General features: G+C 43.2%; 1 protein-coding gene and 1 long non-coding RNA gene across 2 annotated transcripts in view; one reads left to right on the forward strand and one right to left on the reverse strand.

The window, feature by feature from the left end:
• Window positions 1–8505: 8505 nt before the first annotated feature.
• ARL8B (ARF like GTPase 8B) lies at window positions 8506–37221 on the reverse strand. Its single transcript, XM_081854012.1, has 7 exons — window positions 36921–37221; window positions 18009–18089; window positions 16603–16676; window positions 14457–14550; window positions 13510–13577; window positions 13222–13292; window positions 8506–10772 (listed from the first exon to the last, which is right to left on the reverse strand). Exons 1-7 carry the CDS (start codon window positions 37041–37043, stop codon window positions 10723–10725), a joined length of 561 nt encoding a protein of 186 aa, XP_081710138.1. The 5' UTR covers window positions 37044–37221; the 3' UTR covers window positions 8506–10722.
• Window positions 37222–70568: 33347 nt separating this feature from the next.
• LOC309337476 overlaps window positions 70569–72089 on the forward strand; it is a 6558-nt gene continuing 5037 nt past the window's right edge. The window contains exon 1 of the long non-coding RNA XR_014154341.1: window positions 70569–70688. This is a non-coding gene — a long non-coding RNA (uncharacterized lncRNA). The remainder of the gene's footprint in view (window positions 70689–72089) is intronic.

Raw genomic sequence — 72089 nt, forward strand, 5'->3', positions numbered from 1 at the left:
TCCCAGGTAGACATATGTTTGCCAATACTAGGAACATTATTGACATTTTGGAACTTTTGCAAACAGACATAAATACAAAAGCAGTGTTAATTTTTATAGATGCGGAGAAGGCCTTTGATAATATTTCTTGGAAATTTATGAAGGGAAATTTAAAAGAAATGGGAGTGGGACGGGGGTTTGAGAATGGGATTGATGCAATATATTCAGAACAAAAGGCCAAATTGATAGTTAACAATGTGGTTACAGAAGAGTTCAAAATTGAAAAAGGAACACGACAAGGCTGCCCGATTTCCCCTCTGTTATTTATCTCGGTTCTGGAGGTGCTCTTGAACATGATCAGAGGGGACCGGTTGGTGGAAGGGATTCAGGTCGGAGCGAAACAATACAAACTTAAAGCTTTTGCAGATGACCTAGTTTTGACCCTGCAGGAGCCAGAATCTAGTACGAAAAGAGTATTACAATTGATTCAGGACTTTGGTCGGGTGGCGGGATTTAAATTAAACAAACAGAAAACCAAGGTGCTGGGAAAAAATTTGACAGACACAGAGTCAGAACGGTTTCAGAGAGAAACAGAACTAACTATGGTTAAAAAGGTAAAGTACCTAGGGGTAAACATAACAGCAAAAAATCTGAGTCTATTCAAGGATAACTATGAAAAATGTTGGTCTGAAATTAAGAGAGACTTGGATAGTTGGACAAAATTGAAGCTTTCTTTGTTAGGCCGAATTGCTGCTATTAAGATGAATGTATTGCCAAAAATGTTGTTTTTGTTTCAAACATTACAGATTGTGGACAAAACGGAGTGCTTCCGGAAGTGGCAGAAAGATATATCTAAATTTGTCTGGCAGGGCAAAAAGCCCAGAATTAAGTTTAAGATATTAACAGATGCGAAAGAAAGAGGGGGCTTTGCCCTGCCAGACTTAAAGTTGTACTATGAAGCTGCAGCTTTCTGCTGGCTAAAAGATTGGCTACTTCTCGAAGACACTGACGTACTGGACCTGGAAGGTTTTAACAATGCTTTTGGTTGGCATGCATACTTATGGTATGACAAAGTTAAGATCAATAAGGCCTTCAAGAACCATATTGTCAGGAAAGCAGTGTTTAATGTCTGGACAAAATATAAAGACTTATTGGAAAATAAAACTCCAAGGTGGCTTTCACCTCTGGAGGCTAAGGCCCGAAAAAGACCCAATATGGAGGCCAAATGGCCAAAATATTGGGAAATATTAGAAAAAGATGGAGACAATTGGAAATTGCAGAGTTTGGAGAAAATGAAGGATAAGGTGCGAGACTGGTTACATTAGGCTCAGATTAAAGAAGTTTTTAAAAATGACAAAAAGTTAGGGTTCCAGGTGGAGAAATCGAAGTTAGAAACAGAATTGTTAGAACCAAAGACCAAGGTACTATCTAGAATGTATAACTTGCTGCTAAAATGGAATACACAAGACGAAATGGTTAAATCGGCTATGATAAAATGGGCACAGGACATTGGGCATAACATTATGTTTGAGGACTGGGAAAGGTTGTGGACCACTGGGCTGAACTTCACCGCATGTAATGCTCTGAAGGAAAATGTAATGAAAATGATATATAGATGGTACATGACCCCAGTTAAACTTGCCAAAATATACCATTCGTCTGATAATAAATGTTGGAAATGTAAAGAAAATGAAGGAACATTCTTTCACCTCTGGTGGACATGCCCTAAGGTGAAGGTCTTCTGGGAAATGATATATAATGAGCTGAAAAAGGTATTTAAGTATACCTTCACTAAGAAACCAGAGGCCTTCCTTCTGGGTATTGTCGGCCAGAAGGTGTTAAAGAAAGACCGAACATTCTCTATGTATGCAACAACGGCAGCAAGGATACTCATCGCCAAGAACTGGAAAACTCAAGATCTACCCACACTGGAAGAGTGGCAGATGCAGCTGATAGACTATATGCAACTGGCCGAGATGACTGGCAGAATCCGTGATCTGGGAGAAGAGAAGATGGAGGAAGACTGGGAGAAATTCAAGATGTATCTACAAAAACATTGTAATTTGGTTGAATGTTAAGAAGGATGCTAGATTATAAAAAATTGGCCACCACTAAATTAGATTTAAATTTGATGATAAGTGAGACTAAAGAAAATATAAATTTTTTTGGAAGAAGTCTTAGATTATATTTGAATGAGTGGACATGAGATTGTAAACAAGTTGATAATTTGTTTGGAAAAAACTTTTAACGATGTAAATGGGAGCGGGAGACGCGAGGGAGTCCAAAAAAGTGATGAAATTGTTGTGATAGAAGTAAGATTGTTTATTATTTGTGCATTTATATTTAAAAACTTTAATAAATATTTATAATAAAAAAAAAAAGATTTTTAAGTTCAGTATTTTATTTTGCTTTTGGGAGACCTCCTTTTGTGAGATACCCACTACTCCATTTGTGTGTAGCAGTAACTCACCACAGCAATACCATTTCACTTTGTAGTTAGGTGACGCATTTCATGTATCAGACAAAGCAGAATCTGGCCATGAAAGCTTACAACACATCACATTTTTAAAGTCTTTTAAGGTACCAAACCATTTTTTTTAACCACACGGATAAGATTTCAAACTGTTTCTACATGGACAAAAGCACCTTCTGTGTAGATATATCAGAGACAAAATTTGACTATGGCTGTGATCCTAACCATGTCTACTCAGATGTACGTACCATGGTAAGTGGACAGGAAAATAGGATTTCAGAAGGAGAGGTCAAAATTAGAAACAGAATTGTTAGAACCCAATACAAAAAATTTGTCAAGAATGTATAACTTGCTGTTGAAATGGAATACACAGGATGAAATGGTGAAATCAGCTATGATTAAATGGGCACAAGACATCGGTCATGACATTATGTTCGCTGACTGGGAACAGTTATGGACCACCGGTGTTAAATTTACGGCGTGTAATGCCTTAAAAGAAAACATAATGAAAATGATCTATAGGTGGTACATGACCCCAGTCAAGCTTGCAAAAATTTATCATTTGCCCAATAACAAATGTTGGAAATGCAATGAGACTGAAGGTACTTTTTATCACCTTTGGTGGACCTGCCCGAGGGTTAAAGCCTTTTGGGAAATGATCTATAATGAAATTAAGAAAGTCCTTAAGTGGACCTTTTTTAAGAAACCTGAGGCTTTTCTCCTGGGCATGGTTGGCCAATTGGTGCCAAAGAAGGATAGGATCTTTTTTATGTACGCTACCACAGCAGCAAGAATTCTTCTGGCAAAGTATTGGAAGATGCAAGAACTACCTACTCTGGAAGAATGGCAGACAAAGGTCATGGACTTTATGGGACTGGCATAGATGACCGGCAGAATCCGCGACCAGGGGAAAGAGACAGTGGAAGAGGACTGGAAGAAATTCAAAATATATCTTAAAAATTGTTGTAAAATTGAGGAATGTTAAGATGTCAAGGGGTAAGAAGTAGAGAATTACAGCTGTAACTAACAAGCTTATGGAAACGTAATGAAAGGGAACTAATAGACAAACTGACTAAAGGGTTGCTAAAGAATTTCAAAATAAGGATGCAGCGAAAGGGAGGTATGGGGAAGTCGGAGGAAAGAAGGTGTATGAAAATAAGAGTATGAAATTATACATGTTTAAATGTTTTGTATGTTTTTGTCTTGTGTTTTGTTTGTTTTTATTATGTGTTTGAAAAATGAATAAAAATTATTTTTTTTAAAAAAAAGATTACAGTCGTAGTGGGCAGTATCGCAAATGATCAGTAAACATACCCTTCGTTGTATAACAAATTTCTGAAGTATAAGACTTAGGTCTAAAGCCTACCTATAGGATCACTTTTCATCTTTAGTGTCCACCCATAGCAAGCCAAAACCACAGGAAATGCACAAATAATATAAGGTTTTACACAGCCTGTTTGCCATTTAGCTCTACCCTATCCTTCCCTGAGTTGCTTTCTAAAGGTTAATGTGCTATTACCTACACTGTGGGGGTAATGAGTCATTGAGCAGCAGGGACCAACCTCGCAAGGATTCTCTGTCTCTCTCATTTTGTTTGAACACATAAGTGCTGGTTTGTATTGAAAATGAAACTTACTATGGTGGAACATAAATCACACTGATGGATCAAACCATTTTCTTGCAACATAGAGCTTGTCTACATTTGAGCGTTATTTCACTATTAATTAGACCAGACTAGTTCACACCAACACATATTTGATTTTGTATATGAGAACAACCTCAGACCACCATGCCAGTAGGCTTCTCTCTTGTGTCTGTCCCAGCCTTCAGCCTTTCAACCTTGATTCTGTTATTCCAGATGCTGCATGCAGAACTTATTTTTTAAAAATAAAAATCTCTGCCCCCAAAATGTGCAAAACCAGAGTGAGGCAGTTGTAAATTTGCTTGTTTGCTGTTCTGGTTTTGTGCAAATCTGAGGGATCTAAACAATTTATATCTAAATATCTTAAAGCCCTTAAATTTGCAGCACACTTAAAAGAAAATTTTAGTGTAGATTGCTTGTGCAGTTTTTATTTTTATTTTGTGCAAATCTCAAGGATCAAGGGGGGGACAATTATTCCATTCAGGAGCACACCAAATGTAGTTACAAGCACAGCTGAAGAAGAAACTGAAGCATTCAAGAAGTAGCAAACATGGAAAGGGGAGTAGCAGAGGGACAATTGATCCACCAACTAGAAACGCCAAAACAAATTTGGAACTCCAAGGGGAAGTGGTTTTAAGGATTAAGTGGGTTACTGTAAATTACTTTATTAGTAAAACACAGGCCCTCCCCACATTCAGTCCTCAACATATATTTGAGGGAATGTGACCCTCAAGAGGAAAGAGGATGTCTACCTCTAATTGTTATGTGAAATGGGAACCATGTTGCAGATTGGTATTAGAGTTCGTTCCTACCTCTAAAAATATAAATATTAGGCAGGCACCCTCACTATATACTGTTTTAGATGCCTTTTAAAAATTCATTTCAAGATTTTTCAAGTGCATAATACTCATTTCTCATAGTGACCCAAAGTAACCAGTTAAGAACATCAAATAAAAATCTAAAAATATATAGCAATACAGATAAAAGATAGGATTCCTGGAACCACTAAGAGAGGCCACAGTGCCACCCTTCAAATTCACAAAGAGGGTGTCAGGCATGCCTCCCCCATGAGAGCATTCCACAGGCCACTATCAAAAGGGCCTCCAAAGTTCCTATTGAGATGGCACATGAAGAAGGGCCTCAGATTCATAGAACTGTAGAGTTGGAAGGGGATCATCTAGTCCAACCGCCTTAAAGTGGCAGAGCAAGCCAATCGTGCGCCCGGGGGGGGGGGCAGCCAGGGGACGAAGCTCTGAGGAGTCTGCCTGCCTCCTCCCACTCAGCCGCCCCACAGCGGAGGGAGGCAGCTGGTGGACCGTTTGGGGCAGCACGAAGCCTGCGGGCACCCAAGCCACCGCGTCACTCCCAGGAGATGCATGGTTTGGGCATGCTGCACGCCCCACAGTGAGTGCTGTCCGCCATTTTGTCACACACTCCTCAGTGACGACACCTGGGGCAGCCCGCCCCCACCGTACTACCCTTCCCCTTCCTCTGCCCCTGCCCCCTTACAATGCAGGAATATGCAGCTATCCTATATGGGGATCAAACCTGCAACTGTAGTGTTATCAGCACCATGCTCAGTTAGCTCAGTTACTACCATCAAGCTCAGTTAGAAAGATGATCACATGGTCCAGATTGGTTCATAAGGTAAGACACAGCCCCTGGGGTCCTGAGTCACATGAGCTTTTAAAGGTAAAAAAAATAACCCAGCACTTTTGAGTCCAGAAGCTAATTTGTAGCCCTGGTCAACAATCTGGTTGCTGAATTCTACACCAGCTACAGCTTAGCTATGGATCCTTGTTTTTAATATTTTTAGACTTCAGCTATTATAGCAGTAATTGTTTTATTTTAATTTCAGAATAGGGGTTCTTTTTTTGATGAAGCAGTTTCTATTGTTTTTCTGAGGTAAGGAAGTTGGAAGGCTACAACAGGAGTCATTCTCTATGTGCTAGTTTTCTTTTGGTAATCCTTCTAAAGGACGTTGCAGAAGGCATCTAAATAGGCATGAAATCTTATGTTTACAAAAGGCTAAGCAGATTGGCGGAGAAATGCCAGCATCTGCTGCTGCCAAAATTCATATATAAACCATCATTGTTCCACAAATGACTCAATTTTCTCTTTTCTCACAATTTGAAGCCAGTTTTCACATTTATATGCAGCTTAATTGGCCATTTTAAAAAAACAACCATGGAGATTTAGGGAAGTTGGGGAGGGGGAGAGACAGATAGATAAAAATGTGTTTGTTTACAAGCACTAGATGCAATCATTCCAAAAGCAGTTTGTGGTTTCTTGAAATGCCAGTCAGGAAGACGGTTTTACTGCCTCTCCATCCACCATCCCTAATTTAATTATCTTGAGAGCTGCAGAAAAAAAAAGGGGGGGGGGAGTCATAATGCATCACATGCCACTTTCCCCCTTTATTGGCCCTGTATCTTTTTCTCCACCACACCCTCACTGCACAGAAGCAATCAATTTGATAACCATCAGCATAGTAGAGCCATGAGGAACCTATTATCCTCTGGATCTTGTTGGGCCCCAGCTAGCATAGCCCATGCTCAAGGGTGGGGTGGGGATTCTAGTCCAGACATTTGAAGGGGCACAGACAGGTTCCCCATCCCTGATACAACGCTTGAAGACCTGTGCTTCTGCAAGCTGCTACAAGCCACACAGGGCCTGTTGTTCCACCTTCATTGCTATTTCAAACACACTAGTGCAGGCATAGGCCAACTCCGGCCCTCCAGATGTTTGGGACTACAATTCCCATCATCCCTGACTACTGGTCCTGTTAGCTAGGGATGATGGGAATTGTAGTCCCATACATCTGGAGGGCCGGAGTTTGCTTATGCCTGCACCAGTGGAAGCTGTACAAGGCAAATCTACAACTGCGCTCATCTTTCTGTGATACATCTTCAGGAGTTTGTGGTTTAGCACCAAATTTGAAATGACAATCCAGAAGTAAAATGACAATCCAGAAGTAAAAGTGTAAGGGGTTAACCTCTTTACCTTTCCTCACCACTTCAAAACAGTTCTCACATTGAGCTAGGAACTTTATCACTCTTTGCCCACTGTAATTTTACAACTTTCAACAAACGCTGAAGATGCACCTTTTAACCCTGGCCTTTGGCACCAGAGGAGTGTGTTTTTAGTAACCAATTTGCTTTAACTGTTTTTAATTTTCAATTGTGGTAACTCGCCCTTGGACCTGCCACTGAAAGAGAAGTAGCAACTTTACTGCTAATAATCATACCAATAAGCCAATTCTTGCAGTGGTTGCAGAATTTTAGCAGGGATATTAACCTTTAACAGCTCCCTGTCTCCCATCATGCAGTAATGTCATCTTTTCTGTTGTGCATGCCTCCAATTTCATCCAAGATCCCAGAAAGTTTCATCTTTTCCTATGCCCCTGAGGAACATTTAGCTCCATAGCCCAGGCAGCAAAGGTATTTGTTCCTTTTCCCCCATCCAAAAGTCTGGAAAGTTCAAGTATACTTGAATGAAGCATCACCAGGCATAATTGTTCTTAGCCTTATTAGAAGCAAAGCATATACTGAAGATATTGTGGTGTGGGCATCTCCGCATTTGTCCTAGGCCAGCTGTGTTCTAATCTATATTAAGAGAGGGTTGTGAAACCCATTTGCTGCCATTCCACCAGCATAGCCAATGGGTCCAGGAATTATGGGAGTTTTCATCCAAGAAGCACTGTAGGTCCACAGGTTCCTGAACACAGTTTTAAGGCATAGCTAAAGATAAAGGGACCCTTGACCATTAGGTCCAGTCACGGACGACTCTGGGGTTGCAACGCTCATCTCAACTTTATTGGCCGAGGGAGCTGGCGTACAGCTTCCGGGTCATGTGTCCAGCATGACTAAGCCACTTCTGGCGAACCAGAACAGCGCACGGAAACGCCGTTTACCTTCCCACCGGAGCAGTACCTATTTATCTACTTGTACTTTGATGTGCTTTCAAACTGTTGGCAGGAGCAGGGCCCGAGCAACGGGAGCTCACCCTGTCGTGGGGATTCGAACCGCCGACCTTCTGATTGGCAAGCCCTAGGCTCTGTGGTTTAACCCACAGCGCCACCCGCGTCCCAAGGCATAGCTAGGTAATTTTACATTTTGTAAAAAGAAAAAGGGGGTGTATTAGGGAAATGGTACAGGAATACAAATTTCTACATTATGAACAGGAAGGACACCTGCATGAGGAGACTGGATATTTCACACACCAGGTTTTGAGGCTTCACTCGCTGTGGAGAGTGCAGTCGACCACAGCCTCAAGGACCTGGAACATAGGCAAGTTTCAATAAGCACAGGAACAGTGAGAGACTCTAACGTCTGAGTAAGAATACAGGCTTACTCCAGCTCTATTTCGGTCACATCGACACTTTTAAGGTCCAATTACATACATGCCAGCATAACCCTGAAAACATAAGTTTATTGATTAAAGCTAAACAGCAGTAAAACAAAATGCCATCCACCTAAATAAAAAAATTCACATATTTACAAAGTTTGGTAAATGTATAAGTTCTTCACATGCCGAGATTAATGCACAGATTAAAAAGTTGATAGTGGTTTTTGATGTCGAAATGCTGAAAGCAGTGAAGTATGCACAAAAAAAGAACCCACACTGAATTCAGCAACAGGCCAGTTTCTTTAACAGTAATTTGATTCTCAGAAGAAGAAAAGTTGACACATTCTAGTTCAGCTTCCTTATTTTTAGGCACAAGCAGAGTTTCTCTAGTTAAGTGTAGCAGTCTGTAGTCAACTACAATAGCAAGTGATTGACCTCATCTCTACAGCACCAACAATACAGGATTTATAGAAGCATATATGAAGTTAAAAATGCAAAAAAGCTCAATTTGCTAATGGAAGCAATAGCTGTGTCTGTGCAACAGTGCAGCAAGTTTGTATGGGAACAGTAAGGCCGTGGCAGTATAAAGCAAAACTGGCTGTTGTGGGGCACATTTGTGTGTTAAGTCAACTTGGTCCAATTGCTGTTGCAAAGCTGCTGTAATTTTTTAATGAGTCTTCATACATTCTGCCTGTAATGCACACATATTTGGCTATTGCGGCTAATGTATGATCCCATGTTACTTTTCCCCCAGACCACCTGATAGCACTGTGGAGTCTTTTACAAACTCCATGTGATATTGTAAAGGCATGGCCTGTGGCCTTTGGCATAGAGCCTTTGAAAGTAAGTAACACAGGAATGCCAGTAGAAGACGAGAAGAGTTTTGCCATACATGCAGATTAGCATGGCTGATCGCAGTACTTGGGGGGTTCCAGTATGAAATATCTGTCCTTTGAGAAACCATTTTGTCCTTGAAAGACATATTATGAACGTGCCCTTAAATGTACCAAACCTGTGTTAACATGGACTCTGAAAAGTGCAACATCCAAGTACATGCAGGTGCTGCTTAAAAAAAACCAACGAAACAATGGGGGCAACACTAGCAGGTGTACCATATATTTGTATGCATACAGTGGGCTACATCGACATTGTATGAAGAAAACCAGCCTTAACAAGTCTGTCCCTTTAAATATTGACATTGCCAAGAAGGTAAAGCTACAAAAGTAGTGTTACAGTTTGATTCATACACCTCTATGCTGTGTAGAAGCTAACCAAGAAACAGGATCAGTTCATTGATTCTCTTGTGCTTCAAGACACCATTCAACATTTCTTAGCCTGTGGACTTTTACACATGATTACACACCGAGAAAGCAGGCAAATCTAGAGTTGTCACAATAGCCTAGGCATTTCCTAGCACCAAGTGCAACTGTGCTCAATTATTCCATTAAGAGGACAAGCCAGATAACAATACGATTATTTTGTGCTGGGAGTCTGACACCATCAGGGTGCCATGCAGACTTTGCAAAGCATTTCAAGGAACAAGGTGTGATTGTTCAGTCTCGTCTGAGGTTCCCAGGTTCGTTTGACTTGCTTGTGTGTTCAAACACTTGAAAGCTTTATTTCAAAAGTACTCTATTCCCCTTAAGAATTTCAGCATATAAAGTCATTAGCAATGACCTGCACAGATACAAAAGTTGACAATTGGACATTTCATTCATTAGAATGAAGGAAGTTTTGAGAAACTCAAGGTAATTTAGTGATTTAATACCTAGTGCCTGGCACTTTCCATTGCAAACCATTTTACAATACATATCACATGCATCTGAGAGAGAAAAAGTTAGTATCCCATTTAAACAGTGTTTGAAAAGCTTTATAAGCACAATAAAGTGGTGCTAGAATCCTTGCGCTGCCCTGTGTCAGCATCTTCAACGAGCCACTAAATATAAGAATTAAATAAGTTTGTTGACAATCAAATATAAAAACCTGGCTCAGGAAGACCAGAGCAGAAACACACTGATTTAATGATAGCCTTTGAGAGGGGAGAAGCACCCACTGCCACTGCTTAGATGAACTAAGAAAAAACATTTGCACGACTCATGACAACTCTAGCCAATTTTTATGACAGAAGTAGGAATATAAGTCTTCAGCAGTGCACATGGAGGCATGAACTGTGAAAAAAGGCAATTCCTTGGATACAGGAGGACTATCCTGAATAACATTTCATCAGAGAAGGAGCAGACAAATCAGACTATGGCCAACTGGGGGTGTTATCGGTGATATTTCAGCTTCTTCTGGACTTTGAATGCTGAATAAGCCACTGAAGTGTGATATCTAGAAGAAAAAGAAACAGTTGTCATTTTCCTTAGATATTCTACTTCCTGCAGTTGAACATCCAATCTAAAAAGGAGATTACACTTATCTACACAGCTATATATTCAAAAAGGTTAGACTAGGGTCTACATGTAAGTAATAATTTCCTTTTCCAGATTTGGGTGTGGGGAGGCCATAGGAAAATAGCAGGCAGGTGTTCCATTAATGATCCATTTACAGAAATACCTCATAGAGCTGCCAAGCTCCAGGACCCAAGGCATCTTGGCAAAAGTTTTTTGGATAGGTTTCGGGGCAAACTATTACTACCTGTCCTTTCAAAAAGTGCAAAATAATAGGCAGGCAGGCAACAGTTGGCACCAAAGTCACATTAAGAAAGGGAAACCTAATTAGGACAGAGGTGGATACTTAAAAGAAAAAATGAGCATGTACACTATGCTCTGCACAGCAATAAGTTTACCTATATAAATGCTGTGTACATACACACACCTGTTAAGTCACACAATCATGAAGAACATTGTAGGCACAGTCTTTGCTATATATTCAGTCAGTTATAGACCTATAAACAACAAACTAAATGAAATTCTACAAGGGCCAGTGGCTTGGAATGAACTAGTTTGGTTTAATGAAGTCTACTGAATTAGTTCAAAAATCTCTGAACCTACACCTGAAAGTTGTTCCCATAATCACCAGGCTGAATGTGAATTAATTTTTTTGGAAGTGCAGCTTTGAACTGATTCTAGTTCATCTTCAAGTTGCTTTTCTTACACGTGCTTCTTGACTCTTTAGATTCTTTGGGCCTTTAGGCTTGAAGATCATAATTGTTGTGGAAAGCTAGTCACATTGCTATCAGTGTGTGCATATTTTGATGTTTTCTTCTTAAATAACTTTTATACTTCAGCACACCAGCTTGTAACCTTCTGAATGCTGGGGAAAATGCCAAGGTTAGTTTGGATGAACTTGAACTGAAACAGACAGTTTTGTAAAGCGATGAACATGAACTGGAATTACCGTATTTTTCGTCCTATAGGGCGCACCGGCCCATAGGACGCACCTCGGGTTTTTTTTTTGGGGGGGGGAATGAATAAAAAAAAATTATTCCCCCCCCCAGCCGCAGCTGCCACCCCAAGCCTTGCGCACACCTGCCTGAAGCAGGGCGCCCGCCGGGCGCGCAAGGCTTGCGGACACCCACCCGAAGCACGGGGAGCCCTCCGGAGGGCTCCCCGTGCTTCGGGCGGCATGCTGCCACCCCAAGCCTCGCGCGCTGGGCGGGACCTCCCGCCGGGCGCGCAAGGCTTGCGGATAGCTTCCTGAAGCCTGGAGAGCGAGAGGGGTCGGTGCGCACCGATGCCTCTCGCTCTCCAGGCTTCAGCAAAAGCCTGCATTCACCCCATAGAACGCACACACATTTCCCCTTCATTTTTGGAGGGGCAAAAGTGTGTCCTATGGGGCGAAAAATACGGTAGTTCCTTTAAAAAATGAACTTTCCTAGTTCTGATTAGGGCCATATATTTTGCAGGAGGGACAGAAAGCAACTAGCCTAGTAACACATGGCAGACACAAACACAATCAAGAGTTAATTTTAAAAACTAGAATCTAAAGGATGGCATGTGGAATAAGAAGAATATTAGGTCACACAAAATGCCAATTGTCAACTCCAAATCCTTTAGTGATGGCAAGTTGACTATTAGGAGCACCAACACTTAGTTAAGAATACTGAACAGCTAGAAGTTAGGTTGCTTCAGTGTCCCTCCCAAAAGAAGAGGGGGTGGAGAGACCCAGAAAAGCCATTCCCTGAATGGAAGCCATCAGTCACAAAGGCACACCACTCTCCCCCGCCACCCTTTTATGGAGAGATAGCCTGTAGGTGGTTCAAAAATGTATCAAATAGGACTTACAAACTGAAACCAAGAACCACCCTCTGAAATGGACCTGAAGCTTCAAGAGAAGCAGGCTTTGGTTTGGAGTCGGTCCAAATCTATCCAAAGCAAGCTGGCTTTACTAAACTATATTGCTTAACAGATCTCAGCCTTATTCACATTTTAAGTGAACTGTTTGTGATCAGTCTGTTTTTCCTTGTCTTTATACGTAGTTTTCCATTTACCCAGGTACTACCATAGACTAATTCCACTGCTCTGAGCGGAAGACAGAAGCATTTGCAGCACACTGTCAGGGTATTCAATGAAAGACACCTTATAGAGATTAAACTCTGAGTTCCCATATTTTAGCTCAGAAGTGTGGCCTGCCAGTTTCACTTTTATGAAACCATATGTTTGGTCTATCTAGTCTCACAGTCAGTTAATTACACAGTTCTGAATTTATAAAAATGCTAGTATATGTGTTGGCATGAACTGCTAAATGTCTGAAAGGATGCATGCAGTTTTGCAAGAACAGCCTTTATGAATCCAATTTGTGCACCCTGTGGAAGTTAGCACCTATGCATTTTAATCACCTATATTGTCCTTTTCTTTGCAGGAAATGGAGTAGCAGCAGATTTCTCTGTCTTGAATAGCAGCCAAGTTCCTGGAAGAGAAGCAGCACAGGAACACATTAGTGATAATCCCTAATTGTAATTAATAGGAATATTTCTAAGGTAAGTCATCTTACCACTATTCCTAAGAATCACATTACAGTATGAAACTAGTCTCTTAGACAACACCTCTCTTACCATACCAAGTTTAATTTTGAACACAGCAAGTCAGCACAGAGCATCTTATCATATAATTGCTTAGTCACTTACATTTTTTCAATAAGTTGCTTCTCATCCAAAGCATTGGGAAGGTCTCTTTTGTTTCCAAGTACTAGAACCTGAAAAGAGAAGGGACTGTATTTATTTGTACCCCGTCTTCTTGTGAAGGCAGCTTACATTCTGTTTAAAACAAGATTGCCCAATTTCGTGTAAACCAGAGCATAGAGGGAATAAATCGGTAGTGTGAAAGAACTAAAGTTTCAGGTTCTAGGCAGTTAAGCCTCAACAAGCTCAGGCTTTTATCTATTTGTAGACGTAGTTTGAATTCAAACCAAACCTATGAAGAGACTTCAAAGGGACCCCACACTCTGGCGCCACTGGTCGTCCCATCAGATGCAGCACAGAAACTGCATGGAGAGGCAGTAAAGGAACCAGATGTGAGCACACCAAGCAGGAAGCAAAACCAGAGGGCTCGCTTCCATAGCACCCTAGTCAGATGTGGTAAGTTTAGGTATATAGTGGGCTCCTTCAGTTAGCAGTGTTCGCTAACTAAAACATTTTGAACACATATTGTCAAAACCAACCCTCTTAGCAAGTTATTTTTAAGACTTTTCACATTAACAGCTTCCACTCTGGGAAACATTTGAATAGTCTTCATGTTTTGGGTATATTGCTGTAGTGTATTAGTTCTACTATGGAAGCTTCCAGACAAGGATTAAGACAAGAGGGATGGAGCTCCCAGAAAGGGCTGGGAGAGACTCCTGCCTAAACTTTGGAGAGCCACTGCCAGTCATTATAGATAACCAGGAGCTAGATGGACCAATGGTCTGATTCAGCAGAAGGTCAAAAGCATGCTTAAGAACATGGAATGGATGGAGCTGCAGAAGCTGAACACAAGTGGAGTTTGACTGATTTGGGCACAAGGTAGAATTCCTTTCAAAACAAATTAAAACCTTAAATGTTTGTATGGGACGAAGGGCCAGATGTTTACAACTTACAGGGATTCCTTGTAGCTGTGGTTTGTCTAATAGATTGTGCAGCTCATTTCTAGAGGCTTCTATTTTTTCACGATCCGCAGCATCCACCATATACCTGTTAAAGGAGTTCAGTAAGTGACCACTGGGTTTATGCAATATAAAACATTTGTGCAAGGCAATCCTACCTAAGCCAAAGTAACTCTAGCAAAATTGCTAGAGGTTATAAAATAGCTCACCAGTAATGGGTCAGTGCTGAGGACATATGCAACCTGGTAAAGCCATAGATATTAACCTTAGCAGTAGCTGCTGCAGTAGGCAACTAGGTAGATTAGAGACTCTGTGCTGCAGTGTGAACTAGATTGTGTTAGAGTATGATCTAATGTTTGCAGTTTGCTGGTATCATGCTGGGAATCCCTGTGAGGGATTAAAGAACAATCAAGTGGATTCACAGGAAGTAGATATGCAAGTCTTATTTGCTAGAGAGACTGATAACTCTTTTGGGATCAGAGCATTCACTCGACTAGACATTCTCCTCTGCACTGTATGTTAAGAACATGCTTTTCCTTTTTTTATATAAATTGTGGTTTCAATGTTTTACTTTTATGCATTGGATGTTGCCTTGGAAGTCCAGTTAAACAGTTTTTGTTCAATTGCTTACAATAAATATAAGAAGAAGAAGAGTTTGGTTTTGATATCCCGCTTTATCACTCCCCGAAGGAGTCTCAAAGCGGCTAACATTCTCCTTTCCCTTCCTCCCCCACAATAAACACTCTGTGAGGTGAGTGGGGCTGAGAGACTTCACAGAAGTGTGACTGGCCCAAGGTCACCCAGCAGCTCCATGTGGAGGAGTGGAGACGCGAACCCGGTTCCCCAGATTACGAGTCTACCGCTCTTAACCACTACACCACACTGGCTCTCATATAAACTAATTGTCAAGCTTTCATTGACAAGCCATGGTATTGAGAAACTTCATTTTGAACAGCATCCACCATTTTTAGGGTATAGGATCCCAGGTTTTTGTAGAAGTACTGTGTACCTATACAACACAGTCATTTTTTTTAAATGACATACTTTTGTAGTGCTCTGAAAAGCACTTTCAACTAATTGTAATACATAATAATAGCAATGCTACCAAGTGGTTAATGCATTTCCTTAGACAGTGAAATTTAACAGAGTTCAAATGGAAGAAAACCCAAGCTTGCAAGCACATAGCTAAACAGTTAAAGAGTAGAACTTAGCAGTAGAGTAACACCCCAGAGGACAGGATCACACTTCAAAACGACCTTGACAGATTAGAGAACTGGGCCAAAACAAACAAGATGAATTTTAACAGGGAGAAATGTAAAGTATTGCACTTGGGCAAAAAAAATGAGAGGCACAAATACAAGATGGGTGACACCTGGCTTGAGAGCAGTACATGTGAAAAGGATCTAGGAGTCTTGGTTGACCACAAACTTGACATGAGCCAACAGTGTGACGCGGCAGCTAAAAAAGCCAATGCAATTCTGGGCTGCATCAATAGGAGTATAGCATCTAGATCAAGGGAAGTAATAGTGCCACTGTATTCTGCTCTGGTCAGACCTCACCTGGAGTACTGTGTCCAGTTCTGGGCACCACAGTTCAAGAAGGACACTGAAAAACTGGAACGTGTCCAGAGGAGGGCCACCAAAAAGGCCTGGAAACGATGCCTTATGAGGAACGGCTAAGGGAGCTGGGCATGTTTAGCCTGGAGAAGAGGAGGTTAAGGGGTGATATGATAGCCATGTTCAAATATATAAAAGGATGTGACATAGAGGAGGGAGAAAGGTTGTTTTCTGCTGCTCCAGAGAAGCGGACACGGAGCAATGGTTCCAAACTACAAGAAAGAAGATTCCACCTAAACATTAGGAAGAACTTCCTGACAGTAAGAGCTGTTCGACAGTGGAATTTGCTGCCAAGGAGTGTGGTGGAGTCTCCTTCTTTGGAGGTCTTTAAGCAGAGGCTTGACAACCATATGTCAGGAGTGCTCTGATGGTGTTTCCTGCTTGGCAGGGGGTTGGACTCGATGGCCCTTGTGGTCTCTTCCAACTCTATGATTCTATGATTCTAACACACCTGAAGAACTACCGGTAGGTACAACACAACAAATGCAGCCACAACCAAGTAATCACAAGATGTATATACTTACACAATAGCATTTACTCCTCTGCAGTAGCGTTCCCACATACTTCGGAATCGTGGCTGTCCTCCTATATCCCAGATCTTTTTTAAGAGACAAAATGGAGAATTATGTCTGGAGGCTGAATACAAAATGGCAACGACTAAACTCAATGTTATACAAGTCATAAAGGAAGCTATGTGGACCAAAAAACTGAAAGCATTTTGTCAGCCAGGAGGAGCAACAAGCAGGTTTTCCACTAATATTGTTTTTACTGCAACATGAAATTTGTTGTGGGAGATGCTTACATCTGTAGAACGAATGACCCAAGTAACACAAATAGAGGACTAATCCCTAATCACAGTTTCAGTGACAAAACCTGATACAGGCAGCGACCTTTTTGAGTGTGTTCAAGTGATGCGCAACCACCGACGCAGGTTTGTTTTGGACCTGGAGGCAGAAAGGGGTGGGCTTATGCTGGCTCTATCAACGCATGGGACAACCAGGAACGCAACCCCCACTCAAATAGGGGGTTACCTGCATATGCAATCAACACTCCTCCTATGCAGCATGAACAGCAGCAGCCGGTTTCGATGCTCTTTCTCTTTGTGGGCAGTTTGAAAGAGGTACAGCAGAGCTCCAAACCTTGCCACTCTGCTTTCCACCAAAATGTCCACTGATATGCTGAAAAGCTGCCCCACCTGCCCGTGAACCCTTAAGCATGCATCTTGCAGGCCCCACCTTAAGGAACAACTGGATTGATGGGGGTTGTGCATTTTCCCATTAACACTTTCCCAATAATTGCATGTCAGGGCAGCCAGGTCCTATTAAACACAGAAGTAAGACTGCACACTTAATCACTCAAGTTGCAGGAAACCATTGCCTGATTTCCTCTAACTACCCTAAAATGCATAAAATAAAATAAAATAAAATAAGAGAGAGAGAGAGAGAGAGAGAGCTATCCTTCAATACTAGATATGGGGAACCTATGGCTCTCTGTATGTTGCTGACTACCACTGGCCATAGTGGCTGAGGCTGATGGGAGCTGAGAGCCCTACACAATATCTGGAGGGCTGTAAGTGCTGCATCCCTGGGGTGTCAACCAAGCTTTGTGCCCTATGGCACAGTTGTGTCGGTAGCCTTTTAAAAATTATCAATTGCTTACAGCAGACTATAGGAAGCTAGGATTCATATAAAACAGTGTAAATAACCTTCAAGCTCGAAACAGCACACCGTGACCCTCTATTACAAATTTTGAGCCCAGCAGACAATATTAATAGGATGATGGGTACGAGAAGCAGTCAGGGAATGAATGGGTGGTAGAATGGAAAGGTTTTATGCCCACCCCCCAAGCTTGAACTGGTCTCCTTTCATCTGCTCCCTGAGAAGTGGTTAGCAGGACAATGTATTTGCCTTCATAAACTAGAAAAACATACCTTTATTGTGACATTACCCTTGGTAACTTTCCGCATGTTGAAGCCCACTGTAGGAATCATATCCTCACTGAACTGACCTGACTGAAGAGAGGAAAGAGCACAGTCATTAGTAGGGGGCCGGGAGAGGATCTCTCAGGCAGATTAATTAGCTGTGCTAAGCATGTGCCTACATGTTTTCCCACTGATGCAAGAATCATGGTTGAAGTGCCAGAGAAAATTAAATATGTAGGAGAGCTCTAACCAAGATTTCATGCTTCTTTCTAACATCCTTTTCAGAAGGAACAAGTTTGCAGTTGAGACAGTCAGTGAACAAAGATCACATGAGAGGCCATGAGCATCACCAACAGAGGGGAGGAAGGAAGGAATAAGTCAGCATACGCTGAATCACATACAATGACCCCAAAGGGCCTCCAGATTTATGAAGGTAGCATGGGAAGAGTTCTCAAGCTTCCTAGCACTACCTGCAAGTTAAGCATGCCACTCCCAAAAACAATTTGCCTGCAATCACATTAAGAAACTATTAGTCAACTTGGACAGAATGTCTCATCTTTTTCAAGTGGGTTAACTACCAAAAGAAACAGTACTCCCAACTCCTTGGTGTGACAGGATAGTATCTGGAAGAACCTGAACAACATATGCACATCATAGGAAGCTATACTAGCATCAAATTGCATAATTTCTAAGTATTAAACTTGAAAGACTACTCTGGGATGTGTCTGAGCCTGAAGAATCTGGGGAATATTTTTTCAAGGGAAGGTTTACTGCGCTGCAGATGGATTACTGCAGACCACGGCTGAGCAACAATGCTGGAGTAGGTTCAGATACCATGGGCTGTGTTTAACTCAACCCCAACACACACATAAAACTCACCTGCAAAAGATTACTTAGGCAAAGCCCTGTATATACAGTGGTACCTCAGGTTACATACGCTTCAGGTTACATACGCTTCAGGTTACAGACTCCGCTAACCCAGAAATAGTGCTTCAGGTTAAGAACTTTGCTTCAGGATGAGAACAGAAATCGTGCTCCGGCGGCGCAGCGGCAGCAGGAGGCCCCATTAGCTAAAGTGGTGCTTCAGGTTAAGAACAGTTTCAGGTTAAGTATGGACCTCCGGAACGAATTAAGTACTTAACCTGAGGTACCACTGTATTATTCTCCCTTCAAGTTGCCTGCTCTTTTGAGACTAAAGAATACAAAGCAAGGCTATCACCAAGCTCTTTGGCCATGAGTCTGGTATAATATACAGGAAAGGCCTGATCCAGTCAGTGCATTTCAAGTCCAGTCTTGATGTTACACTTAACACATTATTTTGTAACATTGTGACTGGTGTGATTAGCTGCCACTGATCACTTCAGTTGTAGATTGTATGTTCTATATAGACAGACGTATTTAAAAGCCATTCTACAGTGATGCAATGGGCCTTATCCCACATGAGACCTCAGTAGCACCGCTAAAGCCATTTGTAAGTTTCTGCACTTACCACTCAATGAACACTTGAAGTCCTGCACTGTGCTGTGTTAGAGCTTTCCCACCAATTTTATATTACTTACTGAAACACAGCTTGCTGTTTTTACAAACACATCAAAGTAGTGAAGATTATACTATGATCACAACGCATTGAACATGTCCCTGTACCTTAAAAAAGCAAAGTAGATCCACACAAAGAGTTTGCATTGATTCAATCAATTTGCTGAACTACAAGCAAGTACTGTTTAATTGTTTTTAATTGATAAATGTTTTAACAACCCTCTGCTCTTGTGTGACTGGCTATGGATAAATACCTTGTTTTAATTCAATCCAAGTGACAACACTTGGAGAGAGACACCCAGATTGTTTTCTTCAAGTGTATCTTAGTATACCATCACTAGGAAAGGAGAACATCAGATCTACGAAACACAAAGACGCATTGCAGGTTTCTTCACTTTCAAAGCTAATATTGTTAAGCACAACCACAGAAAAACAAATGTTAGGTAGGTGCCTGTTCTGCAGTCAAACCGCTCAGCTAGACACCTGCCACTCAACACACCACAAGTGAAACTGCATTGTACTAAACTATCACATGGGGCAAATATCCAAGGTGAAAAGTAGAAGATAGACTTCAAGTGATCCATGTCACAAATGAACATGAGCACCACATGAAGACTACAGAGGGCCACCCTCAAGAACAGTGTGTGATACTGCAAGGAGGACTACTGATGGAAATTATACTCCTCCCTATCATGCAAATGGAAGTATCTTCTGCTCACACTAGTGACCTTTTGATCAGCTGGCAGTATATTGTTGTATAACCTTTATCCAGTAGCTTTCACAAGAAAAGCCAGAAATGTTATGTTATCTTCACTGTCAAGCTCTAAACTAGGGGTAGGTATTGCCCTCCATATGTTGTGGACTACACTACAATTCTAATCCCTTACCATAGCTCATGTTGCATGGAACTGTAGTCTACAAAATTGCCTACTCCTGCTCTAAAATGTGTGTGTGTTTGACAGAATTACAGTGGTACCTTGGGTTACGAACTTAATTTGTTCCGGAGGTCCATTCTTAACCCGAATCCATTCTTAACCTGAGGCGCACTTTCATTAATGGGGCCTCCCGCTGCTGCCAGCGCGCAATTTCCATTCTCATCCTGGGGCAAAGTTTGTAACCCGAGGTACTACTTCCGGGTTAGTGGAGTTTGTAACCCGAGGTACCAATGTATTTCTTTCCCGACTACAACCCACTTGGCAGTGCACTTGCAAAATGTGTTCAGCTCAAGTGACCCTTTAAACAGGTGATCCGTTAACCAGAAACCTCCTGCACTACAGGAGTGGAAAAAGCTTAAAGTTGGCAGGCAAAGCAGTGAAGTCCAATGTGATCCTACTTCAACATATATAGTGTCACCAAATAAAGCAATCCTACAGGTAAGAACTAATCCTAAGGCCTGGAAACAATTATAAGAACAGGACTGGAAAGGATTAAGATGCCCGAATTTTATCAGTCTCTATTCTGCTATGGAGGGGGGAAAACACTGGGCATTTCTTTCCATTCCCTATTCTACTTTGCTAGCTTCTCCTTTGTGCTCTTAGTTTACAGCGTTACCACTTCCTCAGTTTAACCAAATGAAATAAAAGTCAAAGTGGTCATGAGTCAGTAATCCTACTCGTGACTAGGGAATCACCTGACCGTTTAGAAGCAGGCAGCTAGAGACCTATAATCTCTGAGTTACTGGAAAATATACTCATGAACGTATTTTAAAACTGATGCTTCAAAGGAAGATTACAGCCAGGAAGTAACCCGAAACAACACTCATTAGATTTGGTGCTCCTTACACAGCTTTGTTATTTAGTATGATCCTATTTTATATGACCACTAAATTAAGGTTAAGTAAGGCTAAAGATACACACGCTACTACAATGATTTTATAAACCTTTTGTTCACCTACCAGTTAACTTACTACTGTGCATGCTGCAAAATTTTATGCAGGAAAAATTATCCATGATACTAATTTTCTGAGTATTAAAAATTGAGAATCCCAACTTCTATAAGTTTACAGAATTATGGTGCAGTCCTGAGTGCAGAACACTAAATGCTTATTAAGAATATGGTTAGCCCAAGTATGTATCCTATGATTACTGTATATAAAACCTCAGATTTAATAGTGATCCAGCTCCTCCCAAATTCTACAGTAAAACAGATATGAGTCTATCAAGTTTAAATCAAAGATGGACAAGCCAAGTACTTCTATGGTTTAAGTTTCTAAAATGATACATCAGGAATTTAAAATGAAGGTATTCACTTGAGATTTCTAGTTTTATATATATCAGTGCAAAATGATTAATTCCCAGAATATACAAGAGCCAACTTTATTTGTATTGCAAAATGAAACAAGTTAATTACAGTGGTACCTCGGGTTAAGTACTTAATTCGTTCTGGAGGTCTGTTCTTAACCTGAAACTGCTCTTAACCTGAAGCACCACTTTAGCTAATGGGGCCTCCCGCTGCCGCCGCGCTGCCGGAGCCCGATTTCTGTTCTCATCCTGAAGCAAAGTTCTTAACCTGAAGCACTATTTCTGGGTTAGCGGAGTGTGTAACCTGAAGCGTATGTAACCCGAGGTACCACTGTACATTGACTAGCTGAGGACAGAATGCTGGTAGATCAATCTACTTTGGCATATTGGATTTTATATGGCAAAATGGGAATATTTTTATATACAAAAGTAGGATTTACTGTACTTTGGGATATATAAAATGCCACACACATCAAGTTCCATTTGCCCAATGGGGTTCTCTCTTCTTCTCCCCTCTTCTTCCAACTCTCTGTAGCAGATTCAGAGGGGTTGCAGGAGAAAGGAGAGAGGGAAGCTCCACTGAGCAAGCAGAAGTCTGCTGCGCTAGCAGAGCAAGTGTTGGATACACCCTTTTAAGCTCATGACAAAGCAGATTACTATTCCAAAGTAGTTAAACAAAACATACCAGTTTTGGAAGTATCAGAAGGAATACAGTTATTTCCATATGTGATGGACTTGCTCAACTCCAAATAATTTTGCAGTGAAAGATTTGGAACTGAGGTCGTTAACAGTGTTGGTGCTGACCTTTAAAGCCCTAAATGGCCTTGGTTCAGTATACCTGAAGAAGCGTCTCCATCCCCATCTTTCTACCCGGACACTGAGGTCCAGCGCCGAGGGCCTTCTGGCGGTTCCCTCACTGCGAGAAACCAAGTTACAGGGAACCAGGCAGAGGGCCTTCTCGGTGGTGGCACCCACCCTGTGGAACACCCTCCCACCAGATGTCAAAGAGAACAACTACCAGACTTTTAGAAGACATCTGAAGGCAGACATCTGAAGGATTACTGTATTTTAATATATTGTTGGAAGCCACCCAGAGTGGCTGGGGAAGTCCAGCCAGATGGGCAGGGTATAAATTATTGTTGTTGTTGTTGTTGTTGTTGTTGTTGTTACTACTACTACTACTACTACTACTACAGCATAAAATAACTTTTAGATCCATTGTATTTGTTAAAATGAGCAAAAGATGTGAAAATAATCAAAAGTAATCTTGCAAATTATTAAATGCTGCCAGAATATGCATGTAAAGCACTGGAAACTGCCGACAGAGCAAAGTAGGAAAACAAGTTATACGAGTGTACCACGATGTCAAAGTTAGCAGGTTGCATAAGAGTAGCAGAGAAGAGAATCATCCTTATGCATCTAAAATACCTCCCTAAAATACTGTACTGTGATTATCTGTCAAAAAGCAGCAACAGGTGGGACATTACAGAGCATGAACGCCTCCATGAAAAAGGTGAGGCTCTATACCCTCGCTTCCAGCCTCTCTTTCAAGTACTGAGGACATACATATGGGAGGTGCCCTCATGTTCAGAAGGCTGCCCTATTGTTACCAATTACAGATAGGTAGCCGTGTTGGTCTGCCATGGTCAAAACAAAATAAAAAAATTCCTTCCAGTAGCACCTTAAAGACCAACTGAGTTAGTTCTAGAAGTTAGAACTAACTCAGTTGGTCTTTAAGGTGCTACTGGAAGGAATTTTTTTATTTTGTTTTGACTATTGTTACCAAAGCACAGAAGACAGGCACCAAGCCCTTGTTCCAAATGAACTCCATCAGAGCTGGTGAATGGTATAATAGATTGTCACCACCATTTAAAAACCAAGCAGAAAAGCCAGTGTTTAAGAGAACTTCCAGGCTATGCACCTTCTCCTTTAGGAGGGAGAGGGCAACCCCAGGGCAGGCAAACATCTGACTAAGAAACCCAAGGTTAGCAATTTAAACTCTTAACCTTAAACTTGCTTGTGCATGGATGTGGGCAGAATGAAGGCTAGCACCTTTCAAAAACTGAGCCCACTGTTTCTGGATTTGATGAAAATGGAAGATGGGCAACATCAGCATAATAATGACATCACATGCTTAGCCATCTTTTCCCCTAGTTGCATACAGGAGTTGAAAGCATATGATAAAAATTTGCAGCACCTCCGTCAGGTAGGGCAGAACCAATGCCAAGTAGTGCCCTCAGTTCCCATGTCTATCAAGTTATCCAAAAGGATTTGATGACCTCACTACAGTGGTGCCTCGCAAGACGAAATTAATCTGTTCCGTGAGGCTCTTCGTATAGCGGTTTTTTCGTCTTGCGAAGCAAGCCCACTGACAGTTTAGCGGATTAGCGCTATTAGCGGTTTAGCGGCTTTTAGCGATCAGCTGTTAAGCGGCTTATCAGCGGATCAGCTGATAAGCGGCTTAGCGGATTAGGAAAGGGGGGGGAACGGGGGAAAACCCGCAGGAACTCGCAAGACATTTTCGTCTTGCGAAGCAAGCCCATAGGGAAATTCGTTTTGCGAAGCGCCTCCAAAACGGAAAACCCTTTCGTCTAGCGGGTTTTCCGTCTTGCGAGGCGTTCGTCTTGCGGGGCAGCATTGTATATCAAGCATCCCTGAGAGGTCCAGAAGAATGAATGGGTTATAGTGCTTCTGTCCAATTCAGATGGAAGTTATTGACCAAGGCCACCACAGTAGGTCACTGCCCGAGGGCACACGATGCAGCCATTTTGCTGAAGCTAAGTAAATTTCGGTTTGCAAAGTGCCCAGGTAGGAAACTGCCTGGGAATGCAATGTATGACACCTTGTGTGCCACGATGCAAGCAAGGTGGGAGATAAATTTGCTAAACAAAATATATCAACACAGGAATTATATTATTGGTTTGTCTAGAGCCAGTCGCCAAAATATTAGCTGCAGTATGTTCTGCAGAAGCAAAGTTAGGATTGCTTTGAAAAGCAAGTCATCGCATCCTGCTTGCTAGACATCTTTCATTACCCAAGCAGTCTTTCAGCTATGATAGCCATTTAACAAGTAAATATAATCCTACAACACGTGTGGTGGTGGTGCTTCTTTAATGCTCAGCCCTCTCCACAGCATCACCAAATCTGCATGCCAGACAACTTGCAGAAACATTAACATTTATTTAGCACAAGTTCAGCATACACTGACAGACCTACAATTTTAAGATTGTGAGAAATTTTAGTCTCTGAATCTTACATGAGAAATGCTTATTCTTTTCTCATATGCATGTACCTACTCGACCCAAGATTTACAGTGCTTACAAGCCATAATTGTAAGCTTCTACATGTACCGCACTGCACCCGTCTTCCAGGGAGTTCCGGGTGGCACAAGGTTTTCCTGTGAAGCGGCTCAAGCAAAGAGACTGACAACCTTCCCCAAACCACCAGGGGCTCAACAGAGATTTTAACACTATTTATTTATAGAAGTACTTATATACAGAAATATAATGGCAGCATAAGCAACACATTAAATCGATAAACAGTGCAAAACAATCATTAAAATGACTGGCCGGTCAAAATAGCTTCAAACAGCTGTGCTGGCCAGTCAGCATAAAAAGGTCTTCCAAGAGTTGTCACTACACTACAGAACCATAGTATCCCTATATAGATTATTCACTAAAACAATGCAAATGCATACCTAACTATCAGTCCATGTAAAGAATATGGTACTTGTCAGATCATAGTTTACTGTGCTCAAACTGAAAGCAGTTAGTACACAAATTTTTCTTAACCCTCAAGTTAGTTTAGGGCATTTGTAGTCCAGGGAACCACCATCTAGAGCAGTGATTCTCAACCTTGGGTCCCCAGATGTTTTTGGCCTACAACTCCCATGATCCCTAGCTTACAGGACCAGTAGTCAGGGATGATAGGAGTTGTAGGCCAAAAACATCCGGGGACCCAAGGTTGAGAAAGGCTGATCTAGAGCGATAATCCCTAGACAGATGTTGCACCTAAAGTCTCATCCAGTAGAACAAAGCAGTAAGTACAAGTTTCTGAAAGTTGTCCTATTGTTAGGCTACTGTAGTGTGTGTGTGTGTGTGTGTGTGTGTGTGTGTGTCTGTGTGTGTAAGTAAATACATATGTATGGCATTTATACACTGCTTAAACCTAAGCATTTCTAAGTAGTATGCATAAAAACTAACCACAGAGAATAACACAATCAAAATGCATTGTAAAACTGGACAAAAACCAAACACATGATCTAAACTTGGGAGGTAAAATATCTTTTCAGAGCTCTAGAAACATACATCCATAGCTTCCCACTACAGTTGGAACATTCCAGTTTTCCACACCGACTATTGCTAGTATCAGAACAAAGATTAATGCTGTTGCAATATTAAATTATGCCATAACAAGCATGTAATGAAGTATCCAAAAGAGGAAATGTTGCTTTAATGAGTGACTTCCACTACTCTCAGAGCACCATATATAGCAGACTGCAACACACCACACCCTAATTCCAAACAGGCCAGCAGTAATAGACTCCTGGCACATGCATGTGGCCAAATAATCAGAGTTCGAAATTAGCAGGGTGCCAGACACATTTTGCTCCTAAAGATTCTCCATTTGTGACCTCAAAAAGTCTAGGTGCCATTTTTTGCACCTAGCTAACACTCAAAGATTACTGAAATGTACGTGCTTTGAAGCCTCAAAGTATATGTTAAAGATAGACAATATGGTATGGAGTTTAACCATAAAGAGTACAGTGTTTTGAAAACTGAAGTATGGTACCAATGTTTTTATTATAAACACCAAGTTAAATGTGTATTAACAATTTCTGATAAAATGTGATATCTCTTATATGAATTGCATATTGGTTCATGCTTATAAAAATAATAAAAGTGTTGCTGCTCCCCACCCACCATGGCGACTAGACATTCTGTTTTGGCACCCACAAGCCAGGTCCCAGAAGCCATTTGGCTCCTAGCTTTCTATCCCAGTTTCTAACACTGCAAATACTACTTCCCTCCAGCTCTGTAGTCCCAAGGCTACTAGCAGTTGGCGCCAAGTGTTCACTCTGGGAGTGGAAAAGCAAGTTGTAGCGCAAAAAAGTTGTGAAGTATAAACAGCGACATCTGTTTTTTTAAAGATTGTAATTTCTTACATAAAGGTCTCTGCAACACTGTCCCAAGTAGGACTTGAGGGTAAGGATCAAGAAGCCATTTTACTCAACTGGATTCAGCGGCACAATGCAGGAGTGTTCAATGATGCACACACACTGGTGTCAACATGGCTTTGCAATGTCCTCCCCTCCCCCATTTTATTCTCACAACCACCCTGTGAAGTAAGACAGTGACTGGCCCAAGTTTAGCCAGCAAGCCTCATGGCAGAATGGGCATTTAATGCTGGGCCTCTCCACGTCTAGTAGGACACCGATTATCACTGAAACACCTCGAGTCGTGACACAGTGATCTGTTTGGAGACCTAGAGATGTTATGGTCTATTTCATGTCCCTGTCTTTTCAGATGTGGGAGCAATATGCAAACATGCACTTGGTTCTTTAGACCCTGGATGCCTTCAGTTATAAAAAGACAAGCAGGATTATTGCATTCACAGTCATAACATTATTTCAATTTAATGCGGCCCTTTCTGCTCACTGATAGCCTGTCAGAGTGACCATGCCCCTCTGACAGGAGATTTTAAACTAAAGCAAGCACACAAAAATGGCTGCTGATTAACACATGTTGCTTACAAAGCAAGGAGTGATGTTGAGGAGCCAGGTCAGCTGACTGACGGAGGCATAAACACACCAGTGTTTGATTTCAGCATTCATGAAAAGCTACACCACATAAACATCTTGCATTAGAGTCATCAATCCCCATCAGAAGTGGCCAATTAGACAAGGGTCTCCTACAATAAGCTGCACAGCCTTTCACTATGGTCTTGTCACTCTTGGAAGCCTGAACTTTCACTTGTTTTTTTCACAGCAGCATAGAATTGTACAGCTGGTAGGGATCCCTGGGGTCATCTAGTCGCAACACCAGCAAAGCTGGAATCTCAACTAAAACATCCATCCAAGCTCTGCTTAAAAATCTCCAACGAAGGAATGACCGCTGGGAGGAGTGCAGAAAGAAGAAACATCATGGTGCATCACACTTCTGAAGAAGTGTGCATGCACACGAAAGCTCATACCAAGAACTGACTTAGTTGGTCTTTAAGGTGCTACTGGAAGGAATTTGTTTTGTTTTGACTATGGCAGACCAACACGGCTACCTATCTGTAACTAGCACAGCTGGACACCATCTTCTCTAGCTGCAATAAAACATGTCTCTCCCGCATCAGTCTCTACAGTTACAGCGGGCGCTGCAACCTTCCAGCAGCTTGACCTCACCCCCAAAGGTACATTCCTCCATTGTCTCCCGAGACAGACAGATGCCAACTAGTGTTACATCTGAACCCTAAACTTCAGCCACAATTAGTGGAAGCAATCCAGCTCCATAGACTATGCCTTGACGTTGGCTTGTTTCTGCTAACTATAGTTAGCATAACTATAGCTTGGCCAGGTTTGGATGGCGCAGCAAGCTGTGGTTAGTTTGAAAGTGTAAGCAAAAGCTTTCATATCCCTTCTCATGGTTGTGCCAGAGAAGGGGTTGGAAGGAGAAATGTGATGGCCACAGAAGGCAGAATCAGAATTCAAAATGACTGTAACAGATTGGAGAACTCGGCCCAAACTAACAAAATGAATTTCAATAGGGACAAATGTAAGGAAAAACCAGATGTGCAAATATAGGACGGGGGACACCTGGCTTACTAGCAGTACATGTGAAAAGGATCTAGGGGTCTTGGTGGACCACAATCTTAACCTGAGTCAACAATGTGATGCAGCAGCAGCAAAAAAAGCTAACGCTATTCTAGAAGTATAGTGTCCAGATCAAGGGAAGTAACAGTATTACTCTATTCTGCCTTGATCAGACCACTTGGAGCACTGTATCCAATTCTGGGAACCATAATTTAAGAAGGATGTTGACAAGCTTTAAGCAGAGGCTTGACAACCATATGTCAGGAGTGCTCTGATGGTGTTTCCTGCTTGGCAGGGGGTTGGACTCGATGGCCCTTGTGGTCTCTTCCAACTCTATGATTCTATGATTCTATGATTCTAAGCTGAAACATATGCAGAGTAGGGCAACCAAGATCATCAAGGGTCTGGAAACTAAGCCTTATGAGGAACGCTTGAAGGAGCTGGTTATGTTTAGCCTGGGAAAGAGAGGAGATATGATAGCCATCTTCAAATATCTTAAGGGCTATCACGTGGAAGAGTAAGCATGCTTGTTTTCTCCTGCTCTGGAGGGTAGTACTCAAGCCGATAGCTTCATGTTACAAGAAAGGAGATTCTGACTAAACATTCGGAAAAACTTTCTGACAGTAAGAGCTGTTCAGCAGTGGAACAGACTCCCACAAAAAGTGGTGGACTCTACTTCCTTGGAAGTTTTAAAGCAGAGGTTGGATGGCCATCTGTCATGGATGCTTTAGCTGAGATTCCTGCATTGCAGCGGGTTGAACTAGATGACCCTTGGGTACGTTCCAACTATTAAGTTTTTATGATTCTATGAGGCTTATCCCCGTAACACAAAGTCATGGTTTAGGGTTACATCATAACAAATCCAGTGTCTTCTTAGATACGCTAGTCAATCTGTATACGTCTCACCATGAAGTCGTAGTGACCCAAGTATTAATTGTTTGGATAAGCAGCAGATACAAAAACTGAATATCACAAGCTTCAGGTTGGGGGAAAAGACCCTCACCAGGGTTGCATGTGGCAAGCTACTATGGGGAAGCCAAGAGAAGTTGCAACTTCCCCCTCTTTGAAGCAAAATGTCACTATAATCAACAAGGGTGCATACAGAACGGTTTTTATTTTATTGCCCAAGAGATTTCTGGAGGCATTTGTGTGTTACACTGACAGCTGAAACCTGCAGCAGCAAGTCTACAGTGTCATTGCAACTTGTGACACAGCAGGAGGAGGTTGCTTCTACAAGAGCCACGTCATTACTTCCCTCATCACTTCTATTTCCATCCACAACTGCAGTATGTTCCGTCGTGCATAAGATATCCAGGGGCATTTAGAGCAGAGAAAGACCTCTCCTCTCCAAAGGCTTGTCACAGCATTTTCGATGCCAGGCTTCTCAATGCTAATCCTACAAACATCGAGTTGGGTAATTCCCCAAATGCCAAAAACTAACACAGGGTTCCGCAGTAGCCAGTCAAATACTACCAAGGATATTCAGAAAAGGTTAGGAGAGCAGATACAGCTCTGCTTTCTCCTATCGATTTTAAAATCAGTATGCTGATATTCATAGACTGGTATTAGCTTGTGTTTTTAAAAATGCACCCCAAGTTTGCTAAATCCCAAGTTTTTGCTTAGCAAATGAAGATTACTTCAACAGTCTTAAATATTTAGAGTTCAGATAAAGGTGGTTGCAATCACAAAGAAGCCAGACTTCACCCTCATTAGATCACCGTTCATGAGTCATGCTATTATTACATCTGTCCAGAAAACAAGTAATGATCCAGTTTGGCCGATGACTGGGTAAGAGCCTACACCAAGCAATGACCAGCTTATCTCCTAGAATTGAAAGATCTGGGAATCCAGCTCTCAAAACATTTAGTCCCAGTATGGAAGCATTTAGGCTAGCTTAGCTCCCTTGAAGTTGCTCAGGCAGGCACTTGCAATGATAATGCCCAGCTGAAAGTACTTAAAAAAAAAAAAGTAATATATTCCCAGCCCACACACACTATTTTACTTTTACAGTGAAATCCTAAACATACACACTCAGACACAAGCCCCATTGAATTCAATGAAACTTACCCACATGTAAGCTTGTAAAAGACTGCAGCCTTTAGCCATTTAAATTAAAGAGAAACAGCTTCCTTCCCTACTCAAGCTTCACATGCCACACAAACATCCCTGACATTATTATTAATGGAATAATAATAATGCAGGTGGTTAATATGTTGTTCAAGTTCTGGTAACGTTAGTCAAGTCTTTTCTATTAGCCATTTTTACATGTAACTGAAATCCTTACTACCAGACTACCCATATATAACTGAGCTATCAGGCTGGCAAGTTATTAGCTTTCAATATTTTATACTTACCTTGGAAGGATAGGGAACTTTACTCTTGGCCAGGCTTCCTTAAACTTGTCCCTCCAGATGTTTTGAGACTACAATTCCCATCATCCCTGACCACTGGTCCTGCTAGCTAGGGATCATGGGAATTGTAGGCAATAGATCCCCAATACCAAGGTGAAGCACAGTGGATTGTACGCACCCAAGTTTTACTCAGGGTAGAGTCACTGAAATGAGCAGACCTAAGTTAGTCATTCTTTTAATGGGTCTACGGTATGACTTATGTTCTACCCTGTATTTTTTTAGGTGCTTATCAGTTGCAATCATCACAGAATAAAAATTCCTATCATCACTTGCCTACAGTCCAAGTGACAGAAACACAAACTATTGAAATTTAATACTGAAGCCGACAAAGCTCTTTTATTTCACGCAAGAACAAGTTTGCAAGAATACATATTTAATAGATTTCACCCAGTTAAGTCTAGAGATGTGTTAGATCCCAACCAAGCAGTAAGGTACACAATTTCAATTCAAAGAACCAATCCTTCCGCCACCCCTCCCACTGAATGGTACTTTTCTTTAACAGACTGAACTATTAATTTAAATTAAATTATTTACTTTTTAAATGCAAAAGGACATTACTTCTACGTAAGAAATTGACACTCCTTTAAATTGGGCTGGAAAGATATCCAGTTCTTTTGTCATCTAGGCACCTCGACTTCCAACAGTGGTTTCTATGATTTGGCAAGAGGGTATGATTCCCAGTATTCAACACATACCTGGCTTATTTTATCCCTGTTTAAGTTGTAATATGGCAACACTCTTTTGATGGGTGGAAAAGAAGCAACTCTCTAGTTTTAAATATTTTATCAACTTTAGTTCAGTTTATAGGAAGAGGAACAGCAAAATTTTCCATAGGATCTGCTATACATTCAACCAGGTTCCTTTCTGCGATTTGCATTGCCAGTAAGAACAAAAAAGTTCTGCTTAAAGATATATCATCCAATAACAGCATGTTTTTAACAAATTCCACCACATGTGCCAAGTTAAAGCTAGCTTCCAATTTACCTGAAAGGTTTTGATAAAATATTTGTTTATGTTGTAGATCTAAATACTACCTTTAAAGGAAGTCATTGTATCTGAAGGGTGGCCAACCTGCAGTCCTCCAGATGTTGCAGTTGCCATGCAGCAACATCTGGAGGACCACTGGTTCCCCAGCCCTAGCACAAAGCAAGCAGCTACCAAGCAAGCACTCTACCAACATAGCCCTGTTGCTTCGCCATTCTAATTCCATAATTCGTTCATTCAAAGTCAACAACATAGCAGATGTGCCCTGTAGTCCTGAAAACAAGCAATACAAGGCAGTCAAGGACTCAAAAAACAGATATTAATGAAATGATGCATCAACCTCTTGGCCATATTTTGTGCATTTAGTGTTTGTTTTTGAATTAAGAAGTCTATAGGGCAAGCACGCCCTTTGGTAGCACTCAAGCACAAGAACACACATATCGTCTTTTGGGTGATGGTTCAGCACTTGCTTTAAACTATCCCTATTCACAAAGCTTAGCTTTGTTTTTATTTATTTGCTAATTGCCCCCCAAGACAGCAGTATGGGTTGATTTCAACCTTATGTGGTCTGCTTCCCTCCAGCACCGCCTAAGAATCCCCACGATCCATCAAGAAGTATAAAAATGTACAAAGCAAGCATGCATACATAGGAACTTGCATCAAGGCTATGATCTGTGCTAAGTGTTCCAAGTATGAACATAGTCTTAGTAGGTAGACAAAAATTCACTATTCCAGTATTATTTGCCATAATCTCAGTAGTTGATATACCATAAATCGGGTACGGGTCTGTCAGTAGACCAAGACTTAAATACACCCAGTTCCTAGCACACACATATCCCCAGTGGATAAGGAGAACATGGGAAACTGTCGTGTAACGGGCCAATGGCTGTAATAAAGATCAATCCAATCCAATGGGTACGGCCATCTTCTGATTATATTGTTTATCTCAGCTAAGGAGAGAGGATATCCCAATGCAGGTGCTGAACCTGGAAGCTTTGGAATACAGTGGTACCTTGGTTTAAGAACAACCCTGAACTATTCAGTTTACAAACTTTGCAAAACCGGAAGTAGTGTCCCGGTTTGCGAACTTTACCTCGGTCTAAGAATGGAATCCGAATGGTGGAAGGGCACTGGTGGCCGGAGGTCTCATTAGGGAAAGCGTGCCTCAGTTTAAGAACAGTTTTGGTTTAACAAAGGACTTCCGGAACGAATTAAGTTCATAAACCGAGGTACCACTGTATTTAGAAATCATCTCAAATGAGACCATCAGTATTATGATGCATATGTCTACCACACAATGATGTTCTTTGAACTTAATGAACACAAAGCTTAAGTGCAAAATGTTGTTGCTGTTGTTTATATACTGCCCTTTGTCAAAAGATCTCAGGCTGGTTCACAAGAAGATATTTAAATCATTCTAGTTGCTTAGAAGTATTTACAGATGCAATCTTGTCAAGACTCAGACTCAAGACATTTCCATGAAAAAATGCTAGGATTACTTCATCTACAGACCTAACCCCTACTAATTTGGGAATAAGCCCTACTAACTTCAACAGAACTCATTTCCAAGCAAACATGATAAGGATCCCACTCTTAATTTTCCAAACTATTCCTTGCTCACTCTTTGTCATAAGCACTACTGTTAGAAAAGAAAAATGTGAGCAGTTTCAGATCTCATTTACAAGATCCCCTCAGAAGTTTCATTACTGTGTTTGAGGCAAGGTCTAAGCAACAAACAGGACAAAAATATCTACAAGCAAAGTACATTACACTCCAATGGTCTGCCAAGCCAGTACAGACCAGAAAGCATTTCCTAGGCCTCCAAGGAAGCAGTTTTGTTGTCTTTTAGAACCATAAGGTAAAGGTAAAGGTACCCCTGTTCTTACGGGCCAGTCGTGTCTGACTCTAGGGTTGCGTGCTCATCTCGCTCTAGAGGCCATGAGCCGGCGCTGTCCGAAGACACTTCCGGGTCACATGGCCAGCGTGACGAAGCTGCAGCTGGCGATCCAGCACCAGCGCAGCACACGGAAATGCCGTTTACCTTCCCGCTATAAAGCGGTCCCTATTTATCTACTTGCACTTAAGGGTGCTTTAGAACTGCTAGGTGGGCAGGAGCTGGGACCGAACGACGGGAGCTCACCCCGCCGCGGGGATTCGAACGGCCAACCATATGATCGGCAAGTCCTAGGCACTGAGGTTTTACCCACAGAGCTACCCGCGTCCCTTTTTAGAACCATATTACGAACTAAATTTATCCAACAAACTGCCACCATTAAAACCTACAGAACTGACAGAAGCAGCTTGCTGCAGTAGTAGGCCTACCAAAGCCAAAACGATCAAGTGTAGTAAGTAGAGGCGAGTTTGCCCCTCAAAATAAGAGCACTGTTTTAGATTTACTCTAGCAAGACAATGCTGCATGCCCCTGATAATGGCACAAAACAATCAAGAAAATGTAGCATCTTGTTTGTTGGAAGTGATGCAATCAAGTCATTTAGAAAGACATCATCAAAGCTTTTTATGAGGCAACTTCAGCATAGATAAGCAAGTTAATGGCTAAACCGAGAGGCACATTCTGCAGCTGAGTCCATTGTGGAAGGTTTCTTGCCCCATCCCAAACAGCAACCTGACCCCACCTTCCTATTGTTAATGCACCAAGGGGGGAAAGCTACTTTGACCTACCAAGAGAATGAGCTGAATGCAATTCACCCAACTCTGCTCTCCCAAAGGGCAAACTCAAGACAGAGAGAGCCCCTTTATTCAGAGCAAAGTATTCAAAATGGATTGGTCCCGATTTTACCATAACTATCAGTATCTATAGATGGCATAAAGATATATATACACACACCAAAAACCCTGGAAGTGAAAATGATGCTTTACAACTAGAATACAAGTATGAAACGTCAGTTAAAAAGATCAGTATTCATCTATAAGGTAAAGGGACCCCTGACCATTAGGTCCAGTCGTGACCGACTCTGGGGTTGCGGCGCTCATCTCACTTTATTGGCCGAGGGAGCCGGCGTACAGCTTCCAGGTCATGTGGCCAGCATGACTAAGTCACTTCTGGCGAACCAGAGCAGCGCACGGAAACACCATTTACCTTCCCATCGGAGCGGTACCTATTTATCTACTTGCACTTTGACGTGCTTTCGAACTGCTAGGTTGGCAGGAGCTGGGACCAAGCAACGGGAGCTCACCCTGTTGCGGGGATTCGAACCACCAACCTTCTGATCGGCAAGTCCTAGGCTCTGTGGTATATAATATAATCTATAATATGTGCTAATTAAGATACCTTGAGGCAAATAAGTGTTCTTGTGTATGCAGTGTAAGTGAGCTTTTTTGCGTATAAGAATGGTGTTAATAAATAAAAAAGACAGACCTTCTACGGATATCCCTTGCCCTGGTTAATGAAACATAACCCTAATCAGTCATTACAGGGTTCCTAGTCTCAATCAAACTCACATGGATTACTTTAAGTACATGTAGTCGTCCAATAAAAGTAGTAACTTACATAAACAATTTAAAAACCATCATCAGGTTTAACTGATGGTAAAATGATACTCCCAAATACAAACAAAAGAAAAAGAAAGGAAAGACTGAAATCTCTGAAGAGTCTGGGAGAAGAGGTATGTCAACCTGGCACTGAAATGATGTTAATACTGGCATCAAGCAGGCCTTGCTGGGGAGGGCCCTCCATAGACACAGCCAAAAAGACAGTGCCACCACGTTCAAAACTTCTTTCAGAGGAAGTACCTGGAGAAGGGCCTCAGATGATATATGTTCGAGTATACCACAAACTGCTTAAGTGTTGCCCTTCAGAGGGTTTAATTGGCAAGGTTTTTTTTACCCTTAAAGGTGCCCTAGAAATACCTTCAAACAAAATAGATAACATTTATATTTTAAATGTCTTGGAAGAGCTCAGACATACATAGGGTTTCTGGATAGCCTCCAAATATTGGCTAGGCCCATCCTTACTTAAACTCATGTGGCACCTTAAGACCACTCTTGAGTGCACACTGGTCTTGTATTACTAATCTTGAGCAACTTGCCCAACTGTTAACTTCCTCCAGAGAGAGAAAGGCCCAGGAAGTCATCTCCAAACCAAAGCAAAGTCAGGTAAAACCAGACAGGCCCTTGGTCCTCCCACATCACAGGCACCTATAAACACTGGGGAGAGAAAAGTGTTCTCCTTTGGGAAAGACACACCCACAGAGAGTCAGGATTATAGCAGCTTCAGGGAGAAGAGTTGCAGCTTCTTCTTTTGCCCATCCCAAACAAGGCTTGCTATGCAAAGAGCTTCAGACCTGACTAAGACATGACTGGGCTGGGAAAGGCAGGGTACCACCCACCACTCTCTAATGCAGCCCTCCTCCAGAACTCCTTTCATCCACGTTGAGTGTCTGGAGGCAACCAAGTGGGCGAAAGCATCACCTGGCTCAGCCCCACCCCAACCTCCACGGCTTGCCGAGGTCCGGGAAACAGCAGAATTCTAAGTCCCTAACCTCAACTCTTCTCCTGTCCCCTGGCTGTACAGCTGAACACGTGAGCGAGCTGCATGTCTGAATGCCACCCCACCCAGGAAAGAAAGTGGGAAAAGCCCCTTTGCCCTATCCTAAGGAGTTGGCGTGGCCTTTCCCCTCGCATGCTCCCCCAAAGTGCTGGGACTTTTAACCACCCGCACGAGGCAGAACTCAATGGGCCGCAGGAGGCGGAGGGAAAGCCGAGGGCGGGGCCTTTCAAATGTCAATTTGGTGTTCCTCTTCTCCCAGCCACCCAAAAAACCCACAACCCCAGTCTACAACTAGTGGAAAAATGACTGTGCATGCATTTGACTGGAGCCAAGGAGGGGAGGAGCGAGAGCAGCCGCCCATCTCCAGCTCAAGCGGGTATCAAAGGAGAGGCGGGAGGGGACCAAGTAGGGAGACACCCCGGGGTGCGGAATCACGCATCTCACCGCGATGACGTTGACGAAGGTGGTCTTCCCCGAGTACTGCAGCCCGACCAGCGTCAGCTCCATCTCCTCCTTCCAGAACAGCGACCGGAACCAGTCCAGCAGCCGAGACAACAGCGCCAGCATGATGGGGGTGGGGGGGGGGCAGGTGGCGGCGGCAAAGGCAGAGGCAGCAACCAGGACGCTTCTCGTCTCCCTTCCCTCGCCCGCCTCGCCTCCGACGCTCCTTCTCGCGACGGCGCCTCGAGGCCGAATCCGGAGGCTGCTGCTGCTGCTGCTGCTGCTCCCGGTTCTCCTGCTTGCTGCTGCTCCTGCTGCCTCCCGCTCCCCGCGCGACGTGGGTCATATGACGAGACTCGCCTCGGCGCGTCAGGGCAAGAGCGGGCTAGTTCCGGCAGCCGCGCGCCCGGGCGGCTCCACAGCGCCCCCTGCTGGCGGAGTGGCGCGGGAGGACCGGGGAAAGGAGCCTTTTCGGGAAGGAGCGATATACAGTGGTACCTCGGGTTACATACGCTTCAGGTTACAGACTCCGCTAGCCCAGAAATAGTGCTTCAGGTTAAGAACTTTGCTTCAGGATAAGAACAGAAATCGGGCTCCGGCGGCGCGGCGGCAGCAGGAGGCCCCATTAGCTAAAGTGGTGCTTCAGGTTAAGAACAGTTTCAGGTTAAGTACGGACCTCCGGAACGAATTAAGTACTTAACCCGAGGTACCACTGTATCGTATGTGCGGCTTACAGGCAGGAAAGCGAAGGGGAAGGGAGGGGAAGGGATGCAACCCTAGTTTTAAAGGTCCCTGCTACGCCGCTGTCCTCGACCAGGGAGACACCCGGACTAGTTTTCTCTGACGGCTCGTTCGGGGATTTAAAGCGAAATGATTGCAGGTTGTTTTCAAAGCGCCAGGAAACGCGGCTGGTAGCTTTGCTGCCCTTTAGTGTGCCTTTTAATCATCTATCCGTTTATTTATACCGTATATTTAGACTCGAGGCGGCTTACAGCGGGGTGCTGAAAATGAGAGCCGCTGAAAACGTGGGGGGGGGAGTATTTAAAAACCAATGAAACGTGAATAAAATTAAAACTCTCTCTCTGTGTGTGTACACACACACACACACACACACATATATATATATAATTATTATTTGTTATAAATGATACAAAGTATATAATACGAAGTGTATATAAAATCTATTAAAGGCATACAAATAGTTTCCACTAGAACAGCATGGCACCAGCCCTTTCATGAAAAGCAGTCAGTTCCCAAAAGCCTGTCAGGAAAATGTATTCACCTGCCAGAAGGGGGACAGCTAGGAGGGAGCCAGTTTAGCATCTCTTAGAAATACTAGGGACACGGGTGGCACTGTGGTCTAAACCACTGAGCCTCTTAACAGAGTGAGCTCCCATTGCTCTGTCCCAGCTCCTGCCAACCTAGCAGTTCAAAAGCACAACAGTGCAAGTAGATAAATAGGTATCACTGTGGCAGGAAGGTAAACAGCGTTTCTGTGCGCTCTGGTTTTCATCATGGTGTTCTGTTACACCAGAAGCGGTTTAGTCAAGCTGGTCACATGACCCGGAAAGCTGTGTATGGCCAAATGCCGGCTCCCTCAGCCTGAAGCGAGATGAGCACCACATCCCATAGTCGCCTTTGACTGGACTTAACCATCCAGGGGTCCTCTACCTTTTTTATCTTTTTATAAATACTCTTATAAGCTAAATAAAACACCCAAGATTTGAAGAAGAACACAAGTAGGTTTTGATGGGTGGGTGCGCAATGCATTCTGACATTTGTGTTGTAATGCGCATTTGTTTGATGCAAGAAATTTTCTGTCTGGTCCAGTAAAACTTTTGTTTGGGGCCTTAACTGGCAGCTGTGAAGAAGGGTTGGTGTCAGAAATCTCAGTATGCAAAAAGAATAGTTTGCATGTTATTTCAATTAGTGGATGCAGGTTTAGAATTATCAGCTAGATGGTGTGATTGGCTGGGGATGGACTAGAAGGTCCAGGAAAAGAAAACCCAGGGAAGGAACAGAAGACCTGAGAGGCAAGCAGAGTGGCGAGGTGGCTGAAGACTTGTTGGAGATAGCTAAAGCACTTGCCTGAGGCTGAAGAGACAAGAGGGGAGCCTGTCTGCAGCATGAAACAGCTTAAAATGTCAGTCTTGGGTGGCTGGTAAGGGTTATCAGAGAAGATTTCCAGGGCAGTACAGCAGGACAACTCTAAATTCAACAGATCAGTAAAGAGTTGGGGGTGGGGTGGGAATAGATTCTAGCTGCTGTTGTTGGTGAAACTAAACAAAGGTGGAGAAAATAAAAGGGTAAAATAAGGTGTTGGTATTTAAAGAGATAGTAGCAAGTTAACAAAGCATGCACACATTTAAAATTGCAGTACTATTTTGAACCTAGGAGGTTGCCTTAAACTGGCTTCATTAATTACAAACCCTGAGTTTAAAACACACTTCTTTAGAAGATGCCCAAAAAGCTCACCAGGGTTGCCTTCTGAGCAGTCAAACATAGGATTTCATAATCACATGCCATGACAGATCTCTGACCTTTGTAAAGTATTTTTTATTGAGATTCTTAAAACAAATAAAACATTTTTGGGGTTTTTTACAATTCCAGTTCCAGTGCCAAAGTGTTGCAATTGTTCTGCAGCGTTTTGTTGCACACACCTCTTTTGTGCAACCCAAGAAGTGAATGAAAGCATCCTAGTAGAAGAGCCTATGTTGTACCATGCAGCAGAGATGAAGGACAATGATAACTGGGGGGGGGGGGATTTTTGATGGGAACAAGAAGAAAAGAAAATGCTTTTCTTACATACAAAGACAATCAAAGTGGTGGCTCATAAACATCAGCCAGGCCAAACCTGTACAGTGGTACCTCAGGTTACATACGCTTCAGGTTACGGTACATACGCTTCAGGTTACAGACTCCACTAACCCAGAAATAGTACCTTGGGTTAAGAACTTTGCTTCAGGATGAGAACAGAAATCGCGCCACAGCGGCAGTGGAAGGCCCCATTAGCTAAAGTGGTACCTCAGGTTAAGAACAGTTTCAGGTTAAGAACGGACCTCCAGAACGAATTAAGTTCTTATCCCGAGGTACCACTGTATTGTCAACTGGCAGGAAGTCTCAGGAGTCATCCTGACATGGCAGGGTTAAATCTGAGGCAGTTTGCAAACAGCAAGCCCTGTATCGTTTAGCCACAATTCTCTGAAATGCACGCTCCCAAGCTCAATTCCTCTTTCCCAATTTGTGTGGGTAATAACATAAAAGCACACTGCAGTGTTGCCACAAGCCACTCTCACCTTCCTGTATCCAACATGTAATATGCATAGAAACTATATTTGCATTAAAACTATAGTTGCATGTGAATGGCATTTATTTTTATTTTTTAATGCCCTTCTTTCCCCCCTATCTGTTTAAGTATTTCTAGACCACCTAACCAGGAGGGAAGCAACATCAAATATAACCAGAACATTCTGTCTGAAGACAAAAGAACTGTGTGTCTTGAATGTTTTTATGTCCACAGAATGGTCCCTAGGAGAATCGTGTTTTGTTCATTTATCAGATTTCGCACTAGCCCTTCACCAAAAAGGTGCCAAGGCAACTTAAAACAAAACAACAATACAATTTAAAATGAGGAAAAGCCAATACAGTTGTACCTTGGAAGTCAAATGGAATCCGTTCTGGAAGTCCGTTCGACTTCCAAAATGTTCTGAAACCAAAGCGCTGTTTCTGATTGGCTTCAGGAAGCTGCTGCAATCGGAAGCCACGGAAGTTCCATCGGATGTTTGGCTTCCAAAAATAGTTCACAAACCAGAACAGTCATTTCCGGGTTTGTGGCGTTCAGGAGCCAAAACGTTTGAGAACTAAGCTGTTCAAAATCCAAGGTACGATTGTATATAATAATATCACCCAATACAACAGTTTGGAATGTTGCCTCTCTAGATCACGGCATCTCACTAATTAAACCCTTTTAGGTTTTGTACTGGGAAAAGTGAAAACCAAAAACTGAAAGTCTTTGTAAGAACTGCTTATGGAGATGAATTAAATTAGTGTGACACACCATCACAATCCTTTAAATTCCTTCTGGATTAAAACTTCCATGCAAAATAGTGGATTCTTCACCATTAGAAATGTGAAGAGATAGAAATACAGCACTCTGCAGTTATAGAAAATCATAGCCAATGGTTTTCTGATTTTTACCAGAAAACCAGGCTGTGCGTTGTTCTACCATTGCTGTTTCTATAGGACTGCTCCCTGGACCAATCATGGTAGGGCATCGCTTTATCAATGGAAACACTTTGGGTGGAAGTTCTTCAGGTACTGCATTGGAAAGAGCAGCAAAACCTATAGGACATTTAAGGCTGGAAGTTCTCGTAAGGATTGGGATCTCCTCTTGGTGATGCAAAACGGGCTTTGAATTGCCTTGGGGAGAAGATAGAGCAGGCATAGGCAAACTCAGGCCTCCAGATGTTTTGGGACTATAACTCTCATCATCCCTAGCTAACAGGACCAGTGGTCAGGGATGATGGGAATTGTAGTTCCAAAACATCTGGAGGGCCGAGTTTGCCTATGCCTGAGATAGAGGATGGTTCCTGAAGCTGCTGAGTTAAAGGTTCTGGAGCAAGACGGTTTGAGCATATAACACCAATCCTGGTCCGACTGCACTGGCTACCAATTAGTTTCCGGGACCAATTCAAAGTGCTGGTTTTGACCTATAAAGCCTTAAACGGCTCAGGACCGCAATACCTCAACCTACCTGGACCCTGAGACCATCTTCAGAGGCCCTTCTTCGTGTGCCTCCTCCTCGAGGGGTCCGGAGCGTGGCAACACGAGAATGGGCCTTTTCTGCAGTGGCTCCCCATCTGCAGAATGCTCTCCCCTGGGAAGTTTGCCTGGCCCCTTCATTATAAACCTTTAGGCGCCAGGCAAAAACATTCATTTTTCATCAGGCCTTTGGTTGATCTTATTGACATCCTATGCCCTTTTAAAATGTGGCTCTTTTGGGGGGAGGGTATTATTGGGTTGTCATTGAGACAGTGGGTGGAAACGCAAAAAGAGTTTAATCACAGCTGCAGCAGTGAGTCTTGGTAGGATTATTTTTGCTGAGATAGCTTCACCTAAGTAACCTCCCAGGGGCGCAAGTCTGGGCAGTGTGTATGGAGGCCCTGGGCTACCCAAATGACGCCCCTCTTGGCCTTGCAGATGTGGCCCAAAGGAAAGCAGAGCAATACATTCAGCACCAGCTTTGCTGTAGTTGTTGCCAGAAGGCGGCATACAAGGCACCATCCAACTGCCTTAGGGACTTCACTCTGGATTTGTGTAGGGTTTACTCCTTAGCCTTTCCTTCTCCCAAATATGTCCCACTATGGTAGGATAAAAAGGGCCTTAAATTCTAATTCTATTTTTTAAAAACTTTTTAAATTCAAAATTAAAACAAAACATATTATCCAGAAACATATCATCCTTATTCCCCCCCATTTTTCCTCCCTCCCCCACCTTCCCCCACAAAACCCACCCCCACCCCCCGACTTCCCTTAGTTCCCGTGTTTGATTTCTCTAAGAATGTTGTTTTCTGCATGTTACACAGTTGTATAGATCCTCAAACTATTTAGCTGATTATTATCAATAAAAAGTTTGTGAATGTTTATTCAAAGCCATTTAAATTTTTGGCTTTAAATTCTAATTCTAAAGATGTTTACTGAAAAGCAACTTCCATGGAACTGATGTGGTTTAGTTCAGATCATGGGTTGGATTGCTCTTCCACCAATGGAAGGACTCGGAATGGACTGAGATCCTGTGGAGGTTCTGATGGAAGAAAACAAGGAGGTGCCAAGAACTCGCAGGCCATATCCTGTATCAGAGGGTCTCCCCCATTCAGTGGAACTCTGGATCCAAGCCTATGTACATGTAGGTCTGGAACCCATATGCAAAGAACTGCATAACTAGTTGGGGGAACCTAGGAGTGCTTTGGATGTCCACTCCCGCCCCAAAGCAGCCACTCTCCTTGCAAAATGGGAAGCCATGTCCCAAAGCTGGGGCAGGATGTTTGAGATGCATTTTGTGATATTGAAGGGCCTCAGAAATAGAAATTCCAGCATGCTGTTACCAAAGCCACTGTTACAAGACAGGCAAGGCCATAAGCAGGCAGACAAACAAAGCAACTGTTATAAGACACAGAAGGCCGTAGCAGGCAGACAAACAAAGAATGAGTAAATTAAGAAGTGTTAACCTTCAAAAGGAGAAACATGGAGTGTTAGAGCCTGATTGGATAAGAATGTAAAGTCTCACTCTCTGTTGTTGTTGTGTTTTGTTTTTTTGTATAGTCTATAAAAAGTGGGCACACCCTGACTGGGGTGTGCAGATTGCAAGCTTATCACTCTGTACCTTTGTTGTGCATAAGCATTTCAAATAAATCCTGTTGAATCCTGCAAGGTTGGTTGCCACTTCACGTGAATCTATGCTCCGGGGACCCAATAGCATATAAGGAGCAGGTCCATCAATATGACACCGTGGGCCTTCCATTCAAAGAGGACAGAGTCAGAAACCTCATTGGGTACATCCAAGCACTTGAGTATACTTAAAATCATTCTTTATTATTTGCTTCTTATCCATAGGTATTCACAGAGGTGCCTCAAAAAAGAAGTTTCTGTGTGGAATGATTTCTGCTTGTTCCACACACAACAGAATGCTGATTGCTGCACTGGCTCCCCAATTGTTACAAAGCCCACTCCATCACCACCATGTGTAGCTCCTTCAGCTCCCAACATTAGGAACCTATTTCCACAGAGCTTGTTTTCGGAAGTGGTTGTACCCAAGCAGCAAGTGCCCTTCCACAGTGGAACTCCCCACGTGCCATTTTTGTACAGTAGTATCTCAGGTTACATACGCTTCAGGTTACAGACTCCGCTAACCCAGAAATAGTACCTCGGGTTAAGAACTTTGCTTCAGGATGAGAACAGAAATCATGCTCTGGCGGCGCGGTGGCAGTGGGAGGCCCCATTAGCTAAATTGGTGCTTCAGGTTAAGAACAGTTTCAGGTTAAGAACGGACCTCCGGAACGAATTAAGTACTTTAACCCGAGGTACCACTGTACATCTTTTGTACACAGCCTCTGCTCTACTCCTCATGACCACTAGATGGCACCTCGGTTCCAGGTTTGAACAAAAGCTCACCTTTCTCTGTATGAAATGTAAACAGTACATGCGCAGTTTAGGGTTTACTTTTCCCTACTTGTGTATTTAATATATTGTATTTGCAATGCCTGCGTGGTTAGCCATTTGGAATGCTTTGGGTATGGGTTTTATGAACTCGGTTGTTCGCAATTAAAGAAATTAAATAAACAAAACTGTTAGTCTTTGCTGGGAAACCAGCAAGCAGGATTTGAGCACAAGAGCACTCTTTCCTCTCTGGTTTCCCAGAAATGGGTATTCAGAAGCAACACTGCTTCCACGGAACTGTTAGAACCCAATACTAAGAATCTGTCAAGAATGTATAATTTGCTGCTTAAATGGAATACACAGGAGGAAACGGTGAAATCAGCTATGATTAAATGGGCACAGGATATAGGTCATGACATTATGTTTGCTGACTGGGAACAGTTATGGACCACTGGTGTTAAGTTTACGGCATGTAATGCCTTAAAAGAAAATATAATGAAAATGATCTATAGATGGTACATGACCCCAGTCAAGCTTGCAAAAATTTACCATTTGCCCAATAATAAATGTTGGAAATGTAATGAGAATGAAGGTACCTTTTATCACCTATGGTGGACCTGCCCGAGGGTGAAAGCATTCTGGGAAATGATCTATAATGAAATTAAGAAAGTCCTTAAATGGACATTTACTAAGAAACCAGAGGCTTTTCTCCTGGGCATGGTTGGCCAATTGGTGCCAAAGAAGGATAGGACTTTCTTTATGTATGCTACTACTGCAGCAAGAATTCTTCTGGCAAAGTATTGGAAGATGCAAGAACTACCTACTCTTGAAGAATGGCAGACAAAGGTGATTGACTTCATGGGACTGGCAGAGATGACTGGCAGAATTCGTGACCAGGGGAAAGAGGCAGTGGAAGAAGACTGGAAGAAATTAAAAATATATCTTAAAAACTGTTGTAAAATTGAGGAGTGTTAAGATGTCAAGGGGTAAGAAGCAGAAAACTACAGCTGTAATTAACAAATTTATGGGAATTTAATGAAGGGAACTAAATGGATAAATTGATTAAAGGGTTGCTAAAAAATTTTAAAATAAGGATGCAGTGAAAGGGAGGTAAGGGGAAGTCGATTGAAAGAAGTTACAAGAAAATAAGATTATGAATTTATTTATGTTTGATTTGTTTATGTTTGTTTGTATTTTGTGATGTGTTTGTTTTTTAATTATGTGTTTTAAAAACTGAATAAAAATTATTATAAAAAAAAAAAAACAGAAGCAACACTGCTTCCAAATGTGTGACAGAATATAGCCATCATGGCTAGTAGCCACTGATAACCCTCTCTTCCATGAATTTGTTTAAGCTTCTTTTAAACCACCCATGTTGTTGGCCATTGCTGCCTCCTGTGGCAGTGAGTTCCATAGTTTAACTGTGGGTTACACAGAGAAATACTTTCTTTCATCTGTTCTGAATCTTCCAACATTCAGCTTCATTGGCTAGCCACCAGTTGTAGAGTTATGAGAGAGGGGAACAAAACGTTTCTCAACACCCTTGTCTATGCAATGCCTTTTAGTGGTAATAATAATAATAATAATAATAATAATAATTATTATTATTATTATTATTATTATTATTATTATTATTATTATTATTTGTTATTTATACCCTGCCCATCTGGCTGAGTTTCCCCACCTCACTTCTCGCAATGAGGGAACCGCCAGAAGGCCCTCGGCACTGAATTATAGTGTTATTATGTCACCATTAAAGAAACTGCATCAAGTTATCATCGCATAGTTTAAATATAAAACTACAGATGCCTGAATTTTAGCGACATGCAGACATTACAGCTCTTATATTTACAGTATATGAATTCATGTTTTTAAAAGTTACCCTTCCTTCTCTTTTACATCCAGCAGAGGGCGCTGTGATTCCACGAAAGCCTCTTCGACGCTCCGTGTTTGAGAAGCAAATCAGGCCACCTCCGGCAGGAAACGTGGTTTCCTCGTGATCTGGGGCCTCCTAGGCTGCCTTCTCAGAGTGCTGGTGTTGCCTTGACACGTAGCCAGCATGTGCTTGAGCAACTCTGATCCCTTAGCGCGCATAATAAATTCAAAGGCACTGGCTCTGCAGTGAATCAGATGGCGACATACGAGGAATGGATATAACAGGGGCACTTTGTCTCAGCTTCAACCTCCTTAATCAGAATGTTACTTTTAACGGTGATGCCTTTGCAACAGGTGACTCTAGAAAAAGGGGGACACAACCACACACACAACACAACACAATTTGCCGCATTACTGGAGTAATTTCTCCAGGGAGTATTCCCAAGCGACACTCAAAACTCCTTTAACCTTCTGCACGGAGTGTCTTGTGCTGCAATCCTAACCTCACTCAGCTGGGAATAAGTAATAATTCAATGTAATTCAATAGGACTTTCTTCTGAGTCGACATGGTTAGGCTTGCTTTGTTATTCACCCTGCCCTCTCCATCTTGGAACTGAATATACAAGCTAACCTCATGGCTACTCTTTATTTTGTGTAACATCTTGCCTGTTGAAGCATTCTGGGTAACTCAAAAGCTTGCCCTTATTTTGTGACATTTTGCTTAGTTGCAACTGCTAAACAACAATGACAAACTACTATAAACCGACACAGCTACTTTTGTTTTTCATGTTACTTGCTTGTCCGTGTGACTTAATCACTATAACGCTGTTTTGAATGCAGAGAAATTCAATTTTATATGTTGATCAAGTACTACTCTATTTCAACCACAGTTTAGTTTTTGGATCATCTGTAAACAGAGTGCTTTCTACTGAAACTCATTAGGTGTCTGGCTCCATCCTGTTATTACTATGCAGCTGTATACTTTCCAAATTAAGCCAATGTAGGAGCAATCTGCTTACAGAACTAGCTGGGAGTGTGGCAACCTTTTCAGTAAGAGAAGCCTCACTTAAGAACAGTGGCAATGTAAATTGCTTGATGAGACCGAATTGGTGAGGATTTAATCAAATTTCAAGTAATTCATGCATATTCCCCAAGAATTCTGATTTACCTATAACTGCACACTTTTACATTGTATGCCACAATTTGTACGTTTTTAGAGCCTTATAGAGGTCTGGATTCCCCAAACTATCATTTTCATAATTGCAAAACAGCACTTGTACCAAGAAACTGATATGTATGCTGCAAAACAACCTTAATTTAGGCCGAACTACATCCACTGTTAGAGTTCATTTTCTTCTTTGGATACTAGATCTAACAGCCTTTGACTAGTTACTTTGGTTATCTTTGCAGCCCCTTCAAACTCTACAATTCTATGAAGCAGCAGCAGAGAAACTTTGGCCAGCTGGATGTTACAGAACTACCACTTCCATCAGGCCTAAGAAGTATGGTCAAAGACCATGGATGAAGGGAGTTGTAGTTTAGCAACATCTGAAGGGACAAAGCCAGTGTGGTGTAGTGGTTAAGAGTGATAGACTCATAATCTGGGGAACTGGGTTTGCGTCTCCGCTCCTCCACATGCTGCTGCTCGGTGACCTTGGGCCAGTCACACTTTTTTGAAGTCTCTCAGCCCCACTCACCTCACAGAGTGTTTGTTGTGGGGGAGGAAGGGAAAGAAGAAAGTTTTGAGACTCCTGAAGGGGAGTGATAAAGCGGGATATCAAATCCAAACTCTTCTTCTTCTACACCCATTTTAAATCAAGTGGCTTTCTTACTGGGTAGCAGGGACTGGCTAGATGATGAGGAGTGGTGGGAGGTACCAGCTGAAGAGCCCCTAAGGAAAGTTTCAGAGGAAGAAGGCTTAGAGCCCAGGAATTGGTGGTGGAACACTGAGCAGTGGTCAGAGGGAGAATGGCTGGATGTTGAAGAAGAAGCAGGCTTTTGTGAGCAAGGAGAGCATGTGACAGGGAGCAGCTCAGACTCAGAGGCTGAAGCAGAGGATGGGGGGCAGGCTGCTGCAGGAGAATCCCAAGCCAGGAGTCTGCCTCTCTTACTGCTACAAGTCCCCCCCCCCCCATGCTTGTCTCCAAGGACACACAAGGTGATGTGTAAGGTGGAACAGAGATTACAGGTGCCCTGGCGTAGTTTGAGGCTGCTTGGGAAACATCTGGCAGAGAAAGAGACCTAGAGGAAGTAGAGGGCGGGGACCGCCAGTCCTGGCAACTGCTGAACAGGGGCAAGTCCTGTCAGGAGGTATGGCTGCACACTGTAAGCCGCTTTCTTGAGTAAAGAATTAACTACAACTGCCGAACCCCACGTCTTGTGTGCTTACCTGCAGCTGACTCATTCTGGGGAGCATAAGGGTGAAATTCCTTAAGGTCAGCCTCCCTTTGAATGTTGGAACAGACCCTCAAATGACCCTGCCATGAGTGACAGTAGGGCAGCCTCCGTGGGCATTTGTGCATGGTTAAATAAATAAATAAATTTATTATTTATACTCGGCTCATCTGGCTGGGTTTCCCCAGCCACTCTGGACGGCTTCCAACAGAGTATTAAAATACAGTGGTCTGTTAAACATTAAAAGCTTCCCTAAAGGGAGCTGCCTTCAGATGTCTTCTAAAAGTCTGGTTGTTGTTTTTCTCTTTGACATCTGGTGGGAGGGCGTTCCACAGGGCGGGTGCCACTACCGAGATGCAAATAGCCAGGTATTGGGATGCACTTTTTGGATTTTCCACATGGGGCACCAAATTATTTTGGGCCAGTCTTGGACGATACTAAAAAGAAAAGAAAAAAGCAGACTTCAAGTAGCTTCCATTACATTCTCCCCTCCTGTGGTTTCCAGAAACTGGTACTCAGACTGCCACTGACAGTCAAAGGACAGCATACCCTTCAGTGGCCTTTGATTGCCGTCTTCTCCATGAATTTGATTAATCCTCTTTTAAGGGCATCCAAGTTGGTGGTCATGACTTGCAGGAGTGAATTCCGTAGTTTATCTAAACACTGTGTGGAGAAGTATTTCCTTTCTAGTATTAAGAGGGAGGAAAAAAATCTTTTCTCTATCCAGTTTCTCCTTGCCATGCAGAACTGAATGCTCTTCCATCATGTCCCCTCGCCTTTTCTTTAAACCAGGGTTTCCCAGACTTGGGTCTCTAGCTGTTTTGGGACTACAGTTCCCATCATCCCTGACCACTGGTCTTGCAAGCTAGGGTTGATGGGAGTTGAAGCCCCAAAATATCTGGAGAAACCAATTGTGTGGGAAACTCTTCTCTAAACTAAAAGAGCCCAAATGTTGTAATCTCTCCTCTTAGTGGGGGTTGTTTGATCGTTTGGGTTGCCCTTTTCTGAACCTGTTTTCCAACTCTACAACATCCTTTTTGAGGAGAGGCAAGGTGAGGTGAAGGAAGGCAAACCAGAATTGTACATAGCATTCAAAACACAGTCGCATCATAGATTCCTAGAATGGCATTATGATACCAGCTGTTTTATTTTCAGGTCATTTCTTAATGATCGCTAGCATGGAATTTGCTTTCTTTTTCACAGCTGCCACACACTGGGTTGACAGCTTCACTAGAAGGTTTGCTATTTACTTGGCATGACTGGTTGTCATTTTAAAATCGCCAAACATCACCACGGGAGAAGACTGCAGAGTCAGCCGGCCCTACCTAGTGCACATGTATTTTTCATTTCCTTTGGCTGACTTTGCCTTCCATACACAATAAGCAGCTTGCCAAATCTTTTCCATAACCAGGCCCACCTAGGGAGTGAGTTTGTATGTTCTGTCTGGTGTGCTTCTCTCCACCAGCCTGGATTGTCAGCTGAAACGTTCAAAGTCTTTCTTACCCAAAGGAAATGTGGTTTACCCAGCTCCTGAGTATGATGTCATTCCTGCTTCAACTGGATTTAATTGACTTAAGGCACCAAAGCCTGGAGTTCTGATATATTTTCCAAGGTGGGAGGTTTTGGTTTTGAGAAGATCTCTCTCTCTCTCTCTCTCTCTCTCTCTCTGTTGTTTTGTCTCATGCCTCAATGAGACAAATGCCACACATGGCCTAGAATAGGCATAGGCAAACTCAGCCCTCCAGCTGTTTTGAGACTACAATTCCCATCATCCCTGACCACTGGTCCTGTTAGGGATGATGGGAGTTGTAGTCCCAAAAATCTGGAGGGCCAAGTTTGGGGATGCCTTGACTAGAAACTATGTGACCTGTATCAATGGAGTCTTTGAAACATTTTAAATAAAAAGCTCTTGGAATCTGAAATTTTTCTAAGCATCACCCAAGGCAAACAAAGAAAAACGAAACAGGTTATTATATAAATAACAATGATTATAGTATTTATTAGCCACTTTTCTTACAAGCGACTTAGATCACAGCCAATTAACCCCCCCCCCCTAAAAACGCAGCAATACAAACAAAAAGGCAGGTCTACAAGTTGTTCTGCTGCCTTATACACCACGATTCTTGTGTTTTGCACTGCACGAAAACACTTTACAATAAAAACATTTTATGTCCTCTGGTATCAAGCATGAGCTCACAATTTAAAGGCCCTTGCCTATATTGCTTGCTTGGTCGCTCACTCTCTCTCTTTTTTTAGGCCCTTGCTGAGATCAGCAAAGCGGAAACCAGACTTCAGTTATCTCACCACCACTCATGTGTCTTCCAGGCATCCAGAGTGCCAGTAAGACTCTGCGGGTGGCAGCGATTAACAAACAGTTCTTGCCAATAGATTAAATTGCCAAATAGACCTGGGCTGTGAGCTTTTGCTCCTGAGCAAGGAGACCTTGGGGCAGCTTACAGGCAGTTGACTGGAGATGGCGAAGCGGTGGCCCTTCGGATGTTGTTAGACTCCAACTCCCACCAGCCCTGGCTTTGGGCCTGATAATAATAATAATATAATAATAATAATAAATTTTATTTATATCCTGCCCTCCCCAGCCGAAGCTGGGCTCAGAGCGCCTAACAACAGTAAAACGATAAAACATTCTAAAATCATTTCATTATAAAATTAATTCCAATCAAATTAATGGCAACCATTGGGTTAGAAGTTCTGTGAGGATTGCCAAAGGAGGGAGTCAGGCTGTGCCCTAGCCAAAGGCCTGGTGGAACAGCTCTGTCTTGCAGGCCCTGCGGAAAGATGTCAAGTCCCACAGGGCCCTAGTCTCTTGTGACAGAGCGTTCCACCAGATCGGAGTCACAGCTGAGAAAGCCCTGGCTCTAGTTGAGGCCAGCCTAACCTCTCTGTGGCCTGGGACCTTCAAGATGTTTTTGTTTGAAGACCGTAAGTTCCTCTGTGGGGCATAGCAGGAGAGGCGGTCCTGTAAGTACGAGGGAGTTGGAGTCCAGGGATGGGAGTTGGAATCCAGAAATATCTGGAAGGCCACATTTTCCCTAACCATAGTATGACTAACGTGGCAGGCACTCAATCACCCTTCAGAATTTTGAACCACCACCCCCCTCCAAGCTAACGAGCTGAAAGCCTTTAGCTGGCGATATCAGGGTCGGAGGATAGGAATATAGTGCATGCATCTAATTTATTTATTATTATGCATCTAATTTATTGATTGTTGATGTGTTCTACCATTGATTCAGGCCCCTTCCATAAAGCACATGTGCCCATCCTGACCAATTTATAGAATTCAATAAGGAAACAACAGAAGGGCTTTAAAACTCCATTTATGTTGATGGTTGGTTTTGTGTTTTCTAGCGAATTTACTGGGTCTTATGAAACCTATTTCCTCTGTGGCTCAAGATCAAGCAATAGGTTTCGAGCTGGTTCTTATTCTGTAGAGTGCTCAGGTTTCTGAGCAAGAATGCTTTCGCAGCTCCTGCATTCATTGAACTGGCCTCCTGAGGCCCATGGATATTTTCTCCTTTACTAAGCTCCCTTAGAATGGAGTCAAGTTATATTTACACCAACCATGAGTGACACTGGGAGATCTGTGATGAGATCTTCCATGTGGTTTGGCATTCCCCACCTCCCCAGTTCAAAGCAGACCTAGTAGAGGAGAATTTTAACTGTGCCATTTCCCTAATCTAAATCAGTCCAAAGGTGCTATTTGCCCACACAGAGAGGATTGATCCAGACTTCATTTTGTGCTGTGTTACTAGGCCTGGGCTTTAAAGCTCCATGTCCAAGTGATTTCTTTCACCCCTGGAAAAACCCACATTTGGAATTGTGGTTTGCTCTGATTCAGTTGTAAAATGTGGGTACACCTGGGGAAAGCACCAGGGCAAAAGAAAAAATTAATGCTCAGACAAAGAGCTTTAAAGCATGGATCTGTGCCTGAGAAGTAAAGTACAAAAGGAAATCTTGATGCACCCAGAGTAACACAATTCAGGTCCCTTTATGATGCCCTTGGGGGGCAAAGCTCTGGAGAGGGACAACTTGAAGCGGGAAAAGGGCACAAAGTGAAAGCATTTTTTTAAAACAAAGATTTCCCAGGCGAGATCATATCATGCATGATCCAGTGTCATTTGTAAAAACACTCTAATGGTTGGAGTAAACACAGTCTGACACCATTCCAAGCACCCAAGAGAAACTCCCATAGGTCCTCAGAAGTTCATTTCTGTGGAAGTTGCAAAAATGTTAGTACGTGATTCACTCTTACAGAGAAAGCCTGTGGCTGCTCCTGTAAACAGCCTCAACTCCTCCCCAAAAGGAGATCCAAACACAAAACTCCCAGTGTCTCATCTCTTTTGTCCCCAGGGACCAAAACTGATGTTAGGCTGATACAGTCTATGTGCCAGATTGCACATTGTGCTAATTTCCTGTAAAGCAGTTGGATAGATGGTGAAGGGGTGGGTGGGTGTTAAATTGTTTTCCTGGCAAATCTCCCCCCTCAACCTCCCAACTGTTTCTCTCCACCCATTTTTCACCCAGCAAGGATTACTTGCAGTCTCAGAGACCCATCCACTGGTAGAAAAACGGGCAGGGAGAAGTGATTTTGTGAGAGAAAGGGTTAACAGGAAAGGCATATAATATGTTTTGAAACAGCCTCCCACAACAAAGTGCCATCTGGATGTTGCGGGACAACAAGTCCCATCATCCCTGAGGATTGGCCATGCTCACAGGGGCTGGTGGGAGTTGTAGCCACCATGTTGGGGACAGCTGCTTTTTAAAACATCCCTCACGCCACTTCAGAGGAAACTCTAAACTTCTGACATGTACCGTAACTCTCTTCCCATCACTTCCAGTTTGCCCGCAAGAATACCTCTCAGGCTGGAATGCGTCATTTCTCAAAGCTGTCAATATGGTTTAAAAAGTGGAATGGAGTCAATTTTAACCTGAGTGAACTTTCTGTACAGTACAGTTTTTAGACAAGCTTAGAGACAGAGTCACTTCAGGCAGTGACTGTTCATATCAGTTGTAAAAGGGGCCTTCCTCTGCATGCACTAAAGATCTTTATCTTTGTTACAAAGAAGAATAAAGGGAAGTAAATGTGGAGCAAGATACTCCCTCCTGAAATGCGGTTTATATCTCTTCCCCCAGCCCACTTTTATGAGCAGGTGAACAGCACAGGAATGAGGTACTTGCACGCGGTCGACCAGTGTGCCTTAGCACCTCAGGACACCACACAGACCTGGTTTCAAACCTCCACTCAGCCACAAAACTAGCCTGGTACCTCACAGGGCTTGTTGTTTGGGTAGGAAAAACCATTCGTATCCTCCCTGAGCTCCCCAAAGTAGGAGGAGTGGGATAAAAATGGACAGAGGAGGACTTTGGTTGATCTGCTTCTACCTATTAATGTGAGGAAAAATGGCTGCTGTGGGCTTGCACAAGTTGAAAAACTGAAGCTGTGTGTTTCATTGCCGCTCTTTGCAACCATCTTCCTTGTTAAACACACAATAATGCTGATCCGAATAAAGCGCTTTCAGGATTTTGAATATAGGTGTTTGTGTGGAATTCCCCCCACACCCCCCCAAGATGGCCAGTTCAGTCATAGGTTTGTCCAAAGGCCAAAAAACCTCCAGAAACTGTACACATCCTCTTTCGGCATTTATTTCCTGTACAGGTGTGTACACTTTCCTTTATTGGTCATTCTTTTCGGGGCATTGCAGCTTCCTTTGTTAGTTTTCCGTTGACTTGGGAGTTGGGACAGCTCCTTATCCTTGCATAGATCAAAAATTCTCCACCACCTCCTTTCACATTCCGCTGAGGAAAGCTTGTCTCCTCTCTCCTCTTGTGACTCACACAGAGAAGAATGCCCACACCTTAGCGGGAAGGTTCTGCTTGTTGTACTGCACCAGCCAGCAGGCACTTTTAGGTGTCAGGGAGTTTTAGCTGCTTGTTTAGCTCACATGCTCCATAATGAGATCACACCCTTCCATGCCCTACATTATTAATGCCATGCAACTGCCCCAGCAGCAGCAGCAGCAGCAACTTATTCACAATCACCAATGCAAATTAGGAACCCACCCCCCAAATCACCATAAGGTATTTACCTTTTTCACAGCTATTGTACTGCCTGGAGCTACTGGGTAACAAATCCCTGTTCATTAGCCTAGAGCAGGATTCCACTAAAATCTGTTTAAATGTTTTTTTAAAAAAGAAGAGGAGAGGCTGTGCCTCATTGGTAGACCATCTATCTTGCATGCAGAAGCTCCCAGATTCAGTCCCCAGCATCTCCGGGTATGGCTGGGAGAGAGCCCTGCTTGAAACCCTGGAGAGCTGCTGCCAGTCAGTGTATGCAATATTGAGCTTGTTATTGTTGTTTAGTCGTTTAGTCGTGTTCAACTCTTCGTGACCCCATGGACCAGAGCACGCCAGGCACTTCTGTCTTCCACTGCCTCCCGCAGTTTGGTCAGACTCATGTTTGTAGCTTTGAGAACACTGTCCAGCCATCTCATTCTCTGTCGTCCCCTTCTACATGTGCCGTCCATCTTTCCCAGCATCAGGGTCTTTTCCAGGGAGTCTTCTCTTCTCATGAGGTGGCCAAAGTATTGGAGCCTCAGCTTCAGGATCTGTTCTTCCAGTGAGTACCCAGGGCTGATTTCCTTAAGAATGGATAGGTTTGATCTTCTTGCAGTCCATGGGATCTCAAGAGTCTCCTCCAGCACCATAATTCAAAAGCATCATACATCACTACTGGGTAAACCATAGCTTTTACTATACAGACCTTTGTCGGCAAAGTGATGTCTCTGCTTTTTAATATGCTATCTAGGTTTGTCATTGCTTTTCTCCCAAGAAGCAGGCGTCTTTTAATTTCGTGACTGCTGTCACCATCTGCAGTGATCATGGAACCCAAGAAAGTAAAATCTCTCACTGACTCCATTTCTTCCCCTTCTATTTGCCAGGAGGTGATGGGACCAGTGGCCATGATCTTCGCTTTTTTGATGTTGAGCTTCAGACCATATTTTGCGCTCTCCACTTTCACCTTCATTAAAAGATTCTTTAATTCCTCCTCACTTTCTGCCATCAAGGTTGTCTCATCTGCATATCTGAGGTTGTTGATATTTCTTCTGGCAATCTTAATTCATCCACTGACTCAATATAAGGCAGCTTACTATGAATCTCAGCATTACAGAATATTTGAGTATTTCATCTGGTCCCTAGGAAGGTTATTCCTATTGATTCCTTCAACCCTAGAAAGCCTTTCTTTAGTGGGCTTCTGGCTGGATGTTCAGAAGATCCAGGGTTGTTGTGGTGGTTTTTGGTTGTTGTTGTTGTTTTTTTAAGAAAATCAACTCCAATATGCATGCAACTTTAATAATAGTACCACAGCACTTAGGAATTCAGAGACCCACATGCATACTATAATCTCAATAACCCTTACAACAAGCATGTAATGTAGGACAGCTTTATTATTATTAGGAAGAGGAGCAACAACATGTTTGTGTTTTTTGTAATTACCTTTACATACAACAAGGAAATCCAAGGCTGGCTGACCACAATGGATTAAAAACAAGTGAAAACTCCAATAATTACATACAACAAAAACCCACCACCATTTTTTGGTATCATGGCAAAATATTTTCCTCAGGATACATACAAGAGAGAGGACACCTTCCTACGTGTGCGACAAAGTGTGCACATCTGAGAGAGAAAATGTACATGTGGGTGTTAGGGAGAAAAGATAGCAGTGTATGCACGTGCGCACAAGTGAGAGACACAGAGAGAACATGTTTTTGAGTGTAGGAATCAGGATAAGGAGAATGAGCAAAAAGCGGGGGGAAAATCCCCTTCCTCTCCCTTCCCCACTGGGGTTTCCTTGTGGGCCTCAAACGTACAACGAACGAAAACCTATGTGGTTAACTGGCTTTTCTTCCTCTGCCCCAAATACCACATGAACTCAGTCAACCACTGTCTTTGGCAGCCCATAGCACTGCTGGAATACATTCCTTCCCCACGCTGTGGTTTAGTCACAACAGTAGTGTCTTCACTCCCAGCACTAACCCTTTCTTAACCCCATTGACTTCAAAGGAAACAAAGACCTGCCCAGGAAGCTGGAGCCTCTGGACTCTTGATGTGTTACCGTCAGCAGCATGCCTATCCAGTGAACGTGGTTTGTGGGCCTGGCAAAGTGGGTTATCCAGCAAGGTCAGTGTGCACTGTTCAACCATCACCTGCAGCAGATAACAGGGAGAAAACCCTGTGAACCATTTTTCTTGTGTAGCTGTTGGTGCCCATGTACTAGAACTGGATCAGTCTCTGAGCCTCAGAAATCTTCTCCAGAACAACCTAAACCATCCCAAAACATTTGCAACATTCTGTTCATTAAATTATTATTTGGACTAAATGATCCTTTGGGTCCCTTCTATCTCCACGATTCTATGATTCTAATTTACAACGTTCTTATACAGCACACACTGATTTTTCGTTCCACCCCTTTAAAAAAACAGCTAGTGAGTTATGTGCACTGTTTATGAAGCCGGCAGTGCCTTTGCAGATCCACATCATTCAGTTAAAGCACATCCAACACGCATGTATGAAAATAATCGTGGGAACTGTAGTTTCCCCCTTAAAGAGCTGCAATTCCCAGCACCCTGACAAACTACATTTCCCAGGATTTTATTGGAGGGGATTGTGTGCTTTAAATGTGTGTTATTGTTTTCTTTCCGCCAGCAAGAGCGCTGCTTTTCTGATACCTTTGTTCCTTGCCTCTCACTCAACCTTATTTCCTGATATCTCTCATCAGCTCCAAATTATTCTCCCACAGAGGGTAGTTCCTTGATTCCTACAGAGGGTGTGGGTCAGGCTGAAACCCTATAAAGCTGGGTGGATTTGAAGCATAGCATGGGTGGGAGGCACTCTCTGTCCAATCCCCTTCAGAAACACTTCTCCCCAGCTTTATGTCCCCCCCCCCCCCGGTTGGGGTTGAGGACTCAGAGCCCAATTAAAATGGGGGGGGGGGTTGTACATGTATAAACCACCATTGCTGGACCATGGCACAAATATTGAAAACAGGAAAACATGTTTAAAAGCTCAGTGGTAGAGCATCCCTTGGTCCCAGGTTCAATCCCTGGCCATCATCTCCATGTAGGGACGGGAAAGACAATGAACAGCTTTCTATGGCATCCTCTAGCTATGGTTAGGCCCAATAGAATGTCCTTGCAGTTGTCTGGAACTTGCTATCTAAATCTTATACTTAGGGGATATGGGGTGGGGTGGAGAAGGCCTGTCCGTGCTGTGCTTCATATCCTCTTACCACCACCATTGGAGTTACAGATAGGTAGCCGTGTTGGTCTGCCATAGTCAAAACAAAACAAATTCCTTCCAGTAGCACCTTAAAGACCAACTAAGTCAGTTCTTGGTATGAGCTTTCGTGTGCATGTATCTGAAGAAGTGTGCGTGCACACGAAAGCTCATACCAAGAACTGACTTAGTTGGTCTTTAAGGTGCTACTGGAAGGAATTTGTTTTGTTTTCACCACCATTGGAATTTGCCATTGGGCGGAGTGACAATGTTGGATTTCTGGGTGATACCTACGACCTGCCCTCTGTTTGAGTGTCATTTTCTCAGTTTGGTGGGGAGTGCAGGGTTTGTGCTACAAAACCAATCCATTTCTCAGTGGGGTGCGGGCCTACAAAATGCTGGGTTCTCGCTAACAAAACTTTGGAACCGATTTGGAGGGGATCCATAATTTTGGGGTTCGTAATTGTAAACCCCTAAATGGGATTTCCCCCTCATAACTCTGGTTCCCTACTGTGGATTGACCTGAAATAGGAGAAGAGCTCTACTGCTAGGACTCCCGAAGTCAATGTATATAATAACAGACTAATTAGCACTCCACTTCACTGGATGGGAAGCTTCCATTTGACTGACTTGACCCGCTGAGCTTAATTAGCGACAGACAGGGGGGGATAAGGAGGATCAAAACCAGCAGTAACTCTTGCAGTTTCTTCACAGGGTTGGAGTCCCCAGCCTGACCTTATCTTCACCCCTGATTAGCAGCAGCAGCAGCCCAGAAGAGAAAGGAAACCCGGCTGGCTGCTAAATAAAAAGGCAGAGTTTAATTTGCATGAGACTAAGCGCCTTTGTTTGAGCGTGTACTAACTAGAAATCAAAAGGACTTGGCATCGTGAAAGAATCTTCCGATAAGCAGGGCAGGCTCGACTTGCTAGCAAATAGTTCTGATGTGCATGAACCCAACCCCACTTCCTATATCTGCACTGGATCCTCAGAAATCAAGCAATTCTAAAAGGTTGGTGAAGTGGCTGACCAAATACAAGTTCTCTGTACTCAGAGGCATTTGTTTTCTAGGAAAAGAGAATTGAGTTCAAACCACTTCCACTGTACTTGGAATGCATGTCTGTTCAGGCCAGGGCAGCTGCACCCCCCCCCCCCACATCAAGTAAATAAATTAAAACACTTAACTAAAATAGAAATAATCAGAATATTTCAAATTGAAATGCTCACTGGGGTCACTTGGATGATGTTCTGGAACATTCTAGCGCCTTCTAGTTCTAGTCGGAAGGCAGCAATATCGCTCCAACCTTCCAGCATCTGGAAGAGAGCCTTACTAATTCCTTACTTGGACTCTTTAGTGTCTTCGTTGGGGCAACATTTCTCATAACAGCATTCACCGGCTTTTTCACTTTTGGCTCTACACCCCCTTTTTCATGTTGGACATGACCATTCAAGACTTCCAGATGAAAGCCAAGCAGTTCTCAAGATTTTATAAGCTGCAAGATTTCAACTTCGAATCTGAACTATGGTTACGTCGTGTGGAAGGAGAAGGAACTCAGCAAAGAGCAGCTAAAAGAGCTGAACATAGCAGATCTAGTAAAAGAGGCAGAAATCTTTTACCCTGCCACAAAAAAAGGCTCTGCTCATCTCTCTTGCTCAGCCATGAACCACTTGTATCGTAGAACGGTCATTCAGTACCTTACGGAAAGTAAAGACTTGGCTGACAGGGGAGTGTCTCAATGGGCTGTGCTTACCGAGGACTCAGCTATACAGCTACAAATAAAATGTTTCAAGTGTGTTTTAAGTGCCATATACAATGTGACACTAGATGGCAATGGTGAGCCTTATGGAAAATTCAATGTATTTTTTTAAAAAAACACTTTAAAAAAGCATTTTCAGAGTGGTTTTTATAAGTGTGTGGAATCCACCTGTGTGTGCACAGAAAAACTGCACTGGAAAAAAGAGGAATTTGATAATGAAAAGAAACTAGGTTTAGTATAGATGTAAAAAAAAAAAAGGCACGTTCTTTGTAATTTTGCAAAGTATGCTTGTTAACCACATGAAAGGTACTCCCTGATGTTATTTTTTTATTTAACTTCCTAGTTTTCAAATGACTGGAGATTTTGACAGAAGATTTTTCTGAGCACTTGGGGTCAAAAGAAAGTAATTTAAAGCAACTCTTGTTGGGATAGTTCATTCCGAATCTGCTCCAGTGATGTCCAGACTTGGCCCTCCAGCTGTTTTGGGACTACAACTCCCATCATCCCTAGCTAACAGGACCAGTGGTCAGGGATGATGGGAATTGTAGTCCCAAAACAGCTGGAGGGCCAAGTTTGGGTATCACTGTGCTAGACAGAGCCAGACGGAGGATGATGACAGGTGGATGTCGTGCCCCTGCAACATAAATCTTGGCTATGCCCATGGTTGGATCCAACCATAAGCCACATGGGAAAAGTAGGGCCATTGAAATCAATGGGATTTAACTAACAAACAGGGCATCCCATTAATTTCAGTGAGTCTAATAAGTATGATGGGTAAGTCTGGATCTAACCTTATATTAATAAGGAACTTCCAGCTTTTAGCTGTGATGCACAACGCAAAGCACAAAGGTGGGGGGTGGGGAGAGGAAGGCACCATTAGGCTGTTACTATATTTATATGCTGCACGGATATCAGTGGGAACTGGATGTCCCAGGAGATTTTAAATAGAACCTGCTGAATCCTTCACCTCCAGGTCACCAGTTCAAATATATTCCAGGATCATGCAGTGATTGACAGGGTTGCCTCTTCAGTAGCTTCTGATGTCCTTAACCAAACTCGTGTCTTCTTCCCATGGGCATCTGGGGTTTCAAAAACTACCTGTCATTTAGCAGGGTCTAAACTGTAGCCTAGGTAAATGATTTGTTTATCAAATGGGTGTGCCCTGCATTGTCCTTTTCCATCAAAGTCTTCCTAGGCAAGTAGTTCTGATATCAACAGCATAGTATGGTGGGGAAACCCCTGCTGCTACTCTGTCAGGTGTGCCTGCAGGAGCCAGGCCTTGTGACCAAAAGGACTCTGCAAGACTGGCGCCTTCCTAAGTTTGTTCTGAAGAGGCAAGGCATGGCCACACAGGTGAGGCGATTGGTAACTCACAGCACTTGGGGGCAAGAGCTGGGAAGAGATAGAATGTCAGCATTTTCCCTTCGGCTCTTTGCCACAGCAACACGTTCCTTGCCTTGCTGCGTTTGACTCCTTGACTCCTTGCTTCTTGATCCTCGGACCCTTGACTTTGTGACCCCTTGCTTCTTGATCCAAGGACCCCTGACTTCATAGAATCATAGAATCATAGAGTTGGAAGAGACCACAAGGGCCATCGAGTCCAACCCCCTGCCAAGCAGGAAACACCATCAGAGCACTCCTGACATATGGTTGTCAAGCCTCTGCTTAAAGACCTCCAAAGAAGGAGACTCAACCACACTCCTTGGCAGCAAATTCCACTGTCGAACAGCTCTTACTGTCAGGAAGTTCTTCCTAATGTTTAGGTGGAATCTTTTTTCTTGTAGTTTGGAACCATTGCTCCGTGTCCGCTTCTCTGGAGCAGCAGAAAACAACCTTTCTCCCTCCTCTATGTCACATCCTTTTATATATTTGAACATGGCTATCATATCACCCCTTAACCTCCTCTTCTCCAGGCTAAACATGCCCAGCTCCCTTAGCCGTTCCTCATAAGGCATTGTTTCCAGGCCTTTGATCATTTTGGTTGCCCTCCTCTGGACACGTTCCAGTTTTTCAGTGTCCTTCTTGAACTGTGGTGCCCAGAACTGGACACAGTACTCCAGGTGAGGTCTGACCAGAGCAGAATACAGTGGCACTATTACTTCCCTTGATCTAGATGCCATACTCCTATTGATGCAGCCCAGAATTGCATTGGCTTTTTTAGCTGCCGCGTCACACTGTTGGCTCGTGTCAAGTTTGTGGTCAACCAAGACTCCTAGATCCTTTTCACATGTACTGCTCTCAAGCCAGGTGTCATCCATCTTGTATTTGTGCCTCTCAATTTTTTTGCCCAAGTGCAATACTTTACATTTCTCCCTGTTAAAATTCATCTTGTTTGTTTTGGCCCAGTTCTCTAATCTGTCAAGGTCGTTTTGAAGTGTGATCCTGTCCTCTGGAGTGTTAGCCACCCCTCCCAGTTTGGTGTCATCTGCAAATTTGTTTTTTATATATATATATAAATATTTATTAAAGTTTTTAAATATAAATGCACAAATAATAAACGATCTTACTTCTATCACAACAATTTCATCACTTCTTTGGACTCCCTCACGTCTCCCGCTCCCATTTACATCGTTAAAAATTTTTTCCAAACAAATTATCAACTTGTTTACAATCTCATGTCCACTCATTCAAATATAATCTAGCACTTCTTCCAAAAAATTTTATATTTTCTTTAGTCTCACTTATCATCAAATTTAAATCTAATTTAGTGGTGGCCAATTTTTTATAATCTAGCATCCTTCTTAACATTCAACCAAATTACAATGTTTTTGTAGATACATCTTGAATTTCTCCCAGTCTTCCTCCATCTTCTCTTCTCCCAGATCACGGATTCTGCCAGTCATCTCGGCCAGTTGCATATAGTCCATCAGCTGCATCTGCCACTCTTCCAGTGTGGGTAGATCTTGAGTTTTCCAGTTTTTTGCGATGAGAATCCTTGCTGCCGTTGTTGCATACATAAAAAATGTTCGGTCCTTCTTTAACACCTTCTGGCCGACAATACCCAGAAGGAAGGCCTCTGGTTTCTTAGTGAAGGTATACTTAAATACCTTTTTCAGCTCATTATATATCATTTCCCAGAAGACCTTCACCTTAGGGCATGTCCACCAGAGGTGAAAGAATGTTCCTTCATTTTCTTTACATTTCCAACATTTATTATCAGACGAATGGTATATTTTGGCAAGTTTAACTGGGGTCATGTACCATCTATATATCATTTTCATTACATTTTCCTTCAGAGCATTACATGCGGTGAAGTTCAGCCCAGTGGTCCACAACCTTTCCCAGTCCTCAAACATAATGTTATGCCCAATGTCCTGTGCCCATTTTATCATAGCCGATTTAACCATTTCGTCTTGTGTATTCCATTTTAGCAGCAAGTTATACATTCTAGATAGTACCTTGGTCTTTGGTTCTAACAATTCTGTTTCTAACTTCGATTTCTCCACCTGGAACCCTAACTTTTTGTCATTTTTAAAAACTTCTTTAATCTGAGCATAATGTAACCAGTCTCGCACCTTATCCTTCATTTTCTCCAAACTCTGCAATTTCCAATTGTCTCCATCTTTTTCTAATATTTCCCAATATTTTGGCCATTTGGCCTCCATATTGGGTCTTTTTCGGGCCTTAGCCTCCAGAGGTGAAAGCCACCTTGGGGTTTTATTTTCCAATAAGTCTTTATATTTTATCCAGACATTAAACACTGCTTTCCTGACAATATGGTTCTTAAAGGCCTTATTGATCTTAACTTTGTCATACCATAAGTATGCATGCCAACCAAAAGCATTGTTAAAACCTTCCAGGTCCAGTACGTCAGTGTCTTCGAGAAGTAGCCAGTCTTTTAGCCAGCAGAAAGCTGCGGCTTCATATTACAACTTTAAGTCCGGCAGGGCAAAGCCCCCTCTTTCTTTCGCATCTGTTAATATCTTAAACTTAATTCTGGGCTTTTTGCCCTGCCAGACAAATTTAGATATATCTTTCTGCCACTTCCGGAAGCACTCCGTTTTGTCCACAATCTGTAATGTTTGAAACAAAAACAACATTTTTGGCAATACATTCATCTTAATAGCAGCAATTCGGCCTAACAAAGAAAGCTTCAATTTTGTCCAACTATCCAAGTCTCTCTTAATTTCAGACCAACATTTTTCATAGTTATCCTTGAATAGACTCAGGTTTTTTGCTGTTATGTTTACCCCTAGGTACTTTACCTTTTTAACCATAGTTAGTTCTGTTTCTCTCTGAAACCGTTCTGACTCTATGTCTGTCAAATTTTTTCCCAGCACCTTGGTTTTCTGTTTGTTTAATTTAAATCCCGCCACCCGACCAAAGTCCTGAATCAATTGTAATACTCTTTTCGTACTAGATTCTGGCTCCTGCAGGGTCAAAACTAGGTCATCTGCAAAAGCTTTAAGTTTGTATTGTTTCGCTCCGACCTGAATCCCTTCCACCAACCGGTCCCCTCTGATCATGTTCAAGAGCACCTCCAGAACCGAGATAAATAACAGAGGGGAAATCGGGCAGCCTTGTCGTGTTCCTTTTTCAATTTTGAACTCTTCTGTAACCACATTGTTAACTATCAATTTGGCCTTTTGTTCTGAATATATTGCATCAATCCCATTCTCAAACCCCCGTCCCACTCCCATTTCTTTCAAATTTCCCTTCATAAATTTCCAAGAAATATTATCAAAGGCCTTCTCCGCATCTATAAAAATTAACACTGCTTTTGTATTTATGTCTGTTTGCAAAAGTTCCAAAATGTCAATAATGTTCCTAGTATTGGCAAACATATGTCTACCTGGGAGAAAGCCTGCCTGGTCTTTATGAATTACTTCATTAAGAACTTTGAAGTATCTCTGGAAGCACTTTCTAATTTCCATGGGGTTCTGAATGTTTCTTCCTTCAATTTCTAGATTTGTAACTGTATTTAATTTCTGTCTCTTCTTCAACTGCCAAGCAAGCAGTTTCCCACATTTATTCGCCGATTCAAAAGTTTTTTGTTTCATTAATTTAATCTTCCATTCTATTTCCTGGTTTATCAATTTGGAATATTGTGCTTGGTATAGTTTAATTTCTCTCAGAATCGGCTGTGACTTCGGATTTGATCTTAATTTCTTCTCCAATTCTTTAATTTTCTGCAAGATCTTATCTTTCCTTTCATTTTGTGTCCTTTTCTTTACGGCGTTCTGTTGTATCAAGAACCCCCTCATCACAGCTTTGCTTGCGTCCCAGATAGTTCTTTTTTCCACCGTAGTGTTCATATTTATCTCGAAATAATCCTTCAGAGTTTTTTGGGCCTTCTTAATAATCTCCTGGTCTCTAAACAAGCTATCATTCATCTTCCATCTAAAGGAGCCGGTTGGCAAAAGTGTCATATCCATCTTCAGCGCATTATGGTCGGAGCAGGTCTTTGGGCAGATTTCCACTTTTCTAACCTTGGGTGCCAGACCTCTAGTTATCCATATTTGGTCGATTCTTGTCCAAGTCAGCTGGGCTTCAGAGAAGAATGTTCCCTCTCTTCCCAGGGGGTTCTTAGTTCTCCAAATGTCAATCCAGTCCATATTGTCTGTCATTTCAAAAAAGGTCTTTGGTAGTCTGCCGTCTTTTGTAACATTTTGGTTTTGTGACTTATCCATGTTAGTCGATACGACCCCATTCATATCTCCGGTGTCATCTGCAAATTTGATCAGGATGCCCTTGAGTCCATCATCCAAGTCATTGATAAAGATGTTGAATAAGACCGGGCCCAAGACAGAACCCTGTGGCACCCCCAACTTCGTGACTCCTTGCTTCCTGACCTTGGACCCTTGGCTTCTTGACTCCTGGCTCTCTGACCCTTGGACTCTTGGCTTTCTGACTCCTGGCTTCTGGACTCCCGTTCCTGCTCCCACCCCGCCATCTTGCCCCCGGTCCCAATGTCCCCAGCCGGGATTTCGATCGCCTGTGAACCAGACCGTGACATACTCTTCAGGGACAAGAGGAGACAAGTGTCCATGGAGTAGGCTAGTGTTTGTGAAAGTTTCTGCCTTTCTTTAGGGAACCTGTAGGAGGTCAACCTGTCTCCAAGAAACGGCTGCATATCTGCCATGGAAGCCCTTGTTTATTGAGTAATTTTCTGCACGTGTAATCCGGTTTGGTGTAGCGGTTAGTGTGTTGCACTAGGACCTGGGAGGCCAGGACTCAAATCCCCAGTCAACCATAAATGCTATCTTGGGCCAGTCACTGTCTCTCAGCCTTACAGAATTGTTGTAATAGTGAGCAGGAAAACCATATGCACCACCTCGAAGGGGTGAAAATATAATAAGGAAGGAAGAAATCTGCAACACAAATGAGGCATCCTGTGACACTGAATGAAAGGAGCCTCTTAGAACACACCCAGGGCTCACCTGAGGACAGGTTGCAGGTTGCCAGTGTTGGTTCCAGATTTCAGGAGGCCCTTGGCAAGATGACCTCAGCGACTTGATGTTACTTATGTTTTGCGACAGCTCTGAGTTTATTTACAACTATACAGACTTAGCAACTATACAGACTTAGCATAGGTGGAGGCACACCTAAACATTTCAACAGACAGCCATAGTCTACAGCTCCCACATCAGGTCTCTAGAGACAGGCAGCCCCCCAAAACATTTACAGATCACAGCACTCAGTTCACAGTGTCTCTCCTGGTCTCTGACTCAGAACTGCACTCACAGCAGACTCAGAACTGCACTCACAGTGCTCTAACCAAGCCTTATGAAGAACATTTGAGGGAGTTGGGTATGTATAGCCTGAATAAGAGGAGACTGAAAGGAGATATGATAGCCATCTTCTAATATCTAAAGGACTGTCCTATGAAAGATGGAGAAAACTTACCGTATTTTCTGCTGCTCCACAGGGTGGAACTCAAACCAATGGATTCAAATTACGAGTTCCCAACAAAACATTAGGAAGAGCTTTCTGATGGTAAGACATGTTCGACAGTGGAATGGCTTCCCTCAGAAGGTGGTAGACTCTCCTTCATTGGAAGTTTTTAAACAGAGTTTGTCAGAAATTATTTAGCTGTGATTCCTGCATTGAAGGGTTGGACTGGATGACCCCTGTGGTCCCTTCGAACTCTACCATTCTATGTTTCTATTTCTTAGCAATTTAGAAAACATAAGGGAAATGGACTAAGGATTAGTTTCCACAGAAACATATCACTGGGCTATTAACATTCTCTTTCAAGTACAAGGTACATAAGAGGAGCTCTGTTGGATCAGACCAAAAGCCCACCAGATTCCTATGGGACGTCCACAAGCAGAACATGAGCACAACAGCCCTCTCCCCACTTGTGATTCCAAGCAAACAGCATTCAGAGGCATGTTGCCTCTGATCCATAGCACTTGTGATTCGTAGCCGCTGATCTATAACAATGAATTCACTTTTTTTCCACAGTTGCTGTGCAATGACTTGACATGTTTATTGAGGTCTCCACCAGAACCCCACAATCTTTCCTGGCCATTCTCCACCAGCTCCACTTTGTGGTTCTGCTTGGAGCAGGGATAGGAAATTTGCAGCGCTCCAGATGCTGCTAGATGACAATCCCCAGGATACCTAAACATTTGACACAACAGTCTGCAGCTGATGATGGGAACTGGAGGTTTAGGGGATTCTGGCAGGCTATGAACCTGCATCATTAGAGCAAACATCCTTGACATTCCTGGCATTGGTCCTTATCAGATAGGACAGTGATTCAGCAAGCACACAGACTTAAAACAACTCCTTGTCATCTAATCTTTGAGGTATGTTGCTAAGGGGCAGCCCTATGAAGTATGTGTTGCCACTCCCATGGCTGTGTTCTCTGTAAAGAAAAAAGGGAAGGGACAGCTGTCTAAGAGCTGTCAATTTGGTATTTTCCCAGGCAGGAAAAAAATCCAAGGATGCAGGGACAAAATAATAAGAGTAAAACATATAGAACCTTATCAAGTGATGAGAAGTAGATTTGCAGTACTTGCTTTCAGCCAAGATCTCTCCATGAAGAGGGTCTCTGCCTCCTTCTCTCCCTCTGTCTCTCTGTCTCTGTCTCTGTCTCTCTCTCTCTGTCTCTCTCTCTCTGTCTCTCTCTCTCTCTGTCTCTCTCTCTCTGTCTCTCTCTCTCTCTCACACACACACACACACAAATGCACATACACCCTTTATTTGAATGTATTAATTTTTAAAACAAATTCTACCCCATCTTTCACTGTAAAACAACTTCATGGTGGTTTACACTAACAAAACACCATAATGCCACAGATATAGTTTGAAACCACAAGATAAAACAACTAAACCAGCAAGGGGGGTGGGTTGGGATAAATATAAAACCAGCAAACAAAACGTTCCTTTAAAATACAGTGGTACCTCGGGTTAAGTACTTAATTCGTTCCGGAGGTCCGTTCTTAACCTGAAACTGTTCTTAACCTGAAGCACCACTTTAGCTAATGGGGCCTCCTGCTGCTGCTGTGCTGCCGGAGCATGGTTTCTATTCTTATCCTGAAGCAAAGTTCTTAACCTGAAGCACTATTTCTGGGTTAGCGGAGTGTGTAACCTGAAGCGTATGTAACCCGAGGTACCACTGTATCTCATGTTCCTGTCTTTCCCAACTTGGTGCTCTCCATATGTTTTGGACTCTTCATGTTGCCATGGCAAAGGTCAGGAATGAATTGCAGTTGTGGTCCAAAATGTCTCAAGGGCACCACTTTGGGGAAGGGTCTCATACACCATGCGAAGCCTGAGAGAAAAAGCACAGACCTTGTCTGGCATCCAGGTGGGTCTCTCTGAAGAGTTCTCTCATCTGGGTTTCGCCATAGAAAAGGCCCCATTCAGCAGCCACCTGCCTAGCTTCAGCAGAGATCCATAGAAGTGCTTCTCATTTGACAGGTGGATTCACTTCATTTTAGTAGTATACTCATGCTGGTCCCAATCTAGCACCAGGGCAGAAAATTCAGCCTTCATGTAATGCATGGGCCAGGTTGTTTTCCAAGCATTAAAAAAAGGAGGGGGGAGAGATGCATTCCTCCTTTGGAGACCGAGCCACAAATGAGGGCATGGCAGAGGTGGAATGAGATTCACATTCTGTTCACTACCCACCAGACTGCAGACATTCAGTTCTGATGCAAGGTGTTTTGTTCTCAGGGAAATCAGGTGTCACGATATCAGCACAGAGGGGAAGCAGGAAGCATCATTTGATTGCTGTTGCTTAGTGATGGCCGAGGCTGGGAAAGGGAGTTTGGATGTCCCTGGAGGAGAATTTGCTAGGTGCAGATATAGAGAGGCAGCGACTGGGCATTGTGCATGAAGGTCACGTGGGAAATGGTCAAAGGTTGCCTGTCAGAGATGCAACTTCTCAGGCCTGGAGCTTTTGGCTGTTCTCCAGGCACAACACGCAGATGCCAGGGAAATGCAATGGCTCAATCAATAAAATAATGGAAAGGAAATGCAGACAGGCTAGCCCACGAGAGACTTAAGCATATGTGAAGTGTGTGGACAAATGAAGATATCTGTGTGTCTGTAGTTTTGTATGTGCACAGTGAATTAATGTGTGTGTGTGATCCTGCTGGATGGGTTGGGTATCATCATCATCATCATTAATAAGTGGCATAGCCACTTAGTAAATTTGTCCTTATACTTGGCAATGGTCTCTGTTGTCACTAGACAACAACAGCGCTAATTGTATGGGGAAATCAATATTTTGTGGTCTCCATAATCAAAACCAGTAGGACATAGCTGACTTCACCCAGTAAGCATGACGCTGTCAAGGGGCCGAGAGAGAAAGAGCAGCAATGACGGTACAGTGCTGTGCTCTAATTTTGCATTATGCCACACGCAGCCATGGCAGCCATGTTGAGTCATGCCTGACACCCCAAGGCAGCTGTTTTGTGAATGGCACCTACAGCACTTTCCTCAAGAAATCCAAATCTGCTGACCAATCCCAAAAAGATTGGTGACCTCTGGTCTAGCATAACACATATTCTGGGAAGGCAGCATTTGGGAGAAACTAAAACTGTGCATTGACAGTAAAGAAGCCCCGCCCCAATACTGTGGCCATTGCATTTTAATTAAAAAACACCTGAAGATGTTGTCACAATAGGAAGTAGAGAAGTTGTTTGTTTTGTTTGTTTGTTTTAAACAGAAGTCTCTGGTCTATACTAAGATGGCAGCCACCGACGCCTGAAGGTGGGCTCACCCTTGGGTGAGAAAGCTCTAAGCCCATGGTCCCAACTGGGGCACACACCCCATGGGGGGCAATTTGATTCTGGGGGGGGGCAATTTGAGAATGAGTTATGGACAGTTAATGGCCTTTTAGGCTTCCTTCATGTGAATAGGAATTCATGTTTTGTATAATAAGAATTATATGTGGGGGTAGGGGGAGAGAGGTCAGGATGTTAGAGAACCACTGCTAAGCTTTTTGAGGGAGATAGAACCAGTCACCGTCTGAAACCAGTCACCGCCATCGACCCAACTGGCATGTTTGAACTTTGTGGACGGTGGTGGCGGAGGGAAACCTGCAGAGGACCTGAAACGGAGGGCGCTCCTAGCCAGGATCCTTCGAGGGCAGAAGAGATGCCGAAGCGATTGCCCTGAACTGCTGCACTTGCCAGTCTGCCCTCAGCACCACGCCTTCTCTCGCCGGCAAATCCTTTTCTCACGCGCTGGGTGTAGCCGCCCAGCCTTCGGTCCCGTTTGCCTCGCCCACACCAGGATTTGAATAACACCTTCGGCTCGCCGGTGCGTACGTGTGCGAGGCAGAGGCAGAGGCAGTGGCGAGGGTGAGGCGGCGGGCAGGAGGAGCGGTCTCCAAATAATTCTGCTCGCCCGCCTGTCTCTGCGCCCGGTGCAAGGTCTCCGGAGCGCAGGAGGGAGCGAGGGCCTTCCGCATCCTCCCCAAAAGCATGTCTGGACTGGGGAGCGGCGGCTGAATCAGGAAAGTGCCGCGAAGGAAAGTGAAATGGACCCGCCCTGGGTGTGAGATTAGGATCAGGGCGCGATTAAGCAGGCATTCATGGCGAGGGTCAGCGTTAAGTCTTTTTAATCTTCGCCGAGTCCCAAAGGCCTTTCCCCGCTTCCCTTCCCTCCCTCGCCTCCCACCTCTGGTCACATGCACCCGCACGCAGACACGCTCGAGTGGATGACTAAACGGCTCGGAGCACGGGGAAAGCAGACGCTTCAGAAACTCCCTGCTGCTGCTGCTGCTGCTTTGGCTCTGTGGGCAAAACACCTCACACAGTGCCCGAGCTGTGCTTTCGCCCAGAGCGGCTCTTCAGCAGCTGCAGACGGTGCCCTAAACTTTCTGGTTTCCAGATCACAGGGTGAGCTCGCTCTGCTGCAGCTGTAAAATGGACATATTTTTGTTTCTCCCTACCTACGTTATGCGGGCTTGGGGGAGGGAGGAGGAGTGTCTGTTTGATGGTGGGTATGTAGCCACATACCCATGGGTATGTAGCCACATGGTGGGTATGTAGCCACATACCTACCACCAGGGACACGGGTGGCGCTGTGGGTTAAGCCACAGAGCCTAGGACTTGCCGCGGTTCGAATCCCTGCGACAGGGTGAGCTCCCGTCACTCGGTCCCTGCTCCTGCCAACCTAGCAGTTCGAAAGCACGTCAAAGTGCAAGTAGATAAATAGGTACCGCTCCAGCGGAAAGGTAAACGGCGTTTCCGTGCGCTGCTCTGGTTCGCCAGAAGCGGCTTAAGTCATGCTGGCCACATGACCCGGAAGCTGTACGCTGGCTCCCTCGGCCAATAAAGCGAGATGAGCAACCCCAGAGTCGGCCACAACTGGACCTGATGGTCAGGGGTCTCTTTACCTTTATGTAGCCACATTATACAATTAAAGCACTATGGTGCCGCTTTAAACAATCATGGCTTCCCTCAAGGGATCCTGGGAACTGTAGCTCGTTCATAGCTGTCAACCTTCCCTTTTTTTGCGGGAAATTCCCTTATTCCAGCGCTGTTTCCCTCTGCTATCCCGTTTTGTTAGATATCCCGCAGACTGTCCCCAGGACAGGTGAGGCTGCTGATCCCTTATTTTCGAGGCTGCTGATCCCTTATTTTCAAATCGGAAAGTTGACAGCTATGAGCTCGTTAGTGGTGCGGAGAGTTGTAGGAGATCCCTGTTCACCTTACAGAGCTTCAGTTCCCAAAGGTTCCCGGGAAAGAGGGATCCAGCACATAATAGTTGCGGCTCCCCCAAGGCCCTACACCCAGCTCAACCAAACCAGTCGCATGCGCCAGAACTAAGCTTACCATATTTCAAAAAGTAAAATTCCTGACACCCGCACCCAAATTGTTGGGCTTTTCCCCTGGGAACAAACCCAAATGGCTGAGCTTTTTTCGGGAAACCTCCCCCCAAAATAGTGGTTTTAAAGCTTTTTGAGGTGTTTCCGCTGCTTTTTCTATCGTGTTGCCATACATTCCTGACATTTTGCCAATTCAGCAAACAAAACCCTGACACCATTTTTACACCCAAAAACCAGGACATGTCAGGAATTTTTCTGACTATGGCAAGCCTACCCCAAACCTGCTTCTGAGGGATTCACTGTTAAACCACTCTGAAAATTGTAAAATCTTTGAGAGGTAATGAAGGTGTCAGGCAAGCCTCCTTGGGGAGAGCATTCCACAAATAGGGAGCCACCACAGAAAAGGCCCATTCCTGTGTTGCCATTCGCCAGACCTCTCATGAGGGAGGCACCCAAGGAATGGTGAAAT

The sequence above is a fragment of the Podarcis erhardii genome (assembly GCF_964252035.2).
Source record: "Podarcis erhardii genome assembly, chromosome: 2".
In the NCBI taxonomy this organism is placed as follows: Eukaryota; Metazoa; Chordata; class Lepidosauria; order Squamata; family Lacertidae; genus Podarcis; species Podarcis erhardii.

Coding starts and splice junctions, on each gene's coding strand:
- ARL8B (XM_081854012.1), bottom strand. CDS start 37,043: ATGCTGGCGCTGTTGTCTCGGCTGCTGGACTGGTTCCGGTCGCTGTTC. Junction 13,293..13,509: donor AAGCAACTTATTGAAAAAAT/GTAAGTGACTAA, acceptor CTTCTCTTCCAG/GAACTTGGCTGCTATTCAAG. Junction 10,773..13,221: donor CAAAGAAAAGGACAATATAG/GTGATTAAAATG, acceptor TTTTTCTTCTAG/ATATCACACTTCAGTGGCTT.